General features: G+C 43.4%; 1 protein-coding gene and 1 long non-coding RNA gene across 3 annotated transcripts; both read left to right on the plus strand.

The window, feature by feature from the left end:
• Positions 1 to 9,963: 9,963 nt before the first annotated feature.
• LOC112545675 (uncharacterized) lies at positions 9,964 to 13,989 on the plus strand. The gene is made up of 3 exons (XR_003089211.2): positions 9,964 to 10,150; positions 12,195 to 12,278; positions 13,860 to 13,989. It is a non-coding gene; the product is annotated as an uncharacterized LOC112545675 (long non-coding RNA).
• Positions 13,990 to 15,995: 2,006 nt separating this feature from the next.
• On the plus strand, positions 15,996 to 45,348 carry PABPC1 (poly(A) binding protein cytoplasmic 1). Of its 2 annotated transcripts, none has more exons than XM_006122414.2 (15): positions 15,996 to 16,617; positions 23,132 to 23,325; positions 23,424 to 23,539; positions 25,154 to 25,284; positions 27,708 to 27,802; positions 32,089 to 32,226; positions 32,321 to 32,416; positions 33,363 to 33,635; positions 33,932 to 34,022; positions 34,470 to 34,580; positions 35,956 to 36,110; positions 36,828 to 36,912; positions 37,156 to 37,286; positions 37,405 to 37,500; positions 44,911 to 45,348. In XM_006122414.2, the coding sequence occupies exons 1-14, from the start codon at positions 16,425 to 16,427 to the stop codon at positions 37,495 to 37,497; spliced, it is 1,902 nt and encodes a 633-aa protein (XP_006122476.1). In that variant the 5' UTR covers positions 15,996 to 16,424; the 3' UTR covers positions 37,498 to 37,500; positions 44,911 to 45,348. The 2 variants fall into 2 exon arrangements, with proteins under 2 accessions (XP_006122476.1, XP_006122475.1); XM_006122413.2 differs by having other exon boundaries at positions 15,997 to 16,617; positions 25,154 to 25,293.
• The last annotated feature ends 15,600 nt before the right edge of the window (positions 45,349 to 60,948 follow it).

Genomic DNA, 60,948 nt, shown 5'->3' on the forward strand with positions numbered 1-60,948 from the left:
TATAATACAAGTAGGCTCCAGTCACTGAGCAATTCTGGGGATGGGAAGCTAAAGTAGAAAAAAATGTGTTAATGGGGAGTATGAGAGAATGAAAGGAGTAAACACCTATTGATCCTCAGGGTGAACAGAAGGAAGAAACACTAATAATTGCCTGAGCAGTTGCAGAATGATGGTTAAATATGCATTTGGCCGTGGGAAAGGCAGACGGCATTGTTCATTGAAAAGGTTGGAAGTGGCAGGAAAAAACTTCTGACCTTTATGACTACATGTTGTGTACTATAGGATACTTGTGAGAGCAAGGAAGCAACTACTCTCGGTGAGTGGGAGACAAGGGTGTGGAGACTTGCTTGGAGGTTCAAGCAGCCAGCTAGGCATCTCCCAGAAAATGCTAACGCCCACGGGAAATAAACTGCTTAAGACCAAAGCAGATTATGAAGAACATCAAAAAGATCTCACCAAACTAAGTGATTGGGCAACAAAATAGCAAATGAAATTTAATATTGACAAATGTGAAGTAATGCTCGTTGGAAAAAATAATCCCAACTATACATACTATATGATGGGGACTAATTTGGCTACAACTATTAGAGAGAGAGATCTTGGTGTCATTGTGGATAGTTCTCTGAAAACCTCCACTCAGTGTGCAGCGGCAGTCAAAAAAAGCAAATAGAATGTTAGGAATCATTAAAAAAAGGATAGAGACTAAGACAAAGAATATCTTATTGCCTGTATATAAAACCATGGTACGCCCACATCTTGAATACTGAGTACAGATGTGGTCGCCTTATCTCAAAAAAGATATATTGGCATTGAAAAAGATTCAGAAAAGGGCAACAAAAATTATTGGGGGTTTGGAATGGGTCCCATATAAAGACTTGTACTTTTCATCTTAGAAAAGAGGAGACTAAGGAGGGATATGATAAAGGTCTATAAAATCATGACTGGTGGGGAAAAAGTGAATAAGAAAAAGTTAATTACTTGTTCCCATAATATAAGAACTAGGCATCACCAAATGAATTTAATAGGTAGCAGGTTAAAATGAACAAAAGGAAAATTTTCTTTATCCAGTGCACAGTCCACCTATGGAACTCCTTGCCAGAGGATGTTGTGAAGACTAGAACTTTAAAAGGGTTCAAAAAGGGGCTAGATAAGTTCATGGTGGTTGGGTCCTGGCTATTAGCTAGGACAGGTAGGAATTAGCCTCTGTTTGTCTGGAAATGGATGACAGGAGAGGGATGATTACCTGTTGTGTTCACTCCCTATGGGGCATTTGGCATTGGCCACTGTCAGCAGACAGGATACTGAGCTGGATGGACCTTTGGTCTGACCTAGTATGGCCATTCTTATTAATATTGATGGTAATGACTATCATTTGTATTTCAGGCAAGCCTGAGCATGTTAGCATGTGGCAAGGACAGCTAGTATACACACAGGCAATCCGACAGCATCACTGTGCCCCTCTGCAAGATGGGAGGAGCCAGCTCAGTGCTTCCTGAAGGGGAGGAGCCTCAAGCGGAAATAACGGGAACAAGGCAACTGACCCTAAGCACCACCCAGACTGCCCCAACCCACCTAGTGTCAACTGGTGCGCACTGCCCAGGGCTCTGCAACATGTTATAAGGGATTTGGTAGTGATTTAAAGCACCCAGGGCTCCACAGTAGCAGCAGCCAGGATCCCTCAGCCCCTTTGAATTGCCGGGTCCCAGGGCAGTTGCTCCCTTTGCTTCCTCCACCCCATGGTTGGTATGCTTGTATAGACACATTGCAAGCACAAGCATGGCTACTGTACATGGGTAAAGAAAGTGAAACATGCCCTAGATAGTTTTGTAAAACCCTATGAATTATTTCAGCTTTATTTAAATGAATTTCAATCAAATGCAAGGGTGACACATAACAGATGTTTTGGATGCTATTTTTATTATGAAAGAACAATAAACCGAAAGTAAAGGTTTTATGAAACCAATGGAAAAATATATATTTTGCTAATAAAATCTAAACAAGCTATTAATTAACCAACTATAAGCCAACCTTTAATCTGGTGCAAACAGAACTGAAAGTGCAACAATAAGAACATTGCTAATAGAAAAAAAATGGGGAGGAAAGAATTAAACTTGTATCTTGCTCTTCTCCACAAATGTTCTTCAGTGGAGTGTTGTGACTAAGGCTTCAGGGATATTGCAGGGCTCAAAAGGACTGGGCTTTTATGTGTAAGAGTTCTTGGTGCCCAGAGGTTGATTCTGAGAGGAAAATGACATTAGGAACACCAATGGGGGTCATTCGGTGGGAAGGAGTTGCTGCTGATCCGATTATCCAGTACTGCCCATTGGCTGATGGACTCTGCTGGATCCTGGATTACAAAACTTGCTGGCCAAGGAAGAGCATGTTTTGGAGCATAGTATATTCTGTCTCAAAATGGCATCCACAAGCTACCACTATAGCTTTCTGTCTTTTCCCATGGTGTCCTTAGCCATGGTAATGCTATCGTTGCCCACTGCTATAATCTCTTGGGATAAATTTATTTCTTTATCCTTCGGGATCCATATATAAAACTTTTACTTCTCAGATAACCAATATGAGAATATGACTGCCATGCGTTCTGAAATCTTCTCATCCTAAGTCTTCCTCCTCTGGCTAGCCAGCCTCTCAGCAGCACACAGAGATCCTGTCCTTGAGAGTCTGGCTATTGCAGGCATCTGGAAAACAGTTGTTCATATTCCATGACTGTTCATTTTCCAAACTGGCCATGGTAGCACTTTTTCATGTAGCTACATGTGACTAGCTCCCTGAAGCTCTTCCCAGCCTTAGGCGAATCTCAGAGGGTACTGCTACACTGTCTTATTTTTCAGAAGAGGTATGCAAATTGTGTTCGCATTTTGAAATTTAATGGCAAATGAAATTTAATGTGGATAAGTGTAAAGTAATGCACATCGGGAAAAATAACCCCAACTATACGTACAGTATGATGGGGGCTAATTTGGCTACGACAAATCAGGAAAGAGATCTTGGAGTTATCGTGGACAGTTCTCTGAAAACTTCCACACAGAGTGCAGCGGCGGTCAAAAAGGCAAATAGGATGCTAGGAATTATTAGGAAAGGGATAGAAAATAAGACCCAGAACATCTTACTGCCCCTGTATAAAACTATGGTACGCCCACATCTTGAATACTGTGTACAGATGTGGGCTCCTCACCTCAAAAAAGATATTTTGGCCTTGGAAAGGATTCAGAAAAGGGCAACTAAAATGATTAGGGGTTTGGAACAGGTCCCATATGAGGAGAGGCTAAAGAGACTGGGACTTTTCAGTTTAGAAAAGAGGAGACTGAGGGGGGATATGATAGAGGTCTATAAAATCATGCGTGGTGTGGAGAGGGCTGATAAAGAAAAGTTATTTATTAGTTCCCATAATAGAAGAACTAGAGGACACCAAATGAAATTAATGGGTAGCAGGTTTAAAACTAATAAAAGGAAGTTCTTCTTCACACAGCGTGTTGTCAACCTGTGGAACTTCTTGCCAGAGGAGGCTGTGAAGGCTAGGACTATAATAGAGCTTAAAGAGAAGCTGGATAAATTCATGGAGGTTAGGTCCATAAAAGGCTATTAGCCAGGGGATAAAATGGTGTCCTTGGCCTCTGTTTGTCAGAGGCTGGAGAGGGATGGCAGGAGACAAATCGCTTGATCATTGTCTTCGGTCCACCCTCTCTGGGGCAGCTGGTGCTGGCCACTGTCGGTAGACAGGATACTGGGCTAGATGGACCTTTGGTCTGACCCAGTACGGCTGTTCTTATGTTCTGTTCTTATTTGCATACCTTCTTCCGTTTTTTTCCCTGGAAAAGGTTTTTCCACCATTTGGCCCAGTCTACACGGGGCCAAATGTCAGAAACCACCCCTCTTTTGCAAGCCCCCTTTTTCCTCATCATACGAGGTTTTCGGGGCTTTCGAAAGAGTGGTTTTTTTCCGACATTTGGCCCCATGTAAATGGGGCCAAATGGCAGGAAAGCCTCTTCCGGGGGAAAAAACAGAAGAAGGTATGCAAATGCAAGCACTATTTGCATACCTCTTCTGAAAAATAAAACACAGGGTAGCCGTACGCTGAGAGGGTTAATGAACTATATGATGGAGGACGGTGGTGGGTGCAATGGGATTTCTGCATATGCTATTTGGGAGTGGGTAGCAGGGTGGACTGATTTTAAATCAAGGTGATTTAGATGTCTAATTTTAAATTACAATTTAAATCACTCAAAAAATTGATTTAAATCAAGTTGCCTATTGATACTACTTTACATATTTCTTCAAACAATGCTGCAAATATGATCACTAAATGATGTAATTTTACAGCTCTGTACACCGTTTTACAACATCTAAGTGTATATACTGTTTGTATTTCTTTAGATAACTTGATTTTTATTAATTAAGGACATAGTACAAACTACTCATTACCTGTGTCAAGTGCAGATGCAGTAGCAGTACATTAGGAATTATAAGAACTAAATCACATACACAAACACAATAACACTTATATTTTATTAAACTAAATATTAAATGTTATATAAAAGTTTCACATTTGCAATTTGAGCAGTCTCCTTAGTTGCCAGTTGACAGCTGTCCTTAAACTTTTTTTTTTTAATTTTTCAAATTTTATTAATTCTAGCAGACAAGTCTGCAGAACACTAAGGCTGCATCTAGACTGGCATGATTTTGCGGAAATACTTTTAACGGAAAAGTTTTTCTGGTAAAAGTATTTCCGCAAAAGAGCGTCTAGATTGGCACGAATGCTTTTGTGCAAAAGCATCCGTGGCCAGTATAAACGCAATTTTGCGCAAGACAGCTCTGATGGCCATTTTAGCCATCGGGCTTTCTTGTGCAAAAAATTAAGGTGCCTGTCTACACTGGCCCACTTGCGCAATTATTCTTATGTAAGAGGGCTTATCCCTGAGCAGGAGCGTGAAAGTATTTGTGCAAGAAGCACTGATTTTGTACATTACAAAGTCAGTGCTCTTGCGCAAATTCAAGCGGCCAGTGTAGACAGCTGGCAAGTAATCTTGCCAGTCTAGACGCACCCTATGGCTACGTCTACGCTGGCATGATTTTACGAAAATGCTTTTAACTGAAAAGTTTTCCGTTAAAAGCATTTTCGGAAAAGCACGTCTAGATTGGCAGGATGCTTTTCCGCAAAAGCACTTTTTGCGGAAAAGCGTCTGTGATCAATCTAGACACGGTTTTCCGTAAAAAAGCCCCGATTGCCATTTTCGCGATTGGGGCTTTTTTGCGGAAAACAGTACTGTGCTGTATACACTGGCCCTTTTGTGCAAAAGTCTTTCAGAAAAAGACTTTTGCCCGAACGGGAGCAGCATAGTATTTCCGGAAAAGCACTGACGATCTTACATGAGATCATCAGTGCTCTTCCGGAAATTCAAGCGGCCAGTGTAGACAGCTGGCAAGTTTTTCCGCAAAAGCAGATGATTTTGTGGAAAAACTTGCCAGTCTAGACACAGCCTACGTGTATGGTGTCCTTAAAACTGCTGCAATAAGCTCTCATCTATTACTCCCACTTTCATTTTAATGCAGATCCAATTCCATGTTACCAAAAGAGCCAAGACTGACTGTGTTTAGAGTGGACTTAATTTTGGAAAAACAAGGAGTCCTGTGGCACCTTAAAGACTAACATTTATTTAGGCATAAGCTTTTGTGGGTAAAAACCATTTAAGATCCACTGAAAAGAAGTATAGGATGGGATTCCTTTGGGAAAGCTGAGTTATGCCGAAGTAAAATAGGGAATAACCTTATGACATCATCATTGTGGTCTGTTACCATAATGTTCCAAAATAAGAGGCATGTATTATGTAATACAAAATAAGAAAATGACACTCAGCAGCAACTGGCGACTTTAGATTTCTCTTACTGCAGCTTTCTGAACTATATACTTGGTAACAGATTCTAAACCTAATTAACTAATTAAACAAATCATAAGGATTAACTAAGCTAAACTTTTTTTTCTAGCAAGTTCCAACACAGCAAACAACTTGAGAATTTACTTGTTAAATCACATTTATACTAAAAGGCATACAGAAAGTCTTGAAGGATGATGCATTTCAAAGTTGATCCATATTGTTCTTCAGACATAGCCACATCATTTTCTCCCAATAAGCAGTTTTCCTGTTAATGTTTCATTTTTGCAGCTAGGCCTTTCATCTTCTTCCATTGCTTACACTTGACATATTTTCCTTTTTTATTCAGGGAACAAATTTCTTCAAAATATTCCCAGATACTCTCTCTTACACCCAGAAGCCAGGACAGTTTTTCTGTGGCAAAAGTATAGGGAAATACAGGAAGCTGTATGTGTGCTGAATAATGTCATAAAAACATGTCTTCCCTTTTTCTTTCCAGCCCACACCACCACTGTTCCTTTCTATGCTACTTCCATCCTTTTCTATATGGGTATGTCTACACTGAAAAGTTAATTTGAAATAACAGCCGTTATTTCGAGTTAACTTTAATAGCGTCTATACATGCAAACCGCTATTTCGAATTTAGCAGAGCTCTTAATTCGAATTTGGTAAACCTCATTCTACAAGGAGCAATGCCAAATTCGAAATAGCTATTTCGAATTAAGTGCTGTGTAGACACTTAATTCGAAATAGGGGGCCTCCAGCCCTTCCCAGGGAGTCCTGGTGGCCAGTCTGAGCACAACCAGGAAAACTTACTCTCCTCTCCCCCAGCGCTGGAGCCATTAAAGGGGTAGACCCTGGCCACAGTGCCTGTGCCAGCTCCAAGCCTGCCAGCCCAGAGCCAGCAGTGGCCACCGGAGCCCCTGACCCAGTGGCCCCAAAACATGAGCCAGCAAGCCACTAGCAGCCAGCTCTCCACTGCTCCCCAGTAGCAGTCTGCCAGCTCCCAGGAGCCTGACAGGGGCTGGAGAAGGTGGGCACCTTCTTGGTCCAGGGTGGAGATCATGGACCTTATTCAGGTTTGGGGGGGATGACCCCAACGTCCATGATCTCCGCACTAGACGGAGGAACATGGCTGTCTATGGCAGGATAGCTGCCAGCCTGGCTGCCAAAGGCCACATGCGAACCCAGGAGCAGGTTTCATGAAAGTCAAGTTGGTCCGGCGAGACCCCCAACCCTGAGCCCTGAGCTTCCCCTTCCCCTTCTTCCCCTTGCTTCCCCCTTCCAGCTCCCTCCTCCCAGGTTTCCCCCTCGCCTCTCCCACCCTCTCTCTTCCCCTCTCCCACCTCCTTTTCCCAGTCTCCCCAGAAGTTCATCTCCCTCCCCTCCCCGCCAGTTTTGTTCAATAAACCCAGTTTCTATTTTTGAACATACGTGTCTTTTATTTGACATCAGGAAGGGGGACTAGGGAGGGGTAAGTGTAAGGACATGAGTGAGGTATGGGGTACGAGCCCCCGGTGGGGGGACGGAGGAGGCTCTGAGGTCTCCTCGGAGTGGATGCTCTCCCTCAGAGCCTCCTGGATCCTGACAGCCCCCCGATGGACCCCATGGACGGCAGCCTGCAGCCGGCAGCTCCGATGTGCCCAGGGGCAGCTCTGGCTCCATGTGGCTGAGTGCTGTGGTGTCCCGAGTACAGGCACTCAGGCACTCCAAGACAGGACTGCTTTGCTGTCCCTCATCGAGGTAGACAAGCAAACGGGGAACCCTGAGAACTGTCTGTCCGGGGTGGGGGTCCCTTTAAGCACGGAGCTCAGTTAGCCTCAGGCAGCAGCCCCACACACTAAGTCCTAACCTGATGCCCTGCCGGCACTGGTTCCAGCCAGCCTTAACTTCGGGTCGGGTCCACTCAGTGTGGACTTGCTGTTTCAAAATACAGGCAGTCCCCGAGTTACGCGGATCCGACTTACGTCGGATCCGCAGTTACGAACGGGGCACTTCCTCTCCCTGGTCTAGAGCAGACCAGGGAGAGGAAGCAAAGCGGCGGCGGAACGCGCGGCCAGCTGACAGCCCAGACGCGTCTGGGCTGTCAGCTGGCCGCGCGTTCTGCCGCTCTGCTCTGCTCCGCTCTGCTCCCCCTCCCCCTGGTCTGCAAACCATGGGGGGGGGGGGGAAGCAGAGCGGAGCACGCGGCCAGCTGACAGCCCAGACGCGTCTGGGCTGTCAGCTGGCCGCGCGTTCCGCCGCTCTGCTCTACTCTGCTCCCCCTCCCCCTGGTCTGCAGACCTGGGGGACCGGGAGCAAAGCAGAGCAAAGCCACGGAGCCCGAGGGCAGCAGGATAGCCACGGCGCGTCTGGGCTGTCCCGCTGCCCCCGTGCTCCGCGGCTTTGCTCCGGACGCCTGTGGTACAGCAGCTGGGGCACTGCCGGTTGGTCCCGTAGCGCCGCTCTGGGTGCCACTGGACCAACCCAGCAGCACCCCAGCTGCTCTGCCCCAGGTGTCCCCTAGTCAGCAGCTGCTGAAAATGACCAGTGGCTGACTACAGGAAGCCCCTGCCCCGGGCTTCCTGGAATCAGCCGCTGATCAGTTTCAGCAGCAGCTGACTTGGGGATGCCTGGGGTTCTTAAGTTGAATCTGTATGTAAGTCAGAACTGGCGTCCAGATTCAGCCACTGTTGAAACTGATCAGTTTCAGCAGCGGCTGAATCTGGACGCCAGTTCCGACTTACATACAGATTTAACTTAAGAACAAACCTACAGTCCCTATCTTGTACGTAACCCGGGGACTGCCTGTAGTTTTTGTGTATAGATGCGTTATTTCGCATTAGCTTAATTCGAATTAACTATTTCAAATTAAGTTAATTTGAAATAGCGCTGTACTGTAGACATACCCTCAATTGTGTCTCTGTCTTTAGACAGTGTTTTAACTAACTCTGCAGTGCTTATTCAGGTCCACCACCGGATAGGCACAGAACAAAAACAATCCTATCTAACCTGTGTCTGTCTTTGCATGTTAGTCTGCTGAGAAACAAATCTTAAAGCTCAGAACTTTCAGGAAGCAAGAGATGGTTGTTAGGCTGGACAGATTAGAATAATTAATCAATTTTATGGGACGATAAGTGTAGGTGCAGCATGTTTGTGATGAGATTTAATTATCCTTTTAATTTTTGCCTCCTGTACAGTAAAAATTTCAGAAAATACTGGACACCTAAAATGATTTTTTTCCCGGTCAGGAGGCGAAAATCCTGGGTGCTTACCGGGTTCCACAGAGGAGCTGTCCAGCCCGGCACAGGAAGGCAAGATGGCGAGTGGTCGCCGGCAGCCTGTTAGGGCCAAAAAGCCTCAAAAGCGTTTCTTAAAGGGGTCATGCTGGATTGTTTTTTGTTTTTTTTTTTTTGCTTAACAACTCTCTGGGTCTTTTTTTTTTTTGTACATTTTCAGAAACCATCCAGCAACCCTAGTACAAGAGTGAGAAGTCCGTACAAGCTAGATTTGAGGATGGGATGCATGGCTGTCTACTATCACGTGCAAAACAAAACAAAATGAAGCAATTCCTCAAATCTTCTGTTCTGCTGTATCTCCCCCGAAAATATGGATAAAATGAAAAGAAACACAGATAGGGTCCTGTAATGACTGCAGCTTGAATACATGTGACAGGCCATGTATATTATAGCAGGTAGATGTATTTACATCTTTACCCAGGTATGCAATTTGAATTTCTCTCTCATGGAACTATGAAGACTAACCAAACTTCTTCTCCCATAACCACTGTCTCAGTAAAGCATTGACTTTTTCCCAAATGAATGGTGGTGGTGTAGGGGGGTTTTTTTGTGAGGGAAAGTAAAAGCAGGAAGATTTTTTTTGAACAGTTAACTCTAACTAACTAACAGTAGGACGAGAACTATAACTATGTACAACTATGAAGAAAGAAAGTAGTAATTTTGAATTTTTTGTTTAGTGGTTAAGGAGAAGAGCTCGCTCCGTCTGCGACCTGAGGGCATAATGATAGAACTGGTGGGAGCCGGACCACACACGAGAGAAAGGCGCGAACGTCACGAGGCACTAACTGTGCATGCATGGTCTGGCTGACTACTGCTATCACAACTTCTGATCTGCGGCTCTGGGACGAGCCTGACACCTACAGTGGAGCACCCACAGGGACATCACTTGAAGAAGAACAGGCAGATGGGGAAAAGTGCCCTCCATGCCACAGACATGTAAACAGTTAATAGCTGTGGAACTAGCATGTCGCAGAGGCTGATTGCAAGGTACAGCAGCTGTCATTTTCAAAATACGCAGGGGTCATGATTTGAAGGAGAGAGGGACAGAAAGGATCCTTGTCCACATCCACCTATAATGGCCACAGTGGGGCATGGAAGGAGTGGGGCTGGGGGCTTGCCCTTCCCCTGCCTAGCCCCCTCCATGTGGCTGCCATGGGTAGCACCCTGAGCCTGGGATAGCACAGTCCCCGCCTCCCCCAGTCCTGGGGAATTTACAGAGTGACCCCAGCCTCCCTGGACCCTGCCTGCCAGCCAGACCCCTGACCAACAAGCCCCTTCTGCCCCCAAAAATGAGCCACCAGCCCCAGCACTGGGAGGAGAAGCAGTATAGCCCCTAGCGTCTGTGGCATCCCAAAATCGGGCTGGGGGAGGGAGTCTGGGGTAAGGATGTTAACTACATTTAAAAAGAAGAGGCACAGCATCTGGGATCAGGTGCGAGTAGGTCCCCCATTGCACCTCAGCCTCCCTTGGAGGGAAACAGCTTTTAAGCCAGCTCCTTCCTGCACCAGCTCCTGTTCCCACCCTTGCTGCCTCTGATAAAGGCAGTGGGGGGGGGGAGTGACTAGTTGAGTGGTGACTCGACTAACTGATAAGCCTAGGCTTATTGAGTAATCGTTGACTAGTCACTTACATCCCTAGTCTGGGGGACTCCAGTGGAGCATGGGCAAGGCCAGGTGAGGCAGTTTGGGAAGGCATTGCCTTCCTCTACCTAGGATACTTGCCGTCCATGCAGAAGAAACAACATATTACAGGAGCCACAAAATCAAACATGGGGTCACTTTATCAGTGACTAGCAAAGTTTAGTAGGCTCTCTTATTCCTAATCCTATAAGTGAATGAATATGACCATCTAGATCTGGCCTGGGCAAAATATGGCCGCCAGGCCGAATCCAGCCTTCCAAGCCACTGGATCTGGCCCACAGAGGCAGCGGGGAGCCCCAGGCAGGTTCCCCAGCTTGCCCCATGCACAGTGCAGAAACACAGCTGCAGGGCTCTGTTTCTGTTTTAAAACTGGGGGGAAGGAGGGAAGTTTTAGGAGCTGCCCCACTCCCAGCACATTCCCATTGGCCGGTTTCTGACAGAAATCAGCCAATGGGAGCTGCTTGTTAGAATAACAGGCGGCTAAGAAGAATCATGCCCCCTCTCCTGGGCTCAGTTATTCATGAAGCACATGGCTGGCTGGCTGGCTGGGAGAGAAATATTTTAAGCTCTGCAGGCAGGCAGGCTAGTTTGGCAGCTGACAAATAAGTCTGTTGGCCACAGCCTGCTTCTGGTACTCTTGCCCTTTCCTGCCCCAACTCTCTGCTCCCGCCACCCCCGCACACAACATACCCAAACTCTCTGTCCCCGTTCTTACACCCCTACCCGCCTCCCAGATCTGGCATCCTAATCTCCTGCCCCAGATCACAATCCCGTCCTACCCTAGGTCAAATCCCAAACCCCTACACTCCAGTCCCCTGCTTCATCCCAACTCCCTCCCAGACTCCAGTAACCCTCCTGCACCCCTTGCCCTTACCCCAAGCTCCCTTCTGCACCCAACCTACATTCCAGATCCCACATCTCCTCCATTAATATCATGGAAGAGTGTGGTCCTCGAACACTTTTCAAAATCTTGGAGTGGTCCCCCATGAAAAATTATTGCCCACCTCTGATCTAGTGGAAAAGCATTACATCTGTTTTCATGACTAATTAACATTGCTCCTAGTTTCTGTGTCAGATCAAACATCATCTGTCAAGAATTTATATTTGATATAAAATAAGAAATAATTCAGAGAAAATTATTGGAAAATAGAAGTACTATATCTTTAAGGGTGTGAGAGAATAAAACACCATTTTCACCTCCCACTCCTTACACCTTCTGGATATTAATTAGGCTTCCATTGACTTGATTGAGGGTGTTGCTTGAGTATTTTTAATTACTTTCAGCTGGAAAGTACAAACATTATTTTGCTTAGGTTAAAAGGAATTTTTCCCCTCTAAGATAAGTGCTCCTGTGAACTCCACCTCAATATGATAATGCAGTCTCATTTCAGAGTTCTATCTATAGGAGACATACGCCTAAAACAAGGGGGAGTGGCACACAAGGGACTGACACAGCACCATAAAGTTGCAAGCAGGTAATTTACAAATTTATTTTCTTTAATCTACACATCAGACCCTGCTTTGATTAACCTTACCAAAGCTACACAGACATTCATTGTATTGTTTTGATATGACTTTCTCTACTTCCAAAAAATAATGTTTTAATAAAATCCATAACATTAGCTAATATTATGTGGGAAATTCAGTAAAAAAGTAAACACAGATAACTGCTACAGGAATCAAACAGCACACAAAGAACAATTATTTTATGTTGATCACCAAAGGTACACCACCCTTTTCATCTGAAAGCATTACTAAACATACCTATCTATATATTGTAGAAATGTGCGTGACTATCTATCGGTCCATCCGTGAGTCTGTTCACAAACTCCTCCTAAACTATGAGAGGCTAACAGAAACAGAAACGGATGTGTCTGGAAGACACACTAAAGCATACACATCCTCAAAACCTGGAGTGAAACCCAAGATTCCTGAGTTACATTATTTCTCTACTCTCAGCAAATATCTCTGAAAACCACTGGCAGTCAGAAATATGGTTGTCCATGTATTATTAATTTGTATTCCTTAGGATAGCCTGTAATTACAGCTTACAACCACACTTTTTCCACAGGATCCTTGCCTTACACACAGGGGCTACGTCTACACTGGCCCCTTTTCCGGAAGGGGCATGTTAATTTCAGCGATCGTAATAGGGAAATCCGCGGGGGATTTAAATATCCCCCGCGGCATTTAAATAAAAATGTCCGCCGCTTTTTTCCGGCTTTTAGAAAAGCCGGAAAAGAGCGTCTACACTGGCCCCGATCCTCCGGAAAAAGCGCCCTTTTCCGGAGGATCTTATTCCTACTTCCTACTTCAAAGTGGGAATGTTAATGAACCCGATCAAAAATTCAAATGAAGCGCAGATTTACAAATCTCACACTTTATTTGCATAATCGCATGCGAGCGCTTTTTCAAAAAACGGTTTTTCGAAAAAGAAACTACAGTCTAGACCGGGTTCTTTTGAAAAAGATCCTTATTCCTGTCCCGTCCACACTGCTTCTTTTTGAGCAAAAACCCCTTGCACAAAAAGAAATGGCAGAAAATTTGCTAATGAGATTGATTTATGCTAATGAGTCCCTCATTAGCATATTTTCCACCAGAAGAACTCGCAGTGACGACGTCACCTTATAGTTACAACTGGTGTTAGTAGGAGCTATGCTTCAAAGTGCTATTAAATGCTAAGTACTCTGAAAAGTCAGGCCATGGCTTCTCAAATTGGGCACCTGAATTTTTTGCTTTCATATATCTTTGCTAAAGATTCTCACTTATAAAATGGGGGTAACAATATCACTTCAATTTACTGGTGTGTGATTTTGCTAGGGTGAGAATCCTTAACCCATCACAAGAATTGTATCTATAGATGGGGAGGAGGGAGTTAGTCCTCTTGTGAACACACTGAAAGTTGTAACAGAAATTATAGTCCAAGCAACTGGGTATTCATGTACTGAGTGTAGATGTGATTATCAATTATTGCATGCCAGTAGCACTGATTTGTCAATGAAATTGTTTTAATCCAGAATTAAGAATAAATGAAAATTTCTGGTTTTATTTTACAGCAGAGCAGACATCTTAAGTACAACATACAAGCAAATGTATTAGGAAGAAACAAGATAATCAGATGCATTACAACAACATTCAATTATGTTTACATGCTAATTTACATTATAAGTGTTTTTTTCTGTTTTTAATTTCTAACTATAAAGATCTAATGATAATAGTGTATGTATGTATGTATTTGAGAGAGTTTGTGCATGTTTGTGTATCCATCCATCCATCCATGAGTCTGTTTGCTCAAGAACTCCTCCTAAACAGTAAGGCTGCGTCTACACTGGCCACTTGAATTTCCGCAAGAACACTGATGATCTCATGTAAGATTGTCAGCGTTCTTGCGGAAATGCTATGCTGCTCCCGTTTGGGCAAAGCCCCTTTTCCGGAAATGCTTTTGCGCAAAAGGGCCAGTGTAGACAGCTGAAAACTGTTTTTCGCAAAAAAGCCCCGATGGCGAAAATGGCGATCGGGGCTTTCTTGCGCAAAACCACGTCTAGATTGGCACGGACGCTTTTTCGCAAAAAGTGCTTTTGCGGAAAAGCGTCCATGCCAATCTAGCCACTATTTTTCGCAAATGCTTTTAACGGAAAAACTTTTCCATTAAAAGCATTTGCAGAAAATCATGCCAGTCTAGACATAGCCCATCAGTATAACTATGTTGCTTAGGGATGTGAAAAAAAATATCCATGCCCTTCCCAAAGCAATGCAGTTAAACTAAACTAGTCCCCACTTTAGACAGCAGTAGGTAGACAGGATCCTATGGAGAAGACTTCCCAATGGCACAGGTAACATTTCACACAAGCATTACTGCAGTGGGGTTTAAGTGTAGACAAGGCCTCTGCCAGTGTTCATACTGCACGAAAATCTCATATTAAAGCAAAAGCGGCGGCGAGGAGTCCTGTGGCACCTTATAGACTAACTGAACTGTAGGAGCATAAGCTTTCGTGGGCAAAGACCCAGGACTCCACCTCATATTAAAGCAGCAGTTTCCAAAGGAGCATCAGGAGAGAGCTGGCCCTTCACATAGCTCTAACCTCTTCACTGTTGCAGCTATTACAGTGTTTTTAGCCGCTTTTGAATGCAGTTTATTTTCCTAGTCTTCATTTCCACTGCATTATAAACTGCAGTAGTTACCACAGGCCAGCGTCACAATGACCCGCTCCTGGCAGGGCCGCTGTCCAGTCGACTGGGGAGCCCGCTCTAGGGCCGGAGTCAGAGCTGCTGCCTTGGGAGTGTAATGCGGGTGGCAACTGCGCATGGCCCGGCAGGGGCAGGTTGCAGGCGGAAAGGTGGGGGACAGGGCGTGGGGGATTTGTGTCTGCGAAGGGCCGTCGGGAGCCCCACGCCCAAGGCAACAGGCCAACCCTTTGTAGCGCGGGCCACCCCGTCAAGAGCACGCTGAGGCAGGGCCGGGCCGGGGGGCAGGCCTGCGCAAAACTCCCCCTCCCGCCTAGGCGGTACTCCGACCCCTCCCCCCCAGGAAACAAGACCGCGCGGCACGCAGCGCTGGGTAAGGGCAAGGGTCAGCATAGCTCAGCAGAAGCCTCCCCACCCAGCGCGCGTACAGCTGCTCGCGCACGCGCCCCAGAGCCTTCCGCCTCTCAGACGTGATGCCGCAGGAACGCTCACTCTGTCATGGCGCGTGCGCTATCACCATTGTCATAGCCTCCCCTGCTGACGGGGGGAGAGAGAGAGAGGAATGGTTCTCTAACGCATGCGCTGTCTTCTGTCTTTAGTATTATGCACGCGCTCGTCAGATTCTTGGGCACCTTGACTTACCATGGACCTCTTTATGTCCCATTAGTCATCACAAATCCGTATTGCGCATGCACCGTCTAATTCGTTCTCTTGCTTTGCACGTGTACGGCAATCCAACCCGCTGTCACGGAGCACATGCGCGCTTGTCTATCTCTTCTCTTCTCTTCCCTTCGGCGTTCCATCGCTCGTCCGCTCCCTCTTCAGCGCATGCGCCTTTTCTTAAGTCTCCATGTTGCGCTCAAGAGCTGTGCGCAGCCCTTCATGCCTCCCAGCTGGCGCCTGCGCGCTGCGTACGGTCGGTGCGTGGCGTGCAGTACGGTGGGGGCGGGCGGGGGCGGGGCGGGTATATATAGTGCGCGGCCGGGGCGGCGGCCTCCCCCTTGTCCCCCGGCCGCTGTCGGTGCTGTGTGCGCAGTGCGTGTGCTCCGGCCCCCCGGACACGCCGGCCCGGCCCCGCCGCACCATTTACTACTAAAAATATTTAAAAAAAAATCCAAAAAAATCCAAAAATCCTGAAAAACCCATAAAAATCCCCCCGAAACCGGCCGGTTTGATATAAAATAACCTGGTGAAGCGAAGCCCCGGACCCGGCACAGCCGAGAGGAGACACCGAGCCAGCCCGACTCCCGCCGAGACCAGAAGCAGCCGAGACCTCAGCCAGAGGCGGCCCCGAGCGAGCCGGGCCCTACCCGCCGAGAATCCGCCTCCCGGAGCCGTTAAGTTTCGAATCCTCCACTCGCCCCTCACGGACCCCGGGGCCGCCGCGGCCTCCTCGCCTCAGTGTGACCCCTTCCCCTTCTGGAGACGGCGGCAGGATGAACCCCAGCGCCCCCAGTTACCCCATGGCCTCCCTGTACGTGGGGGACCTGCACCCCGACGTCACCGAGGCCATGCTGTACGAGAAGTTCAGCCCTGCCGGGCCCATCCTCTCCATCCGCGTCTGCCGGGACATGATCACCCGCCGGTCTCTCGGCTACGCCTATGTCAACTTCCAGCAGCCCGCCGACGGTGAGCACCCACCGGGGAGAGGGGCAGACCCACCCTCTGAGACGTGAGGGCCGGAACCGGGGCGAGTGCTCTCTCCACCCAGCAACAGCCGTGGCCCCTCGTCCCCACGAGGCTCACGCTGCCTACCCCACCCCTTCGGGTGGCTCTTGCTGTGCTTCCCCCTTAGATAGCCCTGGAGCCCCTCTCCAGCCGCAACGCTGGGAGGGGGCAGGGGCTCCTCTCCCGGTGTTTTCCCAGCTGGATGTTGGGGATGAGGGGTGGGACCCGAGCAAAACTTGGCGCCGTGTTTGGGGAAGTTTGTGCGCTGGAGCCGCCGCCGCTGCTCGGTGACATGCGGCCTGGGGCTGTGTCTGCGCCTCGTGGCGTGGGGGAGGTGCTTCGCTTGCTTGGGAACCGAAAGCAAATGCGAACCCATAAAACTCGAGAGAAGGGCCTCGCCTCCCAAAGGCCTCCTGCCTCCGGGAAGAGTGGGTCGTTGCCTCGTCGAGTTGTGACCGGCGGCCCGACCGGCTCTGCTCACTAGTTTCAGCCCTAATTTCCAGAACCTGGACCTCGTGACAGTATTTGTGGTCGCCAGGAAGGGTGTGTCCAGGTATTTCGAAATGGATACCCTGAGTACATGGGGGGAACTGGAATGAAAACCGGCTTGAAGGAAATGACACAATAATTAACACCTTGACTGTGGCCCTAGGAGTTGGGCATATAGCCACGGTGTGGTTAAGAAGTAAAAGGAGGAAGTGTTTAGGCCATTGTGAAATACCCTAGTAGTGAGAAATGAAATCACATAAAATGCTTGCAAATAGATGAACATACATAAAAATCGTTAAAGAATTATAGACGGTTTGTGGAGCAAAATGTATTTTACTTTTAAAGTAATATAATGTTCAGCATCTACAGTCTGTTTCTCATCTAGCAGGCTTGCTTTCAGTACTTAATTTGTCTGCAATACATTTCTCAAAGCTTGCATTACTAGTGTCGGTGCAGTTTATAAGTTAATAGAAAGCAAGGCACAAGCTATTTTTATGCAGTTCACAAATGATCTGTAAACAGAGCTTCAAGGTGAACCTTGGCATACAAGGCCTTCCTTTGGAATTGTATTTGATTATGAAATGCCATTATCTCATATGGCTTTGTTTAAAGAACAATTTGTCAAATACCAAAATATATATTTTTTACAAATGGTAAAGGATCTGCACTACTCGATTTCCCAGCTGTTCAGGCATGAGGATTAACTGATTTATGAAACTGATTTAACAATTTTCTCACATTTTATAGAGCTTTTAATTTTGACTAATACTTCAGAATGACAGGATTTAAATGCTTATTTAGCATACATTTGTCTTGGTTTTACATTGGCAAAGGCCTACAGCCATTCCTCTGCGTGATGATAGAGGAAAAAAGGGGGGTTGGGACTGAGACAATCAGTACTTTGATATAACTGCATGGTATGTGTAAATGCTGTAGGAAGTTGTAGGTGATTCAGCATATGCCACTTTTCTTTCTGATTCAGCATTGAAACATAACCTTGTGTATGACAAGCGTTGATACTGTCATTTCAGTCACTTGATTGAATAGGTAATTTCATTGTGGTTTATCCTAAATTCTATTTGCAGTTTTAGATGGATAAAATATTTTCTTAATACAGAGTTGATAGTTCTGGTTCAACACCTGCTTGTTCCACCCAAAGGCAGTTGCATTTTAGTGATGGATAATGATCCTTCCTTATATTGTGTCATTTAAGATTGTCAGTTACTTAGAGATCTGATCAAGGTGAAAGGAAGTACAACTCCTTTGGCTGAAAAATACTAGTTAATTAAACCATGCAGTATTTTTTTACATTTTAACAAGCTTTGCAAATACTGTACCATCAAAAGTTGTATTTGTGGAAGAATTTTGCAGATAATCCTATAAAGGCCTGAAAACGAATTGACTTCTACTTCATAACTACCTTTAATTATCTGCCTTTACTCAATCTAGGTTTAATTCTTATATGTGCTGTAACACCTCTTTTATATTCATTTTATTTACAGCTATTAATAACTAGTTAAGAGGTATTTGAAAATCTTGTTTCATATAGAGTACTAATAATCCAGGAAGCTCAAAGCTTTTTTTCAGACACTAATTATGTTTGATGATACCCTTATGAGGTATGCAAGTTTCTCCACTTCATGTTATGATGTATCTGATGTGAGAGTAAGTCAGTGTCAATCAGGACAAGAAAATAGGTATTTTTGTCTAATCCCTCTACATTAGAAATTATAATGGGCAAAGGTCTCAAACAGTAGCTTTTTTCAGAAAAATTTCTAGATTAAATGTTTTCAGCATTTTATTTCGTGTACTAAATACATTTCTGTATTTGTTTAGTGGTACTATTCCTGTTTTATGGGATATATTCCATGCAGAGTTTATGTAAAGTGACAAAGTGCAGTTACTGCCCAGCTCACATCTAAAATAGGAACTACTGACTCATTCAATAGACGCTTAAGCAGAATCAGCAAAAGTATAACATGGGTAAACTCAGTAGGTGTGGTCATTTTGTAATAAGTTGAATCTATTTGTGTGTGTCAAGCTGTGCAGTCCTTTTTGGAGAAGAAGCTAAAATACAGTAGATGCAGTCAGTTTTACTAGTTACCATTTAATAGGTGTGGAAAAAGGCCAGCAACTGAGTGGGGTACCTTGTTTTAAAGTGTATTCAATCCTCGTTTTATGCCACATGACAAGCTTTACAAATGGAAAAAGAATTAATATTTTTCCCATACAGAGGTTATTGTTTAAGAACTGTTATGAATTCAATGCTCAGGAAAGGTGGCAAACTGGCAACTGTAGAAGATATGTTTATCTAGACCAGGTATATCATGGGCAACAGTAGTTTGTATTGTCTGTACTGGCCTTTATATATTTCTAAAAGGGTAGTCTGGACTCACCCTCAAACAAATACTTAAGGAATGTGTTCTACACTATCCTTTATAGACAATGTGTATGCACAAGTTCTTAAGTGCAGGAAACAAAATAATGAACTCTGTTTTTGGCCTGTATTCGAAGGCTACTAACAGTGATTCTAATTATCTCCAGTTGTCGTACCAGGATGTAGATGTCTGTCCAGTGAGAATTTTACTGAATCCTCCAAATCATTTCACTTGGCTACTAGTGTGGGGTGATGATAGCAACTTCTGATTTTTATTAGCCTCAGATGATGCTCCATTTCTCACTACTAACATGGAGTGCAGGGAGCATAGATAATTTAGGTTCATAATTAAATTTGCATTAAGCTAATTTTGTAATAGCATATTCAGTGGAGGAATAAACTTTCATTTTATACCGTTTTGATTTTTGTCCAGTTTAACTTTTTTAATGTGGTGCTTTATAATCTGTTGACATTTTCATCAGAGCAGATCCTATTATTTTATTCTCATAGTTTGTAAATGATGCTATGTGATAATGTCTGGATGAGAGTTTAAATGGAACTAATTTTCCATCAGTTTCTTTCCAGTAGTAAGTCTCTGTCAGTAGTATGTACCTGCTTACTTTCTGCAGAGAAGTAACAGTAGATTTTGAAATGGAAATTGAGAATGAATTCTACAACTCATTTGTCCATTCTTCCACTTAGAAAAAATGGTTAATTGGCACAATTACTACAGCCGGTCCCCAAGTTATGAACGCATTATGGACCAAACGCTTGGCCGTAATTCGGAATGGTCGTAACTCAGAACCCATTGAATTAAATTGCGACCGCGCTGTTCGTAAGCACAAATCGTGTTCATAACTCAGAGCCCACATTTATGACCGCTTTGGTTGTAAGTGCAGATGGTCGTAAGTCAAGGTGGCTGTAAGTTGGGGACCGGGTGTATTTTTAAAATAAAAGCTTACTAATACCATGCATTTTGATTTTTTCATTAACAATTTCCTACTATATCACTAAATGATTGAAAGTCTCCTTTTGTTGTGAAAGGAAAGGCTAGCCATTTTTCTTATAATTTGTCAGTTCTGTTTTTATAGAAGAGTCATGTTATCTTCATAGATGATTATGGCAGTAAATAATGCCCTGTAAAAAGTATTACAGTGGTTAAAGATTCCTAGGTTAGAAGGGATCATTCATAACAGTTGATTTTTTTTTAAAGTAAACATTTTAGTTCTAATAAATCTCTCTCTGACACACACACACACACACACACACACACACATTTTTTCTGTATGATGACAGTGACGTGTCATTTGCATCTTCATGCAGCCACCCGCCTCTGTTGTCAGCCACTGCTGTGGCTGGCATTGGCGCCTACCCTCCAGGCATGAGCTGATCCAGCTCTGGCTCCTGCTTCACTCCCAGGGGTCTGCACTGCCAGGGAGGAGCTCCTGGGACTGGGTCCCCTCCGCCATCCGAGCTCAACTCCTCCCCCGGGTTGGCCTACATCCCCCTACCCCATCCAAACCCAACCCCCCCCAGCCTTCTCCTTTCACCGAGACCCTGAACCCCCCAGTCCCTTCCTTTTCCCCCTCCTCCTGGCCAGACACCTACCCCCAGCTGTTCCTGCACTCTCCCCCGGACCAGACACCCTGCCCACAGCCCACTCCTGCTCCCTTCCTTGGCAAGCATAGTGAGCAGGAAGCATAGCCCCCTAGTAATTTTTAAAGCTTTTTACTTGTATTCAAGGTTTTTCTGATTTTTGGCATTGCTTTGTTCTGAAGGCAGATAGCAGTTCAACCATTGACTGAGACTTCAAGGAATATACTGGGGCTTTGATTCTTAAACTCACCCTCCAGGCTTACATAAAGCGATTAAAACTGAAAGAAGCTGGTCCAGGGGACCCATAAATAACATTCACTATAATTTAGTGCCTTTACTACTTGATTAAATAACTTCACTTTTTCATATATGTCTGATTTGTAGTCATGTTTTTGCTAGGAATTGCCATCCCATGGCCATGTAAAAATACTTTTAAAAGGTGCAAATGTCAAATAAAATGACATAAGGAATCCCAATCCTCCAAAAAAGTTGGACCTGGGCCTTTACTGGATAAGTTGCTCCACAGGAGTCGTTAAAAACTAACACATTATTTTATATAATATGTAGTGTTGTAGCCATGTTGGTCCCAATATATTAGACCAGGTGGGTAAGTAATATCTTTTATTGGATCTTCCGTTGGTATGTAAGGTGAGTTCTTGCCTTTACACAGAGCTACTGCTCCTCAGGTCTGGGAGATATAGTACACTTGTGTAAATGTAAAAGCTTGAAAGCTTGTCTCTCCAAGCAGAAGTTGGGCCTGTGAAAGACATTATGTACCCACCTTCTCTCCATTATTTTATATTTCTGTTTTAATACTTGATACTTTATGCATCTTGTACATTTTCTAAAACATTCTTGCTTTTATATATAGAAACTGTTGTCTGGAAAAGTGTGGCAAAATGTTTCCTTATATCCATTTTGAAGTACAAATAATATTTCTTTGCTAATTAAATACTTGCCACATTCATTCACTGTGTTCACTTTTAATATTTGAATAGAATATAAGCTCAGCAAAACCAGTATGTCCTAGTCTTGCTTTTTCATCCCCATCCCTTTTGGATCCCCCTTCCATGCTTCACACCATCTTAATAACCATATTGCTCTGAGGGTTGTATTGGACTTGCACAGGAACTAGAGTAGTAGTTCCCAAACTTGTGGGTTGGAACCCATTTTTAAAAGGGTTGCCAGGGCTGGCATTAGATTTTCTGGCATCTGGGACTGAAGCTGAAGCTCAAAGGCTTCGGTTCTGGGTGGGTGGAGGGGTTCATAGCCCTCCCCCTCCCCATCCTGGGGCTGAAGCCCTGAGTTTCCAGCCCAGGGCAGCAGGGCTCAGTCTTTGGTTCTGCCTGTCCCACCTGGGGTGGCAGGGCTCAGGCTTCAGGCCCATCCTTAGGTTATATAGTAATTTTTGTTATCAGCAGGGGATTGGGTATAATGAAGTTTGAGAACCCCTGAACTTGATGTAGGACAAGTCTACCCAAGAAACTGCTGGCATAGTAATGTTAGAGGTGGGTTTTTTTAAACAACTTTTTATACCAGTAAAAGCCCTGATACTATTAGTTTTATCAGCGTAAAAGAGCTTTTGCTGTTGTAACTTGCTTCATGCAGAGCTGGCATCAGTTATATTGGCAAAAGTGCTTTTTTTGCTGGTATAATATATATCTGCATATGAGGGTTTGCTGTTGTAGGTATGCCAGCAATTGATACATTGTGATCCTTGCTCTTCCATACTATATCTTGAGCACAGAATGTCTACAGTGCTTACTACTCTTGCTAGCCCAGAAATAAAGAAAATCATACCACTTTGCAATCCAATCTTTTTTTTCTCTTCGATAAAAATGTTCATTTTATGAACATCTAATGTTCATTTACTATCCATACTTAACTTAAATCTTTGAACAAAAATGTAATGGCTAAAATTTTGCAAAGAATTAATGAACTTCAAGTGGGAGCTAGTGTGTTGCTAAACATAAATAGTTTAGTATTTCCTACTAACTTTTGTGTCTCTTCCAGCTGAACGAGCTTTGGATACTATGAACTTTGATGTCATTAAAGGCAAGCCAGTGCGCATCATGTGGTCTCAGCGTGATCCATCTCTACGCAAAAGTGGTGTTGGAAACATCTTCATCAAGAATTTGGACAAATCAATTGATAATAAAGCTTTGTATGATACATTTTCTGCTTTTGGAAATATCCTCTCCTGTAAGGTGAGCAGAAAGTAACAAATGTGCCCAGTGATTTGATATTAGAAGCCACAAAATATACTGAAGCTGTTTCTACAAGTTGTCATTTTTTTCTTTCATAGGTGGTATGTGATGAAAATGGGTCCAAAGGCTATGGATTTGTACATTTTGAGACACAGGAAGCAGCAGAAAGAGCTATTGAAAAAATGAACGGTATGCTGCTTAATGATCGCAAAGTGTAAGTACATAATTACATACTCGGGGCTCTCAAGACTGAGATTCAGCCTAAAGTAGATTACTTCTTGAAGTTATCTACAAAAGGCAGATTTTTGTAAATACATTGCTATTTTTAAAATGATTTTAAAATCTAATGCAGTTGTACTGTAAATACATTCTTCAGAATATGTAATCAATATGAAGACAAACTGATCTTGAAGTCTTTAAAGTCCAATTTATGGAGTTAAAATAATGTTGCACCCGGTTTATAGCTGAATGTAGTGGAGTTGGAAACTAGGATCTGTTACTATTCCTTAGCCTTCTAATCACATTAGAATAAAATTGAATCAATAAAGTTTTCAGAACAATAATACTTGATTCCCACTGCAGGTATTATCAAAAACTGACACGACAACTTTTGTTTGACTCCTAGATTCCTGTTTCTTAGTCTACTGGAAGTTTGAATGTGTTAAACAAATGATTTCTTAAGACATTGTAATGAGCCCTCTTCCAAACCTTTGTACTTGTAAAACCAAGCATGGCTGTTGTGTAACAGTCTTTTCTGCAACAAGCTAAAGTTGGTAATGGTTTGGTAAATTGTGATCATAGAAAATCAACATTCTATTTTTTGTTCTATCTTCATTTATACATCAAGAAGTAGGAGTGTGGCAGCAGCGAGGAAGAGTCTAACTTAGTGGTCTGTAAGAGTCTATATCTTAGTGGTCTGTGCTCTATAAAAGGTTACAATGGGAGGTTCTTCCCAGTAGTTTTATACCATGATTTTAGCTGAATGGAGGCACTTAATAGTTGGTGCTTTTTAGCTATAGCGTCATCTGTACATATTTTTTTTAACTGACAACATAGTTCTAGCAGGTTAACCACTTTAAAAACCTGTACTTTAAACACAGTTTATTGTATCATACAAGTTACATTTGCTTTAAACTTCTATTTAAAGAATCATAGAATCTGGCTATCAAAATGAGCAACATACCAGGCATCATCAACATTAAAGTCCAAGTGCAATTACAAATCAAGACAAGGCAATGTTGAGTCACTTTAGATTACAGAGACGTGTTGATTGAGATGTGGGTTTGCAAGATGAGTAATTTTAAAATAGAATTGAAGAGACTAGAAGACTGGTACAAAAATTGAAACTCGTAGCATTTGTGATTGTACTGAATTGTTCTAAGAGACAACAAAGTCTGTGCTGAAAGCACATTCCTTCTCTGGTGTTGGGAACAGTGAGGTCAGTTTCTCATTAGCTTTTGGCATTGGCCAATGCAAGAGCAAGCCAAATCGATACTACTTTACTCAGAAGGATGAACGCTATATGAGGCTTCTGTCAAGAGGAAAGTTGGGATTTTAGTGAGTAATCACATCAAGTCTTGATAAGATTTCCATGGAAAGGGGGATTTAAATAGTAAAGAACAGTGTAATTGCTTCTCTTGTGTAGTTGTAACTTAAACATTTTATCTGGGATTTTAATGTCTATGGTTATATTTATCAACACCATGTTCAAGAAATAACCTGTGGCTTGAATCTTTGGCCATGTGCTGATATAGGCAGTTTAGGGAAAACTTTAGACATGAATAGGTTTATTTTAACCCCAAGAGTCACCTTGGTTTCCTGTAACCAGATTTGTTGGAAGGTTTAAATCCCGTAAAGAACGAGAAGCAGAACTTGGAGCAAGAGCAAAGGAGTTCACCAATGTTTACATCAAGAATTTTGGAGAAGACATGGATGATGAAAGACTTAAGGAACTCTTTGGCAAGTTTGGTAATGTATTAATTTTTCCACATTGTTTATGTAACTAGAAGATAATCTTTGGCTGGCACGTAACAACCTTTTAAATATAGTGTTCAGGCCTTTGTATAGACAACTAAAATGCGTGTATGCTGAACAGTTAGTTGTCAGTTCAGTATTCAGCTCCAGAGAAATGAAAAATTAATATCTACTAAATAATTTCAATTGTCCAAGGAAGTACATACGAGAACCAAGATATCAGAAAGGTCCCCCTCTAATTAAAAACAGGACATTACATTTGAATAGTACATATACTTTTTTTTGAGGATCTTGGAGTTAAAAATGAAATGAGGAATTGAGCCTCTTAGGTTTGCTATGGCCATTGAATAGCAGGTCTTTGAAAAGACATTTGTAAATGAATGATGTATTTGTTACTTCTCCATTGCTGGACAGGGTACAGTCATTGCAGTCTTCCCTCTGTTAGAGGGTCTTCTCCTATTCCACACAATTGTTTGCTTTGCTTCTGAATGAAGGATGGAAATATAGAAAACTTAAGCTATCGGCAATATCAGTATCAAATATTAAATTTAATCTTGCATAATAATTTTGTTAATGCCTAAAATCTGTACTGGTGTTGTCATTCATGACCTAGTAATTCATATTGCATGACATCACTATTGATGTTAGTGCTGTTAAAACTTTGGTAAGTGTTTTTTTTTCCCAAACATGTTACTATGCCTGCCAAGCCATCCTCTATTTAGATTTGTGGTGAATACTGGTAATTCAGCAAATTATATGGAGGAAAGAGTCTAGTGTACAAAACTTGAAATTCTAGTTCTGATTCATATGGATCATTGGGAACTTTTAATTCCAGATGTTACCTGAGGTAATTTGCTAGTGTTATGTTTGAAGAAGTATTTCATAATTCATATGCATGCTTGATGACTAATGGCCTTTTAGTTAGTATATGATGCCAGCTGTCTCATTTATAAAAGGGTGGAGTGAAGTAAATTCCAGGCTCTAAAAGTGCTCTAGTGGGCATAGACCCATCTGCCCATTCCTGCAAGCAGATTTGCAAGGCTTATGAATTTAGCTGGATTTTCGTGAGGCTAGCAAAAAAGGCGTGTCCTTGATAGAAACGCCATTCCTATGCTAAATTTAAGTCCTTCAAAGCACAGGACACTAACACTTTCAAAGGAAAAGTCACCAGGATTTTTTAATGTGGACAAACTGTATTTTCCCCTAACCATGTTCTCTGAAGTGGCTGGACAGTTTGTCTGGAATTTTCTGGAAAAATTGAGCCTGACACAATGTGTAGAACCTTTCAGCCGAAATTGATTTTGCAAAATAAGAACATCTTAGAAGTATTAGGCAATCTTTAGATGGGGCTATCAGCCCCGCTCATGCATTTGTATAGAAGCAAATAAAATATAGGGTTATGTCACTTAAACTCATCAAGGGGGAAGCTTCATTTGTTCATCCGGTCAACTTCAGTGAAGAGGACCAAGTCCCAACTGTTAAGCTTCTGAATACAAGTTACTTATTTCTTAGAGGCTCTGAACTTCAGTTGCCATCTGTAGGATTTGTGGATGCTCATACTTGTGAAAATCAGGCTTAACTTGAGGCAACTGACAGTTTTAGCCAAGAGTCTTTTTTACATGGTTCTTATATAAAGGCATTTCTAGGGACTGAGGATGGCAGATAGCAGCACACTTGGGGCATTCTTCAGAATGGGATTGTGATACCATAGCATCAGTGATAACCAAGCTTTAGTTAGACACAGAGTAATATAAATTAGTTCCAGTCCTGAAGAGTTTAAATCTGTCCTTTCGTTTACAAAGCACTGAGCAACTTTGTGGACACTGTAAAACTTACGAGAAGGTGGGTTGGAAGCTGGATGTTTATGGAAAACCTATATTTTTGAAGTGGTATGTAAGGGTGTGTCTAGACTACCTAGTTTTGTCGACAAAAGTGGACTTTTGTCGACAAAACAATACCAGCGTCTACACTACCGCGGAGTTCTGTCGACATAACGTCGACAGAACTCCGTGGTTTTGTCGATGCTGGTATACCTCATTTTACGAGGCAAAACACCTTCTGTCGACAGACTTCTGTCGACAGAAGGTGTTATTGCCTGTAACGTTGCGTCCAGACTACGGAGTTCTGTCGACAAAGCGGCTTGCTTTGTCGACAGAACTCCATGTGTCTGGATGCAAATTGTCGACGGAAGTTTTGTCGACAGTATCTGTCGACAAAACTTCCGTCGACAAAACGCGGTAGTCTAGACGTACCCTAAGATACTTTAACATAATGGTGGTGTGAATAGAACACATTACTAATTCTGTAGTTTTTTAGGGTATAGCTTCTTGCAAGTATTACTGAGTTACCACCAAACAGAAGGGTATAATAGAACATACTTGTAAAATATATTGTATACTTTTTTTCAGGGCCTGCCTTAAGTGTGAAAGTTATGACTGATGAGAGTGGAAAATCCAAAGGCTTTGGCTTTGTTAGCTTTGAAAGACATGAAGATGCCCAGAAAGTAAGCTTGATACAGGAATTTTTTTCTTATATACACCATTCAGGGAAACTGTTAAGTTTAAGTCTGAATATAAACTTTTTTGCATTCTATGGAGCCTTTCAAATTTTTATTGATTTTATTTTTATAAGATGTGAAGAAACAGGAGAGAAATCTGCCAGTTTAATTGGATGCTAGTGTTTTTTATTTGATTTACTTTGAGCACACTTTGAAAATGGACGTTTGAAGAATATTGCTAAGTTTTCTGCTTCTCCCAGAAATGGTCCTGGTGTAGAAATAATAAAATGGCAGTGGACATTTTGCATCAGGAACAAATTCAACACACACAAGCCAAATCAGAACAATTTAATGGAGTTTTCATTTTCACAAGCCAGTTCCCCCAGTTGTCACCAGCATAACTGTGCACACAATATATTAGAATAAATTTCACCTTGTAAATATAGAAGTGACGTTTAGGTTTGCATATTTTTCTAGTCTAAGTGTACTTAAACTTCTTTGTTCTAAAGGACAAATGCATTTTAATGTTGATAAATGCAAGGTGTAATGCATATTGGAAAACATGATCCCAACTATACCTACAAAGTGATGGGGACTATATTAGCTATTATCACTCAAGAGATCTTGGAGTTATTGTGGATGGTTTTGAAAACATCCACTCAGCATGCAGTAGCAGTCAAAAAAGCAAACAAATAAGCAATCATAGTGAATAAAACTATCTTATTGCCTCTGTATAAATCCATGGTACGCTCACATTTTGAATACTGCATACAGATGTGGTTGCCTCATCTCAAAGATATCTGGGCATTGGAAAGTTCAGAAAAGGGCAACAAAATGATTAGGAGTTTGGAATGGCTGCCATAAGAAGAGAAATTTTAGAAGACTGGGATTTCTCATCTTAGAAAAGAGACTAAGGGGTGAGGGGATATGGTAAAGGTCTATAAAAGCATGACTGGTGTGGAGAAAGTGAATAAGAAAGTTATTTACTTGTTCCCATAACATAAGAACTAGGGGTCGTCTAATTAAATTAATAGGTAGCAGGTTTAAAACAAAAGGAAGTATTTCTTCACTCAACACAGTCAACCTGTGGGATTCTTTGCCACAGAATGTAGTGAAGGCCAGGACCTTGACAGGTTTCAAAAACCAACTAAATTAATTCATGGAGGATAAGTCCATCAATGCTTATTAGCCAGAATAAGTAACAATGGTGTCCATTGTCTCTGTTTGTCAGAAGCTGGGAATACGCGATATGGGATGGAATCACTTGATTTACCTTTAGGGATCATAGAACCATAGAGCTGGAAGAGACCTGAGAACGTCATCAAGTCCAGCCCCCTGCTCTAGGCCAATCCCAAATAAATCAACCCAGCCAGGGCTTTGTCAAGCTGAGACTTAAATACCTCTAGGGATGGAGACTCCACTACTTCCCTAGGTAACCTATTCCAGTGCTTCACTACCCTCCTGGTGAAATAGTTTTTCCTAATATCCAACCTGGACCTTTCCCACCACAACTTGAGACCACTGCTCCTTGTTCTGCCATCTGTCGCTACTGAGAACAGCCTTTCTCCATCCTCTTTGGAACCTCCCTTCAGGAAGTTGAAGGCTGCTATCGAATCCCCCCTTGCTCTTTGCTTCTGCAGACTAAACAGACCCAGCTCCCTCAGCCTCTCCTCGTAGGTCATATGCTCCAGCCCCCTAATCATTTTGGTTGCCCTCCGCTGGACCCTCTCAATGCATCCACGTCCTTTTTGTAGTGGGGGGCTCAGAACTGGACACACTACTCCAGATGTGGCCTCACCAGAGCTGAATAAAGGGGAATAATGACATCTCTCGATCTGCTGGCAATGCTCCTCTTAATGCAACCTAATATGCCATTAGCCTTCTTGGCTACAAGGGCACACTGTGTTGACTCATATCCAGCTTCTCATCCACCGTAACCCCCAGGTCCTTTTCTGCAGAACTACTACTTAACCGGTTGGTCCCCGGTCTGTAACAGTGCTTGGGATTCTTCCATCCCAAGTGCAGGACTCTGCACTTGTCCTTCTTGAACCTCATCAGATTTCTTGTGGTCCAATCCTCCAATTTGTCTGTCACTCTGGACCCTATCTCTGCCCTCAAGCTATCTACCTCTCCCCCTAGCTTAGTGTCATCCGCAAACTTGCTGAGGGTGCAATCCATCACCTCATCCAGGTCATTAATAAAGATATTGAACAAAACCGGTCCTAGAACCAATCCTTGGGGCACTCCGCTAGAAACCGACCACCATCCTGACATCGAGCCATTAATCACTACCCACTGGGCCTGGCCTTCTAGCCATCTTACTGTCCATTTATCCAATCCACATTCCCTTAACTTGATGGCAAGAATATTGTGGGAGACCGTATCAAAAGCCTTGCTAAAGTCAAAGTATATCACATCCACTGACTTTCCCACGTCCACAGAGCCAGTTAACCTAATCATAGAAGCTAATCAGTTTGGTCAGGCACGATTTTCCCTTTTCAGGATGTCAGTGTATAGACAGCTACACGATTATCCAGTAAGCCTTGGTTTATCGATTAATCCCTTCAACTATATGCATTCCCCCCTTCCCCTTACTGCCCCTGTAGGAGGCAGCAAGAAGGGGGGGGGGGGCAATGGTAGGGCCATGGAGCTGGCTTAAAAGCCATCTCCATGCTAGTATTGGCTCCCATCTGCCCCCTTTACCCTCTGCCTCTGAGGCAGCAGCTCAGGGGTGTGGTGGATCCAGTACCCGTGGATCTGGTGCACCAGCTCCTGGCTTCCCTCCCCCCGCTGCCTCTGATACAGAGGCTGCAGTGCAGGGTGGCAGGGGACTCTGGGAGTGCACTGGATGCCGGGCCCCGCCTCTGGAGACTATCAAAAAGTCATGTAATGGCTAAAATTTGATGTGGTTACACAACTATTCAGTTACACACTATCTAACTTCCCTAATTACCTGTTCTGTTTGTTCCGTCTTGTAGGGATGTGAAGGACTAGTCGCTTCCCCCCCCTTCTTGCTGACCCTGGGCTCCATGTGGCACTACTGCTTTGAAATGCGATGGGGAGTACGGGGGACAGCTGGGGACTGTTTGAGTCCCCTGCTGGGGCTGATGCTACACTGCAAAGGCAGAGGCACCCTTATCAACTAATCAAATAGTTGATGCAAATTGCATCGGCTATTCGATTAGCCAATTAATCTACATTTAACATCTGTACACTCTGGGGCACTTAACATTGGCCACTGTCATTGGTCTGACCCAGTGTGGTGTTTGTTATATATGTATTGCATTCTTGTGGAAAATGAGAATGTGTACTTTAGTACGTATAATGCATTTGCACAAATGTAGCTAAGTAATCCTAGTATATTGGGTAAATACCCGTTAAAAACAGCTTTAATTGTTGGAGGTACACAAACTGTTACATCTGTTTCTGTATTTTAATTAAGCAAAGGTCAGAGCTAAAGCTTTCACACTGTTGGGATACACTGTAAATTCAAAGCCTTAGAGTTGAGGATTGTCTACTAGAGTGCTCTTAGCAATGCTTGTAGTCTTAAATTCAAATTATCCTATTTTTGAAGTGTTTAAAAGATGCAGGAGGAGGAAAGGTAAATTAAGTATATGGATGATGTCAAAAGCACAAAGTGAACACATTTTGGGGGAAGTTTAAATAACAGTAATTTTGTGTGTGTGTAAATGCTATTGTGGCAGATGTTGCTGTAGTTCTAAACATTTGACCCATTTCTAAGAGATGGGCTAGGCTGAATGAAGAATTCTTCTATCAACCTGGTATTGTCTACACCTGAGTGTAGGGTCAGCTTAACTATGTCACAGGGCATGAATTTTTTCACAACTCTAAATGATGCTACTAGATTGACAATTTAAAAAGTAGATCAGCCCTGAGTTAGAGCCATGAATGTGGCATGGGTTCTTGATATGTATTCTCTGCAAGAGTTGGTTCTCAGAAGAATTGAGAGGATATCTTTAATGATCTTTTCAGTGTATTTAACTGTACAAACAGGGAGTGTTTACTTCTGTCCCCTTTTGATTTTTCTGTAGGCCATATATTATCCAGGAAATAAACTTGTACATATCATCTTATAGTTCTTAAATGCAGTATGACCCAAGATGTTTTAGAGATGGTTTTGTTTGAATTAATCATTCTGCATCTGTTTCTTGGGGCAGTAGGTGGGGAAAATATTTAGTTTTCATTGAACTTGTAAACTTAAACTGCATTAGTTGGTGGCTGAAAAAGTTAATGTACTATGAGCATTGGTGACCTTTTATTTATTTATGAAGGCTGTGGATGAGATGAATGGAAAGGAGCTCAATGGAAAGCAAATTTATGTTGGCCGTGCTCAGAAAAAAGTGGAACGACAAACAGAGCTCAAGCGCAAATTTGAACAAATGAAGCAGGATAGGATCACCAGATACCAGGTTATATTTTAAAATTGAATGAAAGTTTTATTTTATGATTAATCTTTTTCAATTAAGCAATTGTTTTTTCTAAAGGTAGTTTTATTTTTTTTAGGGTGTAAACCTTTATGTGAAAAATCTTGATGATGGAATTGATGATGAGCGTCTGCGAAAAGAATTCTCCCCCTTTGGTACAATCACTAGTGCAAAGGTAAAGTTAACATTTTAAACTTAAATTGCGTTTTACAATGTGTTGTGTGAAAGGAGGACAATGGTGGTTTGTCACCCAAGACACGAGTTGCATTCTTATATTATTGCCAGCTGAAAAGAATTGAAGAAGTTGGAGAGATGATTTTAACTACCTATAAATCCAGTCGTCATTAAATTTTGAGTACTGATTCTTACAGAACTTTTTTAAAACATATTCATCTTGTATTTTTGTATGTAGGGATATGTAATAGCTTATAACACATGCACTTTAAGAATTTCACTCTACAGTACCTTTTTAAACCTTAAAACAATCATTTTCCTGGGCATCATGTTCTTGGTAAGAACCACTTGCATAAGTACTTCTTTATTTTTTCCATATATCTTTAACCATAGAAACTCAGACCAATCAACTATGGAAAAACTCCAGACATCTCAATCCATATCTGGGATGGATGGATGCCAACCTTACTATTAATAAAGAAATCTTTTTCAATGTAATGGCTCATTCATACTGCTCCTCACTAATAGACGAGAAGTGACAACTGTTGCTAGAGGACAGTCTTGTATCCAATAAACTAGCTACGGAAGAAAAAAATAAAATTCTTTCTGTGCCATTCACAGCCCTGACACAGGAGCTGGCAGGTGCATTGTATGCAGAGCAACTGATCAAAAGTGCTTTTTTAAATTGTTTTCCTCAGTTCAGAGCTGGAGTAGATGATTTTAACTTGTAGAAAATGTGTAAGGTTAGCTCAGGATTTTGAGATGTTGCCTGTTAGTCAAATTGATTTAGATTTTTTTTCTTGCTAGCAGAAGTCAGCAGTGACAGGGTGTATTATGTCTCAAATCTAAGCAGTATACTTTATATTATACCTTCCACTTGCAGAATTCAATTCTTATTTGTACCTAATTCTGTATCCTTTAAAAAACTGTCTTGTATTTATTGGCAGGTCATGATGGAAGGTGGCCGCAGTAAAGGGTTTGGGTTTGTATGCTTTTCGTCACCAGAAGAAGCAACCAAAGCTGTCACAGAAATGAATGGTAGAATTGTGGCTACCAAACCCCTATATGTAGCTCTAGCCCAACGTAAAGAAGAGCGCCAGGCTCACCTCACCAACCAGTATATGCAGAGAATGGCAAGTGTGAGAGCAGTACCTAATCCTGTAATCAACCCTTACCAACCAGCACCGCCTTCAGGTTACTTCATGGCAGCTCTCCCACCGGTATGTGTAGAAAATAATTGCATATTCTATACCATGGATAGAATCTGTTTATATTTAGCAGTAAATTGATTTATTCTAACATTAGTATGTTACATTTATAAAAATGATGGTTTTGCTGTTACATACTGAAGAGTATGAAAATGCCTAAATTTCTGGATGGAACAATACTTTATATTTCGTAAATCAGGATTTCCGGAGATGTATGAATTAAGAACACTTACAGAAGTACTTAGAAATGCTGGGGGGAGCAGATACATCAAGATTAATAAATAGCTGTCACTTTATTTTTTTGACAGACTCAGAACCGTGCTGCATATTATCCAACTAGCCAAATTGCTCAACTCAGACCAAGTCCTCGCTGGACTGCTCAGGGTGCCCGACCTCATCGTAAGATTCCTCTTAACTTTATAAATAAACATGGAACATTTATTGTCTAGCAAAGGCTAATTATGTAGCTCTCAAAGTTTGGTGGTCATTACATGTAATTGGTAGAAAAGTAATACACTAGTTCTGTCTCCTGTTGCAGATGTTTGCCAGGAAACCTAATTTAAGGTCCTTTTCTTTTTAAATGTAACTCATGAGACTTTTTATAATGACCTAGATTTTATTTAGCAGCCATTACAAATTGTCATTGGGTTGAATTCCAGCGCACGCACGTGCATTTCCTTCCCTTCCTCCCCCAAAAAACCCTTAGATTGCGGAATTTTCCTTTTCTACCCTTATCTGTAATATTAGTTGTAAATGCCATGTGAGGATGGCAGAGGGGAAAGACTGTCTCTTTGCACACATCTTATAATAATAATAAAACTTAAACTCTCATTGTTTTAAATGCAGCATTCCAGAATATGCCTGGTGCTATCCGCCCAGCAGCTCCCAGACCACCATTTAGTACCATGAGACCAGCTTCTTCCCAGGTTCCACGAGTCATGTCAACACAACGAGTTGGTGAGTTTCAGGTTAAGAAATGCATCGTCCTTCATCAGAGTGCACCACTGTCCACCTTTAACTATGTAACTTATTTTTGGACACAATTCATATACTCTGCTAATGTTGAATGATATTTCAGATACCTTTTTGAAGCTGAGTAGAGCAGAGGCGACACCCTGCCCTAGCTAGCTTTGAAGTTTCGTACCTCTTAATGGGTAGCTAACGTGTTAGCCCAGTGTGTATAAGGGAATTTGAGTATAAGGGCTCTGCCCCCGCTCCCTCCCCCCGCCCCACACCAGACTTTTCTCTTCAGTTTGTGGTGATTTCATTCTTCCCAGTATTTCCCTCCCATGTCAGATTATTGTCCTCCTACTCCTTTACTGTGATTTCTCTATCACCTACTCCTCTCCCTTGGACCCGCTTCCTGCTTAGGAATATGCCCTGCCAAGGCTGCTCATTTGAGGATGACCCAATGTCTCTAAGGGAGGGCTATCTGTTTAATCCTTCTCACGTAGCCTATGTTTTTCAATTCTTTTGCTTACAACTATGAGAAAATGTTGCTCAATGCAACATCAATTTAACTCACTAGATCTGTGGTGTCCAGCATGCTATCAACATGTGGCTATTTGGCCAGTTAAGTGTGGCTAGTTTGCTATAGTAGTAGCCACTATAGTGGCTACTGCTTCATAATTGATTGGACATCATGGCATTAGATTAACATTGACTAGGAGTTGCTGTGGCCCACATCTCATTGATATTACATAAGTGGCCTCTTCCTCCCATTTGAATCTGTACCGTTCCCGTGGTAACTACAGCAGTGGATTATGTGGAAGAATACCATTGAAAGAGCATTTATTTTTAGCTCTTAACACATTGTTGCAGTTGAGAACAAGGAGTGCCAGTATCACATGTCATTACTGTCTGGAGATCAGCAGCATGTAGTACAGGCCAAGTTCCGGGGACAACTGTTACATAAGGAGAAGAACATTCAAATGTTTTAGTCTGCTGTATATTAGTAACATAAAGTGATTTTCAGAATAATTTAACTGGCAAAGTGTTTTAATTGAAAAAAGTTACTTTTAACTATGATTGGGGTAAGATGAAATTCAAGTCAGCATGTTTAATCCAAGGTAGATGTTCCCTCCATGATGCTTTTTATAGTGTTTAAAGAAAAAGTAATTAGTAAAATGAGGGGGGAAAAAAATCATGCTTTTGGTTTTGCACTCACAAGTTAACCATTGGCGTTATTTACTAACCTTGCGATAATCAAATATAATACAATACTAAAATAGATATTCAATATAGTCCTAATGCTGTGCCCATTCATTTACTTATACAAAATATAAGCTTAATGAAAGTTGAATTGCTGATGTATAAATATTAATCTTTCCAGCTAATACATCAACACAGACAATGGGTCCACGTCCTGCTGCAGCTGCTGCTGCAGCCACTCCTGCTGTACGTGCAGTTCCACAGTATAAATATGCTGCAGGTGTTCGTAATCCTCAACAACATCTTAACACACAACCACAGGTTGCTATGCAGCAGGTATGTAGTCTTGCTTTTGGTAGCCAAGTGATGTTTTTGCTGAGGAAACACTTCCCCCTCCCCCCCCAATCTGTATCATAATTGTAAACGGTTTGCCTTCACCACTGAGGCCATTAAAGCCACAGTCTGAGGCTTTATTTTCACAAATGTAAAACATATTACACTTTTTTCCATTGTGATTATATGATGTATTTTCGAGGTTACTTATGTGGTTCAGATTTTTCTTGAGCTTCTACATAAGTTTTCCCACCACTGCACCAAAATGTAAGTACCAAATTGTCATAAAGTTTGCAAGCCTGGACTTTAAAATAAATGTCAAGCATTATTAAGGAGGGACATACCTTGTTCTACTTGTTTTGTACTACTCAAGTATCTGATGAACACTGTGGGCTTGAGCTTTGTTTAATATATTAATTATGCTCAGCAAGGGGTTGAGTCAACAGTAGTGTGCCTTGCAATATCACTCAACTTTTACTAGCCTCTGGATGAAAATTACTATCATTATTTCTAATTTGTCAAGTATGCAGGCATAATTATGTTGATGATTCTCTAGTCTGTTCATTCCCTCTGAAGCATGTGCCATTTGCCACTGTTTGAATACAGGATACTGGGGGTCTGATCCAGTATGGCCTTTTTAATGTTCTAAGTCGTGGAAGTATAAAATGTTTGAATGTTCCAGAATTTAACCTTGAAGTACAATGTTTTATTAAATTTTAGCCAGCTGTCCATGTGCAAGGTCAAGAACCCTTGACTGCTTCCATGTTGGCTTCTGCCCCTCCACAAGAACAAAAGCAGATGTTAGGTATGTACATTAGGTTCCTTTAATCTTATTTTTTGACTGATAACACTAGATTTTTATGGTCATTCATGAGTTACTTTTAAGAGTCGAATGGGTAGGATATGATGCTCCTTTTAATAATGTTGATGAATTGAGATATAAATTCAGATTACCTGGCAGATTTTACTGCCTATGTTTGGCATTGAGAGGCTAAATTAGCTTGTAATTAATCGCTATAACTGTAGAATTCTGATGGGTTTTTCCTAGGTGAACGGCTGTTTCCTCTAATTCAAGCGATGCATCCTACTCTGGCGGGTAAAATCACCGGTATGTTGTTGGAGATTGACAACTCTGAACTCCTTCATATGCTTGAGTCTCCTGAGTCTCTTCGTTCGAAGGTAGGTAGACTCCTAAAACCTCCTTTTGATTTTATATGTGTATTCTGTCAGCAGCTTCACTATCTTATTTATTGAAATTAAGTAAAGCATGTGGTAACAAATTATTTTATCCTATTAGGTTGATGAAGCTGTAGCTGTACTACAAGCCCACCAAGCTAAAGAGGCTGCTCAGAAAGCTGTTAACAACCCCACTGGGGTTCCAAGTGTTTAATATGTAAGTTTTCCTACAGAATACAATCTCAATTTTTCTCAACTAATCAAGGTGTTGTGCTGGAATTTTATTGTGTGTTTATTTAGTCAGGAATCTTTCAATGTGACCTACAGTGGCTAAAGTTGCTGTACTCCTAGAAATAAGTTCCTAACAAGTTGTTGTTAGCCTATCATGAGAGAGTTCAGGCAATAATAATTTGCGGGGGGGGAGAGAAACAACTAAACTACATTATAAAATAAAATTTACCTATTACTAGAACTATTTTAGATGCAGGACTTCACTAGACATTGTCCCTAATCCGTTGGCTCCTTATATATAAATGTGAGACTACTTGGAGATAGCTCCTGTGTAAGTTACAGTTCTATCATAAATTATTCATATACTTTATAAATACTTCAGAAACTTGAACTGCAGAGTTGCAGTGGGAGTAGCTCCTGGACCAGCGCCAGCCAGGACTGCTGCAGCTCTGCATTGTAAATGTAGCAAGAGCCATCCAGCTCTTACTACATATAAAATGCAGAGCCACAGCAATCTGTGAGCTTCTTCCACTGTGGCTCTGTATTACCCACCTTTTAACATCCTTAATCCACATCACATCAGTCGTCATAAAGCATTGGTCCCGGGTTTGACACCTCTTACTTGATGGGATTACAATTATCACAGCCTGCTTCCATTCTATTCAGCCTGGACCCATATTACAATGGACAGATGGATTCTGGAAATAATCTGTGTTATTCCCTTCCTATCTTTCCCTCCCACACTGCCCCTTTCCCTGTTCCTCTTCAGAGATCCTTTCCACAAGATGCTCTTGCAGCAGGAGATACACAACCTCCATCACAAGTCACCCTTGACACAGGAAATTTCTCAGTTTTCAATTTACGAGATCAACACTACCAATGTTGCATACTACTTTTTGGCCTAGTACTGGTAACATCCCCAAGAGTATTTTCAAAGATACTGTCAGTGGCAGTCACACACCTCGATCAGGAGTAATGATTTTTTCTAGATGACTAATAGTGAGCCGATCAATATAGCTAGCAACACTTAATACAAATTGCACAATCAGTTTATTCACTGCTCTGGGGTTTCAAATAAACAAGGGAAAAATCTTATCCCCCCCCAACTCAGCAATTAGAATGCCTAGGAACAACTCTGGACTGCATTCAGGGTCAAGCCAGGCTCCTGCACCACCAGTTCCAACCAGTCACTTCGCTGTCCATCATGAACAGCCCCACAGTTTCAGCCAGATAATGCCTTCAGTTTCCAGAGCATACATCAGCAACAGCTTATGTAGGGAAGCTGGCTAGGCTACATATGTATTATCTTCAAGGATGGCTATGCATATGCTTTCATCTGCATAGACACCATTTAGAGAAATCCCTCAGCCTTCCAAAAAGGCTCCCTAGAGTGGTGGTTATAACCACAAAACCTATGTGCAGGAGTGCCCTACAAGAACGCTCCTTGGGCTCGTCTACATTGGCCCCTTTTCCGGAAGGGGCATGGTAGTTTTTGAAATCGCAATAGGGAAATGCGCGGGGGATTTAAATATCCCCCGCGGCATTTAAATAAAAATGTCCGCCGCTTTTTTCCGGCTTTTCTAAAAGCCGGAAAAAAGCGGCGGACATTTTTATTTAAATGCCGCGGGGGATATTTAAATCCCCCGCACATTTCCCTATTGCGATTTCAAAAATTACCATGCCCCTTCCGGAAAAGGGGCCAATGTAGACGTAGCCGTTCAGTCATAATCACTGCAGGTGCATCCCTGGAGGGATGGAGTGCATACATTGACAACCATGTCATCCAGGAATGATTCTCCCCCCACCCCACCCCCAGGAAACATCCCATATCAAAGTGCTCAAGCTCTGGGAGGTCAGGCAAGTGTGTGAACACTTCCTCTTGCTGATCTGCAACAAATCGATAAATTCTTATGGACAGCATAGCATGTATGTTTTATATAAACCATCGAGGAGCAAGATCATATCACCTATGCAGAGAGGCCATGACCCTTTTGGTTTCATGCATAAACCAGGTGGACATTTCCACAGCCTACCTACCAGAGTATCAGAACACTATTGCAGATCCCCTAAGCAGTGGGAGATTCACTCATAGCTCACATGGCATGGGGCTTTCTAGAAATATTTATTCGTGAGGATAGAACAAGAAGTAATGGGCTTAAACTGCAGCAAGGGAGGTGTTTAGGTTGGATGTTAGGAAAAAGTTCCTAACTGTCAGGGTGGTTAAACACTGGAATATGTTGCCTAGGTGGTTGTGGAATCTCCATCTCTGGAGCTATTTAAGAGTAGGTTAGATAAATGTCTATCAAGGATGGTCTAGACAGTACTGGGTCCTGCCATGAGGGCAGGGGACTGGACTCCATGATCTCTCGAGGTCCCTTCCAGTCCTAGTATTCTATGATTCTGACATATCACGTCTCAAAATGCCTCAAATACTGCTCCAGAGCTGGCTTGGGACAAAATTTCAATGTCCTAATTAAGTGGACATACTCCTTCATGTACGCATTCCCTCCCATTCCATTTCTCAACAAAATCCTCCTAAAAGGCTCAAATAATTCTTATCGCACCTTTGTGGCCACAACATACATGGTTTCCTTACCTAGCTCAGCTGGCCATAGCTGCTTCTTTATGACCTCCAGACATTCCACATCGTCTCTCACAGGACTCAGGCCTGATATTCCATCTGAATATCCAGTGCCTGCATCTCAAAGCCTGGTTACTGAAGGGCATCAGATTTAACTTACGCAGAAGAGGTTAAGCAAGTGATCATGATGAAAACTAAACAGTAGATGCACATGCATACAAAAATGGCAGTGTTTTCAATTACAGGCTACAGAACACTATGCTCCCTAATTAGGTGCCTCTGCCCAAAGTTCTAAACTATTTACTTCCTTTTAAAAAGAAGAAACTTCTGAATGCTTATGTCAGAGTAATTTCTACTGCAATTTCCAGTGAGCATTCTTTCATGAATGGCCATGCAGTCTTTGCACTCCGAACTACAAACAATTTTTTTAAAGGACTGAACAATGTCTTTCCTCCTTTGATACAACCCCTTCATTGATGAGACCAGAATCTTTTTCTCATAACTCTGACAGGGAAATCTTTTGAACCTATAGCCATATGTTCATTGTTACATTTGTCAATGAAAGTTGCCTTCCTGGTTGCCATCATATTAATCAACCACTATACTTCCCTGTCTTTTATCCCAAACTGCACGAAGATGCCAATGCTGCTCATCTTCATAGAATCATAAGAGCTGGAAGAGACCTCAGGAGATAATCAAATCGAGCCCCCTGCCCAAAGCAGGACTAATCCCAGCCTATCTCAGTAGGCTGAGTGAGTTAAGTCTAACTTCAGTACCAGGCAAATTAGTCAAAACAATAGTAAAGAATAAAATTGTGAGGCGCGTAGAAGAACATAATTTGTTGGGCAAAAGTCAACATGGTTTCTGTAAAGGGAAATCATGTCTTACTAATCTATTGGGCTACGTGTACACTGGCCCCTTTTTCGGAAGGGGCATGCTAATTTTGAAAGTGGGAATAGGGAAATCCACGGGGGATTTAAATATCCCCCGCGGATTTAAGTAAACATGTCCGCCGCTTTTTTCCGGCTTTTCCCCAAGCCGGAAAAAAGCGTCTAGACTGGCCTGATCCTCCGGAATAAAGCCTTATTCCGGAGGATCTCTTATTCCTACTTTGAAGTAGGAAAAGCCGGAAAAAAGCGGACATGTTTATTTAAATCCCCCGCGGATTTCCCTATTCCCACTTTCAAAATTAGCATGCCCCTTCCGAAAAAGGGGCCAGTGTAGACGTAGCCTTAGAGTTCTTTGAAGGGATTAACAAACATGCAGACGAGGGGGATCCAGTAGATATAATATACTTAGATTTTCAGAAAACTTTTGACAAGGTCCCTCACCAAAGGCTCTTGTGTAAATTACATTGCCATAGGATAAGAGGATTGAGAACTGGTTAAAAGACAGGAAACACAGGGTAAGAATAAATGGTTAATTTTCAGAATGGAGAGGGGCAACTAGTGGTGTCCCCCAAGGGTCAGTCCTGGGACCAGTCCTGTTCAACTTACTCATAAATGATCTGGAGAAAGGGGTAAGCAGTGAGGTGGTAAAGTTTGCGGATGATACCAAACTGTTTAGGATAGTCAAGACAGAAGCAGACTGTGAGGGACTCCAGACAGATCTCTCCAAACTGAGTGAGTGGGCAACAAAATGACAAATGAAATTTAATGTGGATAAGTGTAAAGTAATGCACATTGGGAAAAATAACCCCAACTATATGTACAGTATGATGGGGGCTAAGTATGATGGGGGGCTAATTTGGCTATGACAAATCAGGAAAGAGATCTTGGAGTTATCGTGGATAGTTCTCTAAAAACTTCCACACAGTGTGCAGTGGCGTCAAAAAGGCAAATAGGATGCTAGGAATTATTAAGAAAGGGATAGAAAATAAGACACAGAATACCTTACTGCCCCTATATAAAACTATGGTACGCCCACATCGTGAATACTGTGTACAGATGTGGTCTCCTCACCTCAAAAAAGATATTTTGGCCTTGGAAAGGATTCAGAAAAGGGCAACTAAAATTATTAGGGGTTTGGAACGGGTCCCATAGGAAGAGAGGTTAAAGCGACTGGGACTTTTCAGTTTAGAAAAGAGGAGACCGGGGGGGGGTGGTGGAAGGGAATATGATAGAGGTATATAAAATCATGAGTGATGTGGAGAGGGCAAATAATGAAAAGTTATTTATTAATTTCTATAATAGAAGAACTAGAGGACACCAAATGAAGTTGATGGGTAGCAGGTTTAAAACTAATAAAAGAAAGTTCTTCACACAGCATGTAGTCAACCTGTGGAACTCCTTGCCAGAGGAGGCTGTGAAGGCTAAAACGATAAGAGTTTAAAGAGAAGCTAGATAATTTCATGGAGGTTAGGTCCATAAAAGGCTATTAGCCAGGGGATAGAAATGGTGTCCCTGGCCTCTGTCTGTCAGAGGCTGGAGAGGGATGGCAGGAGACAAATCGCTTGATCATTGTCTTCGATCCACCCTTTCTGGGGCACCTGGTGCTGGCCACTGTTGGCAGACAGGCTACTGGGCTAGATGGACCTATGGTCTGACCCAGTATGGCCATTCTTATGTTCTTATCTCCATCCTCTTTGGAACGTCCCTTCAGGAAGGAACCTCTCTTCATACTTTGGACGTTCGCGGAGCACTTGCGTTTTACCTAGAACAAACAAAACAGTTGAGACAATCTACTAGATTTTCTCTCTGTTGGCCTTTAGAACATTCTGCAAGTATCTCCAATCAGACTTTCTAAATGGATTGCCACATGCATCAAGCTACATTTCTCGTTGTCCCAGTTGCAGAAATAGGCAAAGCAGCCCTATGGGTTTCAATGCACATTTACCAAACATTACATATTAGATAAATATGCCACTTGGGGCACTCAACTTGGCCTACCATTGCTTTCTACAGCCCATACTAAACATCCTCAGCACCACCTTCCAGCTCCTTAGTGGCCTACAGTGGAGTGCCCACAGGGACACTCTTTGAAAGAGGCATTTGGTTACTCGCCCTATGCAGTAACTGATGTTCTTAGAGATGGTTGTCCTTGTGGGTGTTCCATGACCCTCTCACCTCCCTTCTGCTTTGGGGTCTTAATATTTCTCTATGGTAGAGAAGAAACAGAGGGACAGTTAATGATATGTGTGAGAGTGGCACCACAATATGCATGTCAGCAGCCAAAGCAGTACTAGTAACAATATCAGAGTATAGGCACAGGGTGCTAAAACACCTAAATGGAGCACCCACAGGAACAACCATTTCAAAGAACATCAGAAACTGCATAGGGTGAGTGTCTGCCTCTTTATGCATAGTAGCCAACATTTTTTAAAAATTGGGAATAGTTTACTCTTGGGGAAATTCTGCAGGAGCATGGGACACCATTTTGAGGGCGGGGAGATTGTCACCCCCTCCCCCCCACCCAAAAACAAAGGCAAGGCATGGGTGGGGGGGAGGATTACCCACCATTTCCCTTCCACCCCACCCTCCATTCCTGCAAGTGCAGCACTCCCAGCTGAAGGAGCTCCCAGTCTGGGCTCCACTGACTCTACAGGCAATCTCTGCCTCTTGGGTCCTAGTGCCAGTCATGCCAACTGATAATTACAATGCAGGTGGTCCAGTGTTTTGTCTAGAAAAACCACATTAACTGATATTGGGGTAGTGAATAGGTGTACTATTGGCCAAATCCAGACACTTTTGAATGGACCCTGAAATATTTTTATTTACATACCATTGTTATTGACTTTTTATTACTTTGTGGTGTTAGACCCTGACTGCACCTTGACCAAAAAATTTACACTTTGGCCAAAATAAAGTACCCCTATATAAGTTAACATCTTATAACTGCCTTCACTAAAAATGTCTTAGGGACATGCTTTTTAAAAATGAAAGTCTGAATTGTGATATAGGTCCCTAAAATGGGTTGGGGGAAGCAGAGACAGATTGCAAAACATCCAGTTTCATCATGATCTGTTATTTTTTGGGTGCAAATACAACAGTTGTATGCTAGATTTCAGTATAGCCTATCTAAGCAGCCAATTATTGCCTTTATTAGTTTGTGCCTAGATGAACGGAGAAAATGTGTGCATGCTACTTGAAAAGAAAATATTCTTGAAGTTCTAATTTTGACCCCCACTCAACATAAAACACCTGAAGCAAAAGGATAATTTGTGAGTGCTCTCCAGTAAATTTGCTCTTCCTTAATTTAGATAGTCTTGGAGCTTTACCGGGTACCAAATGTCTCTCTTCTGCTGTTAAAGGAGAATCAGATTTGATATCCAGCAAATTACTATAATTAAGAATTAGCATTTCTTGGAAAGATCCTTCACTACTACTATCACAATACTATTTATCAACATTTGTGCTGATTCTTGTCTCTCAATTTTTTGCCCATACTGTAATACTGTTTTTTAAGCTCCTTCGTGAATTACTATATGCTATTGGAAATAGCTATTAGGGGTTCTCCATTGCTGTAATTTAGTGCCTAGTAATAGTTGTCCCAGAATGAGACAATATAGTCTGGCATGAGTAGGGAGGACTTGCATTCAAACTATATTTATTTGAATTTCAATAACCCTATGGACCATGGCCCAATTGTGCTAAACTCTGTACAAAGATAGGAATTCTAATCTTAACTCTGCCTAGCAAGGACCTTTAAAAAAGGCGCAACTTCTCTGTACCTGTTTCTACATCTATACATTGTGAGGTTGATATGTGTATGAAGGTCTTTCAGATCATTGAATAGAAGATACTATGAAAGTACAAAATATTACTATAAGTTACTAATTGTGTTCACATTAAAAGCTGATATTATTCTTGTTTACAGAAATATCCGGGACTTCAAACTAGAACTTCGCTTCACCGAAGGAAAAAAAGCTAAACATGGAAAAATTATTAAATATTGAGAAAAAACATTGCAAAATATAAAATAAATAAAAAAAGGAAAGGAAACTTTGAAGCTTATGTACAGAGCAAATGCCAGGGCTAGCAAAACTAATGCTGGTCCTAGATTTACCTATTGATTTAAAACAAAAAAAATAGCAAAATAAAAAATACAAATTAATGTTTTATAAACCCGGGGGAAAAGAATTTTCAGCACAGTACAGAAATTTAAAGCATTCCTTTCTTTAATTTTGTAATTCTTTACTGTGGAAAAGCTCAGAATATCACCACTGTTTTAGTTAACAGTGAGAATTGATAGCTGAGCGAAGAAACGTAATTTGGATTATAAAATTCTTGCTTTAATAAAAATTCCTTAAACATGGATTTTTTTAAATACTCTTTCCTTTTTCTTGTCATGTTGGTATGTCTCAAGCTATGCTGATGTCACTCTAGAACAATGGTTCCCGAACTTTTCGGCATCACGCCCCCTTTCTGTTTTTTTGAGAAACCCTCATGCCCCCCTCCCAAAAAATAGCAGCAAAACTTGAGGTGGGATTGACGGGGGTGCATGTGGCTGGGTTGCCTTGTGCCCCCCCCCCCCCTGGAATTTTTTCACTCCCCCCAGTTTGGGTACCCAGTCTCTAGAATCTGAGATGGAATCCTAGTCAGTATAATACCCTTATGCAGTTTCCATATCAGATTAACCTCCATTTAGCCACCCACCTGTTGCTAGTAGTATAAACTCAAGTACTAAAAAAAGGAACTTAATAGTTGGATCCCCCATTGTAGTTTTCAGTTCTTAGTATCCTGCATTTGTGTTGTCTTCTTTGACTATTTATAGACAGGATTTTGTTTTGGAGTGAGCTATAGGAAGTAATTTAGTATATAGGACTACTGGAATTGGGTCTTACCCCCTTCAGCGAGGCGAAATGTTCCACCCTTTCCCATTTTGTGGAAGGAAACATGATCTGCATGCACCCTTTTGACTGGCTTTAAGAAAGTTGATTAACTCTGAAGCTTCAGGGGAAGCTTTTGTGGGCACAGCCCACATGTGAAAAAGTGAGCTGTGCCCGTGAAAGTTCATGATACCATCTACATGTTTCATTAGTCTATAAAGTGCTACCAGACCATTTGTTGTTTTTAACTCTAAAGGAGTTTCATCCACCATAGCTGAAGCAAGTACTTGAGTGTGTGGACCAGTCTAAACAAGAGAGATTCTCAAAATATATCCTAAAGGATGTGGAAGAATTAATGGGGATTCTGTAATTAACACCTGCAACTTTCCTCCACCAATAAAAAATGCTATGTAACTCACACTTGGATCATCTGAAAGTAATGCAGATATTTTATGCATTTAATTCATAAATGGACCAGATGACTTAAGAATCGGAACTGGTTTAAGCCTAATCATTGTCCACAATTACTGAACAGTTTATTCACTTAGATATTTCTAGAGCAGAACACAGTGTAGGCGCATCATTAATGCTTTATATGCAGGAGCAATAGTAATCTGCAGTAAAGTAACAAAAGCATACTTCCCTAATACAGTGACACATTTGAAAAGCTTGTGTACAAACACTGACTGTAAATATTCTCCAGCAGGTCTAAACCTGTTCATATAAAGTTGGCTTATTGATTCCTTTCCACTGTTTAGATAGAAGATGACAAAATTAAGCACTTTGCAGTTCCCTATTCCCTCTATTTGAAAATGAGTGTTTCCTTGATATAAAATTGACATAGTGCAAATGTGCAACGGCACAAAAATCAGTCTACAAGTATTCACTGAGAACAGGAACCAGCTCTCTATTAATCTTTCTAATGAGAGAGAGGGATGATGAATGAAATTAAAAGGTGGCAAATTCAAAAATGAAAGGAGATATTTAAAAACAATGTGCAATCAGCTCCTGGCACTCATTAAAACAGGAGCTTCAGAAGGGTGCAGCCCTCAGGATATAAGCCATTCTCTAACTGCTGGCATTAACCTGTCCCTAGGGAATTTCTTATCCTAGAGCTACCTATTAGAGGGTTTCTTGCACTTTCCTTTGAAGAACACTCACAAAGGCCCTGCTTAAGATGCTTTTCACTTGCTCATAAGATCTCAAGAAGATTAGGACAAGAAGCAATGGGCTTAACCTACAGCAAGGGAAGTTTAGGTTGGACATTAAGAAAAATTTCCTGTCAGGGTGGTTAAACACTGGGCCGAATTTCAGAAAAACCTCCTTTCGGGAGAGCCGCCCTTCCTGGTGAAACAAGGAAGATAGGGCCGAAAGAGTCTGTCTGCTTTTCCACAAAAAATGTTGGAAGAGCAGACACATTCCCTGGATGCAGCAAGGTTTCCAGAAAAACTCTGTAATCTAGACATAGCCTGGAATAAATTGCCTAGGGAGATTGTGGAATCTCCATCTCTGGAGATATTTAAGAGCAGGTTAAATAGACATCTATCAGGGATGGTCTAGGTCAGGGCTACTTAATAGGTGGTGCGTGGTTCCTTTGTGGCCCGCGGTGCAGTTTGGGTTCACGCAGGGCTCAACGTGATATTTGAACATGGCCTCCACTGGGAACACGCTCCACAATGGCAAGTCAATATAATGATCTTCTGTTGATTCACATTTTAGTAGTTAAAATCCTGGACTGTCATTGCTCATTAAAAGTGCTGTCATGTGGGTGTAAATCGGGTAAATATTGCATTTTATTATTATCAGCAGAACTGACCTAAATGTAGCCTGCATGCTGTGTAATCTTGCCTTAATCTTTGTATTCATGCCCGTCAGTGTGAAAAAAGCTATTTGCATATATATTTGCATGTATATGCAACCACACTTAAGTTGTGGTCCTCGGCATGTGCTGTGACTATCATTGTGGTCCCCTGGCTTCCAAAATAGAATAGCTCTGGTCTAGATGATGCTTGGTCCTGCCCTGAGGGACTCAATGATCTCTCAAGGTCCCTTCCAGTTCTAGTATTCTGTGATTCAAAGGACCTTGAAAAGTCATCTTGTCCAGTCCCCTGCTCTAGAGGCAAGACACTTTCTAGGACATTACTATGTGCAAGAGCATCACTCCTGTGAATGGTCACAGAAAACGATTATTTTCAGTACAGAAGTGAACTTGTTTTTTCATTTGGAAAAATGCTTTTGAACCAGAAACATGCAGCAGTCACCCAGTCAACAGTGCCCCATAGGCAGTACTTCTCTCTCCAATGGGCAAGAGAGAGGGTTTGGTCCTGCACAGTGTTGATGGGAATGTTGCATGAGTAAAAAGTCAAAAATGACAGGGCAGAACTTGAGTCTAGACCAAGGGTCAGGCAAGCCAATTTCCCGTGGCATGTGAGGTGAGCGCTCAGCCCTCCCCTTCTGCAGCCAGGAGTTCGTCTCGGCAACCTGGCTAGAGCATTAGCTCTGACTCCCTGCTGAGAGGGGAGAGTCAGGGGAGGTGTATACATGTCCTTAGGGCTGCCCCTGCCTAGCTTGTGTGTGCAGCTCCCAGGAGCTAAGAGGTTAACCCTTCTCCCCTTCCTGGCTACCGGCTTCTTGCTTTGGGAGGGGGTGGGGCTGGGCAACTGGCACAGGTCCTACTGGGCTGCACCCTGCAGGCTGTGTTCAGGGTTGGGGAAGCTCCTTCCCCAGTGCCCCTCTCTGCCCAGCTGGGCTAGAGCCAGCCCTGGGCAGCCCCAGGCTCTGCCTGCACCAGCCCCTGAGCAGCAAGCAAAGGGCTGGTCCAGGCAGGGATGAGACTGTCCCCTTCCCCCATATCTCCTTGCCCCAAAGCTGTTGCCCTGCTGATTAATGTGCTTGGGGCACAGGGAAGTGGGGGTAAGAGGGGAGGGGGCAATGCAGGGGATCAGGCTGTGGGAGCAGGATGGGAGGGGTTATGGGGTGATGCAGGAGATCAGGCTGGGGGAGGATCATGGGGCTGAGGAGAGTGCAACTGGAGCAGAGGAAGATGAGGGGGTTATAATTTTACTTTGCAGAAGCTACACTTTCCTTTATTCCCCCCTTTTTTGCCTCCCTCCCCAACTAGCTATTTGGCTGCCTTCTCACCCTCTCACCTTTTCTGCATTACTCCCCCAAACTCCCTCTAACCAGCACACTCTCCTGCCACCAAACTTCCAGATCCTGCCTCCTCATCCTGTCCTGCATCCCTATCCCACCCGCTAGCAGCCCTGTCCCACACATTGAACCCCTTATTTTTGTTCCTATTCCAGAACCTAAGGAGGTACACAAAATCCACTAACTTGAACCCCAGAAAAGTAAATCTGGCCTATTGGAAGCCCTGAACCTAAGTCCTCCTTGTCGCTTCTCCTCATCCTGTGGGGACTGGAGTGCCAAAGAGTGAAGTGTCTCAGTATGGGGGGGAGGGGGAGGCACATCAGTGAGGGTTGGGGGGGGTTGGGAAGATTTTTTTATTTGCTTACCACTTGTGTGGTTCCCAACTGATTTTTCTGTGGGTCATTGACCCCCCGCCCCACCCCAAAAGAGGTTCCCCATCCCTGCCCTAAATAAAGAAAACATTGAAACCTTTTGTTTTGGACATAATATTTTACTTTATTTAAAATGAAGTTTGATAAACTAGCTTGAGAAAGTTAAAACACCTGATCAGTCTAATAATTTAAATTAAACTGTTCTTCCCAGCTGCAGCACTAGCAAAATGGCTGGGGCGTAACGATGTAATAGTTCTTCGAGTAGTTGCTCATGTCCATTTGAATGAGGTGTGTGCGCGCTGCGTGCACAGTTCTCTGGAGTGTTTTTCCCCTAGTGGTACCCATAGCACCGGCAGGTCACTCCCTGGAGTGGCGCTGCTATAGCAGAGCATAAGTACCCCTCCCAGCACTCCCCCTCCTCAGTTCCTTCTTACCGCCCATGATAGATAGCTTAGTTAGCAGCGTTGTTCGCCAGTTGGCTTTCTTGTGTAAATAGTTTGCATTAGTTAGGTACTTAGTGTTAAGGTTCGTTTTGTTCTCTCCCCCCTATGGGGGTGGAGAATGCCAGGGCTGCTGGGTTTTAAGCCTTGTGCGTCCTGTGCAAAATTTATGCCCAAGGGTGACCCCCATGACTGCTGCTTAAAGTGTCTTGGGGAGGCCCACCTGGCAGACGCCTGTAAGATCTGTAGGGCATTCAAGCCGCGCACCGAAAAAGAGAGATTCTCGTTTAAAACTTTTATTAATGAAAGCGGTGCTTCAACCAGCACTGGTTCCTCAGGCCACGATACGCAGTGCACTGGGGTCAACGCGTAGCGCTCTGGCATGGGATAAGGCATCGGTGCCGAAGCCACTGGCACCGAGGCACCACTGCATTCCCCGGCCCTAAAGAAGGCTAAAGCTTCGAGGGGCAGATCACCGAGCCGTAAGTCCTGTATGGGTCAGCACCACCGGCATCGGCCATCCAACCGGAGCCCTACCAGCGCTGCTGCCTCAGAGACCCAGAAAAAGGCCACTGACCACCCCAGTAGCTCAGGCATGATGCCGCTGCACAAACTATTCATGTCAGAGACCTTTGAGGCTGCCCATGAGTTGATCCACCTCATGGCCTTTCCACAGTCTTCATTGGGCTTGGAGGGATCGCGCCCACTGACGGACATCCTCTCGGAAGATACTCCTACCAAATTCGTTTTGCCACTCAAGATGGTAGGCAAAATTACGAACACGCTTTGGCAGACCCCGGCTTCACTGACCCCCCCTACCCTTAAAGGTGTTGAGAGAAATTATGTCCTGTGATCAGGGCATAAGCATTTGTACTCCCACCCTGTCCCGGGCTCCCTGGTAGTCCAGGCCACGGAACAAAAAGAAAAGCTGCTGCAACCAAAGGCCAGAGAGCCCAAGCGCCTAGACCTGTTGGAGCATAAGGTATATGCTACGGGGGAGGATAGGGGGGTTCAGCTTCACATTGCCAATCAACAGGTAATGCTTAGCCGCTATGCCTAAACACCTGGCAGGCGATGGACAAATTCAGAGACAAACTCCCCCCCCCCCCCCCCCCCCCCCGATACGTGGCAGGAGTTCGCTGCCATGGCCACGGAGGGCAGGACAATTGCTCGTACTGTCCTGCAGGCCTCCCAGGACCATGGCCTCTGGTGTGGTTATGCACCGCAGTGCCTGGCTGCAGGTATCTGGCATACCTCCAGATGTGCAGTCTACGATTCAGGACCTCTCTTTCGAGGAAAAGGCCCTCTTCTCAGAGCACACAGACTCCAGGCTGCACACTTTGAAGGACACTAGGTCCATGCTCCGGTTGTTGGGGATCCACACACCGGCTGCTCAGAGGCGGCAACTCCACTATAGTCAGTCGGGCAGAGCGCGATTCCAGCCTTCCTGTGGCGATTACTGGAGGCTTTGGCCTCAGGCTCCCAGTGGGGGCGCAGCGGCGACATCTACTTCAGCCTCCAATTGCGCAAGGCGTTGCCGTCCTCGGCCGGATAATGTTAGGGAAGCGGGTCAGCCTTCTTCCCAGCAGACCAAGCCACCGTTGTGAAATCACCTTTGAGGACCGTGTGCCAACCCTCCTTCTTTCCCCCCCTGTTTGGGGACAGATGATCCCACTTGACCTCGGACCAACCTGTGGCAACGTCGGACAGATGGGTGCTCGGCCTGGTAAAGATGGGGTCCTCCATTCCCTTTCTGGGTCCCCCCCCTTTCTCTCTCTTCCTCCCCATCCCTGCTCAGGGACCCATCTCACGAGGAACTCCTGAACAATGCTGAACAACAAAAAGTCTATGTTGACGTCCCTCGGGCCCCCCCCCCCCGGTCAGGACATAGAGTTTGTGGGAACTTCTCCAGGGAGAAAGCGACCTTTTCTTCCTGCAGTCCGATTCAATACCATACTAAGCATAGTGAATGACCTCAAGCATTCCCCCTCCCCTTCCACAGCCCGCACCTGTATGAGGTTGCTCAGCCACATGGTGGCGTGTACCTATATTGTTCGCCGTGCCAGGCTAAGGCTACAGCCTCTCCAGGCTTGGCTGGCAAGTGTTTCAACCAGTCCACAGCCCACTGGGGTGTTATCCTCACTGTCCCTCCAGAAGTGATTGCCTCCCTCCAATGGTTGACTTAAAGGTTGTATGCAAGGGGGTGCCGCTTCAGATCGAGCTGCCCTCAGTGACATTGGTTACAGATGCCTCTGATGTCGGCTGGGGCACTCACCTGGGCTGCCACAGGACGCAGGGGATGTGGACTCCACCGGAGAGGGCCCTGCATATCAATTTAAGGGAATTGAGGGTGGTCAGGAGAGCATGTGAGGTGTTCCTGACCATGATCTCGCAACACTCAATTCTGGTGCGCTTGGACAACGTCAGCTGTGTTTTATATAAACAAATGGGAGTGGGGGAGGTTGATTATCCCCTCTATGCCGAGAGGCATTGCTCCTATGGGACCTGTGCATAAGGCATGGCATCCACATTCAAGCAGAGTACCTGCAGGGTTGCAAGAACTTGTTGGCAGATGCACTGAGCAGGTCCTTCGGAGCCTGTGAGTGGTCCCTGAAGGGGGAGGTCCTGGGTCAGGTTTTCCACAGGTGGGGTAATTGCCAGGTGGCTCTTTTTTTGCCAAGAAATGCCCCCATTATTGCTTGTTTCTGGGGCTGGGCAAGCAATTCAGGGGAGATGCACTAACAATGACAGGGTCTCAGAGACTCCTGTATGTGTTCCCGCTGGTCCCCAAGGTCCTAACCAGGCTCAGGGTGTTCAGGGCACTGATCATCCTAATAGGCCCAGACAATTTTGGTTCCCCATACTGCTGGAAATGCTGCGTGCAGAGCCACAGCCCCTGCCCATGGTTTCAGATTTCATTACACAACCTTGGCAGGGCAGACTACTAGTCCATCCAAACCTCAGGTCACTCCACCTCACTGCATGGTTTATCCATGGTTGACGTGGGATGAGCGGGCATGCTCGGACGCAGTACGGATGGTCCGATTAGGTAGCAGAATGCCATCCACTAGAAGGTCGTATGCAGCTAAGTGGAAACTCTTTATCATATGGGCATCCCAAAAAGGACTGGACCCATGCCGAGCCCGTGTCCTGGACCACCTTTTCGGGTTGTGGCAGGATGGCCTATCTACCTTGTCTATCAAAGTGCACTTAGCTTCCCTTTCAGCTTTCCACCTTGGGTGCGGGAGTACTTCCCTGTTCACTGACCATGTGGTCAAGAGGTTCATGAAAGGACTGAACAAATTGTTCCCTCGTGTGAGACCACCCATTCCCCAGTGCAATCTCAATCTGGTGTTCACAAAGCTGATGTCGCCCCCTTTCGAGCCCTTTGCTACCTGCTCCCTAAGGCACGTGTCTCTTAAGGTAGTGTTTATAGTGGCCATAACTTCGGCAAGCCAAGTCTCCAAACTTCATGCTTTGACAGTAGAGCCACCTTACGTAGTGTTCTGGGCAGATAATGTTAGGCTCTGCCCACACCCGACCTTCCTCCCCAAGGTAGTCTCACCCTTCCATATGTCACAGGAAATATTCTTAACTGTGTTCTTCCTGAAGCCACACCGCTCCCCTAAGGAGCAAGTGTTGCATTCCTTAGATGCCAAGCATCCCTTGGCTTTTTACATAGATAGAACAAGACACTTTCGTAAATCACCTCAGCTGTTTATTGCGTTTGCAGAAAGAATGAAGGGTCTACTAGTTTCGACCCAAAGATTGTCTACCTGAGTCTCTTTGTGTAACAGAGATTGCTATAGGTTGGCCCACAGAGAACCACCCCAGGTTAGGGTAATGTGTCCTCCACAGCTTTTGGGGCACAGGTTCCCATTATCGAAATCTGTAGAGTGGCCACGTGGTCCTCCGTACACACGTTCATGGCACTCTACGCACTCTCCCAGCAGGTCATGAATGATGCTGCATTGGGTGCTGCTGTTCTCAGCTCTGTACTGTAAATTTAAACCACAGGTTATTTGTTACTGTTCTGTTCCATTTTTGTTTAATAAACTTTCTGGTTGTTGGATACAACTTGGTGTTCGTGATCTTAGAGACTTACTCTGACCCCATCCCCAGGTTTCTGCTTGGGAGTCACCTCATTCGAATGGACATGAGCAACAACTCGAAGAAGAGGAGAACGGTTACTTACCTGTAACTGTTGTTCTTTGCAATGTGTTGCTCATGTCCATTCAATTCCCCCCTACTTCCCCTTCAGTGTCCGGCAAGAAGGAACTGAGGAGGCGGAGCACTGGCAGGGGTACTTATGCTCCGCTATAGCGGCGCCACTCCAGGGAGTGACCTGTCAGTGCTATGGGTACCACCAGGGGAAAAACGCTCCGGAGAACCGTGCACGTGGCGTGCACACACCTCATTCGAATGGACATGAACAACACATCTCGAAGAACAACAAATACAGGTAAGTAATCGTTCTCTTTCCATTAGCAACTGTTTGTTTGTGGAAGGGGTGTGCGAGGGAGAAAGCCCCTTCTCCCTCCTCTCTGCCTCTCCCCCTCTTCCCCCCCAGAGAGTAGCACGGCCCAGGGCAGGAGGGTTAAAACTTGGCACACAACTTCGGAATGGTTGCTGACCCCTGGTGGAGAGGAATCCTATCCTGCATTAATGAGAGCTCTACTGTGCACTGCCAGTGACAAGTGACTCCTGCTTAGCAGCAGACTACACTGGAATGCAGTGAAACAACTCTGAGAGGATGTCTCCTCTGAGGGTCTCCTCAGGGGTGGGGACCCTATAGCCTAAGGATTACATTTGGTCCTCTGGACAACTAAGTTGGGCTCACAGGGGGGTCCAACAGTCATGCAGTACTGCTGTAGGCAGTCCAGTGGCTGCCAATCTCAAGCTAAATTCACCTGCAGCACCTACCTGGACACTTCTGGCTCCTTGAATACAGGTGAGGAGGCATGCAGGTGAGGTGGCTGGAGGGGGCAGCTGCTCCAGGCAGCATCACAGAAAGCACCAGAGCTCCTTCTCCACTTCAGCACTTACTGCCCAGAGCTGCTCCAGGTTGCATCAGGGAAATGGACGGAGTCCCTTCCCCACATAGGGCAGCTGCAACAGGGAGCTGTCGGGCAGTGACTTCCTGCAGTGTCCAGCTCTACCCAGACACCACCTGCAAGAAATCGAGTAAGGTGGAGTGTAGGAACAGGAGGGGAAGGGAAGCCCCTGAGCTATTTCCCTGCATGGGGTATCCAGAAAAGGGAGGAAGGAGCAGCCAGTCAGGATAACCCAGAGAAGGGCAAATACCAGCCTGCAGGCCAGATCCAGGCCATCACTGCTATGTTTACTTGTGCCTCCATGGGTATTGGGCTGAAATGAATGGAGACTGCCTATCTCCTAAAGCTGGAAGAGACCTTGAAAGGTCATGAAGTCCAGGCCCCTGCCTTCACAGCAGGACCAAGTACCATCCCTAACAGATTTTGTCCCAGATCCCTAAATGGTCATCTCAAGGACTGAGCTCACAACCCTGAATTTAGCAGGCCAATGCCCAAACCACTGAGCTATCCCTCCCACCAGGTATTTGCCTTTCTGCTCTTGGTGGCTGCGGATTGCTGCTCGTGGCCAATAGAAGTGTCTGGGAGTGCAGGAAGCCGTGTTCCAGTCTGTGCCGTTTCCTGCTGCTCCCATTAGCAGCAAATGATGATCCACAGCCAACAAGATGTGATCACCCAATAACTGGAGGTGCAGGTAAAGAGCAGCAGCAGCCTGCCAGGGACTAACCCTGATGGGCCGCTGCTGTTTTACAACTCTCCCCTGGGTTAGCCTGGGCTCTGGCTGGGGCAGCTGTGATCGTTTTGTTTTTTTCAAAACTATTTGTTATTAAAATGGCCATTTTAGCCATCGGGATTTCTTGCGCAAGAAATTAACGTTCCTGTCTACACTGGCCTTCTTGCACAAGAGGGCTTATGCCTGAACAGGAGCATCAAAGCATTTGCGCAAGAAGCACTGATTTTGTACATCAGTCAGTTTTCTTGCGCAAATTCTCGCGGCCAGTGTAGACAGGCGGCAAGCTTTTGCCAGTCTAGACACACCCTCTGGTGTTGATAGGCAACAGATATAACAAATAGACTCTAGCTGGCTATTTTCCTGCATAGAATCTGACAAAGTGGGTCTTTGCCCGCGAAAGCTTATGCTCCAACACTTCAGTTGGTCTATAAGGTGCCACAGGACTCCTCGCCGCTTTTGCAGATTCAGACTAACACGGCTACCCCTCTGATACTTACTACTAGTGGTGCTCTAACGACGGTTGGATCTCAGAAGGGATTAGTTGCCTTAGTCAAGAAAGAATGGATTGTGTTGGTTTTGATCCAAGTAAGTTGATTGTGTCATTGCATCATTCAAGAGAATCTGTGCACACAATCCATGCAATTGAACAACAAAATATCAGTAGCAATATCAAAAGTAAAATACTGAACAGCCACCAGTTTAAAGAGCTGTTGAAAGATCTCAAAGCAGAGTATGGTGATTTAGTTTATTATTGTGAAATGCGATGGCTGAACTGGGGGAGGATGCTGACGTGGTTTTATGAATTGAGGAATGAAGTGAAACTTTTCATGGAGATTAAGAGAAAATTCGTGGGTGGGCTGAGTGACCTCAACTGGCTATATGACCTTGCATGACTATGGTTGACATTACTCAGCATTTGTCAGAGGTCAATGTCAAATTGCAAGGGCATAACAAGCTTCTTGCTTCCCTTCTTTCAAACGTCAAATCATTCAAAGCTAAATTAAAGATGTGGCAAATGCAACTTGAAAAGGGCAATATGGTGCATTTCCCAACATTTCAGGAACAAAAACTTGTGTCTATAGTAGATTACGCCAGGGATTATGCACATTTACTTCACAAATTGTGTCCTATTTCAAGACCTAAGATCAAAAGAACTGGAATTAAACATTTTTTTTCAGACTGTTCAATATAGAAGCCTTTTAACATGAATTTACAGAATTGCAAAGCATCACTGCTAGGTAAAATAGCAACATCTTCAGTCCAGAAGACATAATGAAGCTCAGCAAGGAAAAGCAGTCTCAGACATCACACTAAAATACTAAAAAAGATGTCACCTCTAGGGGGCATTGTGGGGGTTGTTTTTGGTGTGCATGTGCACCTGTGTCTACATGCTTCTCAGTTCAGGGCTTGTTTTTCGCTTCTCCCCTGACTGATTTTACTGTGCATTAGTGACCCCCAACCCCAAAAAAGGTTCTTCATCCGTAGTCTACATGAATGCATTCTACTCCTTTTCCACTCTGCCTATTTACAAGACCAGAGAGCAATCTGAGTGACTTGAGACTGCCTGGTGCTCAATGCAGAAGTTGATGCCTAGCAATATCCACTTGCTCTCACTGCGCTAGCAAGAGTACAGATTGTACTAGCGTAGCTAGATTACTGATAGCAATAGTGGAACCATGACTTGGCTAGACTGAGTTTATAGACAATGAATTTACAAAAAACTTCCCTTTGTAAGCATTGAAGAGATCAATTGTAAAATATATTTCATTAAAGACATGCTAGATGTGACCTTTTTCTTTCAGAGTGAATGTTTTAAATTCATCCCATCCTAAAATAGCAGATATGCTCAAATGATTTAAAGTTCCCTTAACTGTGGAAGTTTCTGAAGATCTAAACTGTACTGCCTGGAAATATAGACTTTGAGCATATGCCCGACCCCCCCCCCCCCCCCCCAAAAAAAAAAACAACTGAATACAAGAATAGATATTCTTCAAAACCACAGGAATATGGATCTCTGATTTATTTACAACATGTTTTGAAATCTTTTTTTCATAGTTCCTTAAACTTTCTCTAGTCGTATTTATTTGATTTTAAACCAAGCTACTCAACATGCTGACTAATGGGCCCAAAAGATTAGCTGGGCATGTCCTGGCCTTCTATCTCTTCACATTCTCCCCTGAAGAGAGCCATATTTGTGCTCTGGCAAACAGGAATTGAATTCCAGAACTAAGCCCCTTCCTGAGCTTGCGACATCCAAAAAGTCTCCCTTTTCCAGTTGTAACAATAACTGATAAGCTATCTAGGCTGGTCCTTAACTTTTATGGATTGGCAGCTATGTTTAGTCTTTGGAGCAGAGGTGGGGTTGCGTCCAAGTATATCACTCAGCTCCTTTGAAGAACCTGCAGGTCATGGGTGCAGGAACGGCAGTTTGCTTCTCACGCATTGTGGTAGGCATTTCATGGTTCCTTTACTTTGACATGCACTGCAGTGTGTCCTGGTCATGGCCCCTTTCAGTCATACTCCTTGAGATGTGCTTATAGGTATAATTCCTATGGCTGGAGAGCAACGGGGACTGGACTGCATCCTTTCCCCAGATGCTGATGAGGTCCAGCACCTTGATGTGGCTCCAAGCAGGTGATCTCCTGGTGCATGTAGCAGGTATGGCCAGCTGTAAAGATGTGCTGAAAACACAACACGCATCATTGAGAAAACAGGAAGAGGACTTTCAAATTTCAAAAAGAATGCAAAGGGCGTGTCTGAAGTTTGGTTACCTGAAAACAAGGCACTAGAGCTCAAGCAGATGACCAGAGAGGTAAGAACAGACATTATGGGATGGTTGCCGGAGACCAGTCAAGACAGAGCACTGCACAGTGGTGCCCACACTGGTAGCCCAGTGCTGTATCCAGAGTGCAGAAAGCTCTGTGGTTCTTAATGAAGTGGTTTACCTAGAATGCAGCAAATGCAGAGCTAGTGCGCATTAAGTGCCTTGACAATGTAGTCACCTCAATTTTGTATGCAGTAACTTGCCAGTATAGACTTGGTCTAAGAAAATAATACGAAGTGTGTAATATAAGCTAGATTCATTTAAAAAAATGATTACAAACAATAATTACTCGCTAGTTATTGTTTCAGGTACAGCACTTCACAGACTAGGTAACTTAACCCACAGATCTTCCCCGGCTCCTCTAACAATCCCTTTGTTTTCAGGTGTTTTCAAGTATCTCTTTGGAGTGCAGAAGCAGAAATAAAGCAAGCTGAAGAAAATCATTTATCTTCTCTTCTCCACCCCCCACCTTATATAGAATTTCCATAAAGCAGGAAACCTTTGTTTGATTCTCCCCAGCCCATGGAACTATTCAGCAGTCCAAAATGCTGGTTAGTATCAGGTGACCAAGTCACCTGACTGTTGTCTGTAGCAGTGTAGAGCATCCACAGGAAGGCCAAACCTATCCACAGACCATTGTTCAAGCTGATGGGACATCATTTGGCTTTTTCATTGTAGTTCTTCAAGTGTCAGTAGTGAGAGTGACCCAAAGCAGCAAATATGAAATACAGATACACAGGTCAATATTACTAACTTTAGTTACAAAAATGGTATGTACATATGCATGGGATAATTATATTCAGTAAATCATGACTTTTCCAATTATACCTTTACATGTGCCATCTTGCTTAAAGTATATCAGTTATGTAATTCATATCCTAAGTACATTTTCATAAAGCATATGGAATAGCATACCACACTCGTTATAAGGTTTCCTTATACTTCATGGCACAATGGTGCCAAATTTTGTGGTGCTAACCCCTGTATTCCACAGCTACCTTGATTTTCCTGTCAGCATTAAATCTCCTTTGTTCTCAGCTCCTAGAACCACACATAGCAAGGCTCAGGTAAAGCACACAACAATAACAGCCTAAGGCTTTTATCTTCCTGCACAGTGAAAGGGATTGTGCTGGTTCAGGTGCAGGCAGGGGGCTGTATTTATACTCCACTGTAATAATAAAATATGCCTTGTAAGGTATCATTTGAAAGTGACATTACTGGTCACTGATATCGTTGGGATTGGCATGTAGCAATGTCATGTGTAAAGTTATGATATCCCCCTGTATGATGTTAAAGGCACATGTCCAAACTCACATAGTCCTGATTGGGTAAATCTGGCTGAGCAGGTTTGTCTTAACAAAAGGATGTGTGTTTACCTCCATTTGCATATAACCATTAAACAGCAGCCTTAGACCAGTGTTTCCCAATTTTATTTGGCCACAGAACCCTTTCAAACTGGAAAGAATTTTGCAGAACCCCTAATAAAAGTCTAATATATAGCTATCATTGCTGATTAGTAACTTTATCATCCCAACTCTCTGGCTAAGCTGGCATTACACAGGGACATTTATCGTGGCAAACACAAAATAGTTTTCAATAAAATTCATAAATGCTTAAATATAAATAATTTTTTAAAATCATAAAATGTTATTGTAATGGAATTTTCTCACTGAACCCTTATTTTCACTTCATGGAACCCCGGGGTTCTGTGGAACACCATTTGGGAAACACTGCGTTTGACAGTGAGACGGGAAAAAGAGAAGACAAAATAGGTGTGTCATGAATGGGAGCTGCAAAGAAGACTCTAACTTACCTGATAGAAATGTAGCCGTGTTAGTCTGGTGTAGCTGAAGCAAAATACAGGACTATGTAGCACTTTAAAGACTAACAAGATGGTTTATTAGATGATGAGCTTTCGTGGGCCAGACCCACTTCCTCAGATCAAATAGTGGAAGAAAATAGTCACAACCATATATACCAAAGGATACAATTTAAAAAAATGAACACACATGAAAAGGACAAATCAAATATCAGAACAGAAGGAGGATGGGGGGAGGAAAGGTAAATGTCTGTGAGCTAATGATATTAGAGGTGATAATTGGGGAAGCTAACTTACCTGGAGAGTGATGAAAGGGTTTATGTTAACCTTAAAGCACTGCACCTGAGGCAGGGGGGCTTTGGTCGTTGGCCAATGAAATGCAGCTAAAGAATTTCAAACTGAACAGAGCAATCTCTTTTGTTTGGTTCAAACAGAATCTTCTCCAGGCACAGAGAGGAGAGATGAACTCTCCCAAAAGCAGATCCCCTGGTTTCTTTAGAATGGGAGAATAGGGGAAAATGTAGGTATTCCAAGGTTTACTGTTTTTCTTGTTTGGGAATTATGTCTGAGCTGGTTAATTGTTTCTTCTAGTAACCAAGGATCATAGCCAGTGTTCCCATTAAGCTGTGAGGCAGCACAGCTTCACAGGTGATTAATCAGCCCAGCCAATGAGTCAGCTCCCTGCATGGAACCCTGAC

The sequence above is a fragment of the Pelodiscus sinensis genome, chromosome 2 (assembly GCF_049634645.1).
Source record: "Pelodiscus sinensis isolate JC-2024 chromosome 2, ASM4963464v1, whole genome shotgun sequence".
In the NCBI taxonomy this organism is placed as follows: domain Eukaryota; kingdom Metazoa; phylum Chordata; order Testudines; family Trionychidae; genus Pelodiscus; species Pelodiscus sinensis.

Coding starts and splice junctions, on each gene's coding strand:
- PABPC1 (XM_006122413.2), top strand. CDS start 16,425: ATGAACCCCAGCGCCCCCAGTTACCCCATGGCCTCCCTGTACGTGGGG. Junction 16,618..23,131: donor CTTCCAGCAGCCCGCCGACG/GTGAGCACCCAC, acceptor TGTCTCTTCCAG/CTGAACGAGCTTTGGATACT. Junction 23,540..25,153: donor CTGCTTAATGATCGCAAAGT/GTAAGTACATAA, acceptor TCCTGTAACCAG/ATTTGTTGGAAGGTTTAAAT.